General features: G+C 38.6%; 3 protein-coding genes across 6 annotated transcripts in view; 1 reads left to right on the plus strand and 2 right to left on the minus strand.

The window, feature by feature from the left end:
* The first annotated feature begins 39,751 nt into the window (after positions 1-39,751).
* Positions 39,752-42,638, plus strand: LOC133830039 (F-box/LRR-repeat protein At5g63520). Of its 4 annotated transcripts, none has more exons than XM_062259934.1 (10): positions 39,752-40,038; positions 40,127-40,234; positions 40,318-40,422; positions 40,528-40,671; positions 40,852-40,953; positions 41,035-41,083; positions 41,222-41,377; positions 41,491-41,672; positions 41,793-41,911; positions 42,107-42,638. In XM_062259934.1, exons 1-10 carry the CDS (start codon positions 39,787-39,789, stop codon positions 42,510-42,512), a joined length of 1,623 nt encoding a protein of 540 aa, XP_062115918.1. In that variant the 5' UTR covers positions 39,752-39,786; the 3' UTR covers positions 42,513-42,638. The 4 variants fall into 4 exon arrangements, with proteins under 4 accessions (XP_062115918.1, XP_062115919.1, XP_062115920.1 ...); XM_062259935.1 differs by having other exon boundaries at positions 41,044-41,083; XM_062259936.1 differs by having other exon boundaries at positions 40,318-40,410.
* A 3,467-nt stretch (positions 42,639-46,105) lies between these two features.
* On the minus strand, positions 46,106-49,771 carry LOC133830040 (gamma carbonic anhydrase-like 1, mitochondrial). Its single transcript, XM_062259939.1, has 2 exons — positions 49,327-49,771; positions 46,106-46,748 (listed from the first exon to the last, which is right to left on the minus strand). Exons 1-2 carry the CDS (start codon positions 49,685-49,687, stop codon positions 46,372-46,374), a joined length of 738 nt encoding a protein of 245 aa, XP_062115923.1. The 5' UTR covers positions 49,688-49,771; the 3' UTR covers positions 46,106-46,371.
* An 11,704-nt stretch (positions 49,772-61,475) lies between these two features.
* Positions 61,476-72,089, minus strand: part of LOC133831934 (uncharacterized) — a 12,726-nt gene continuing 2,112 nt past the window's right edge. The window contains exons 2-6 of the mRNA XM_062262336.1: positions 62,916-63,302; positions 62,221-62,660; positions 62,081-62,135; positions 61,726-61,966; positions 61,476-61,620 (exon numbers count right to left, since the gene is read on the minus strand). Coding sequence (XP_062118320.1) covers positions 61,476-61,620; positions 61,726-61,966; positions 62,081-62,135; positions 62,221-62,660; positions 62,916-63,302 — 1,268 coding nt within the window. The remainder of the gene's footprint in view (positions 61,621-61,725; positions 61,967-62,080; positions 62,136-62,220; positions 62,661-62,915; positions 63,303-72,089) is intronic.

Here is a 72,089-nt window from a genome sequence, read left to right on the forward strand (position 1 = left end):
CTTGAGGGTCGTTCTTATTTTACATTACACTTGGACCTGAGGTAAGAAAACTGCACCCAATACATGATGAACATGATTAGGGCTTGGCCTGAATGTTGAATATAGACTTGATTAGGGCTTTGACCCTTGTAAATGTGCGTGATTATGACTATGCCTATGATTTTTTATTAAGCATGTTGAATGCTCTGTACCTGGATATTTGGTATATGATATATGTTTTTCTGCATTATCTGATTGAGAAAAACATTGACTTATGAGTCAAGGACAGCAATAGCACTGAGCACTGGTCGAAAAACATTGACTTATGAGTCAAGGACGACAATAGTGCTGAGTGCTGGTCGAAAAGCATTGACTTATAAGTCAAGGGAAAAAATAGCGCACTGAGCGCTGGTCGATATGGTTAGACCTAATTAGGAACACATCATACACTTGTCTGACTCAATGGTCGTGGAAATTCAGCACCAGGTACGTTGGGGCCAGCTCCAAGGCTGGTTACACAGAGGATAGGGCAACATGCCTTGGGGTGACTTATTAGTCCCATATCCTAGGGCGCTGAGCCCCAGTATGATTTATTAATCATGTAGTTTGGGCAATGGGCCCCGATATGATTCATGAATCATTTAATTAGGGCAGCTGGCTCCCATATGACGTTGTAGTCATTTATATGAGTGGTATGCGTGCATGAGTAGGGTTATTACTGCTAGGCATGCCTATTATGGTTTGTTAATGTGTTATTCACTAGTTATGAGCATGTTTAAGTTTTCTTGCTGGGTCTTGGCTCACGGGTGCTATGTGGTGCAGGTAAGAGGAAAGGGAAGTTGGACCAGCCACGAGTTGGAGAGCTTCGGTGGCAACGTGTACATATGCGGCCGCTTGACCACCATGACCAAGGTTTCTCAGAAGAACTAGGGTTAAACCTTATTTTTGCCGCTTAGGTCGGCAGGTTGTAACTTTTGAGTTGTAATTACCCTTTTGGAACTGTAAGCAACTTTGTAAACGTTTATTATGGGATCCCATGTACATCTTAACGTTTTAATGAACTATCTATGCCTTTTGACTGAAATTTTTAACCCTAGACCGTTAATCACAATTAGTTGCACATTTATGGCCTAATGACTCATTTAGCGAGTTTTGCACTAGTTAAAATACAAAGTGTAACGGTCTTGGCTAACCAGGGCATTACAACTTGGTATCAGAGCGTGCCAAGGTTAAGGGTTCTTGAAGACAGGCTGGGCATGTACACTCGCCACTAAAGACAAGCTCAGCTCAAGGTTTGGTAACTATTTATGTGGTTATGTGTTTAACTTCTTAAATAGAATATAAATGCCCTATCTGCCTGCCTTATTAGGTAACATGAGATATTCTGATAGGGCCTAACCCTTGACTGTTGCATGATTGATAAGGACGTGTCGTAATGCCCTGGTTACTCCAAGACCGTTACTATGTACTTTAAACTGTGCTTAATTTGCTAAATGAGTCATTTGGTTATAAATGTGCATCTAGGTGTTATTAATAGGTTAAGGTGGAAAATCAATCAAAAAGGGAAGGATAAATTTTATTTAAAACATAAAACTGTTCATGGGCCCATAAAAATATTTACAAGTTATTTACAATCCAAAATGGTCATTACAGTGTGAAAATTACAACCCGCCGACCTAAGCAACAAAAATAAGGTTAACCCCCTAGTTCCTTCGAGAAACTCCTTGGCAGTGGTGGTCAAGCGGCCGCATATGTACACATCACCACCTAAGCTCTGCACTCAAGGCTGGGTAAGCTTTTCTTTCCCTTTACCTGCACCACATAACACCCATGAGCCAAATCCCAGCAAGAAAACTCATTACTGCATGTATATAATATCAAATGATGATCATGATAATCACACATGACTTATAGCCCTAAATAGATGAGTGACAGATGTGTAAGTCACTAATGTGGGTTCCGCACCCTTCACAAATGATTAAACCAGATGAGTGACTGATGAGCGAGTCACTAATGTAAACCAAATGAGTGACCATGGAGTCACTAGTGTGGGTTCCGTACCCTTAGCCATGTGACGATGCAGTCACATGGACCTTTTGGCCCTAGCTCTGAGTGACTAGTCATGGAACTAGACAAGCACTTTTAGTTTTCATCGAACTTGGGGTCGATCTGGCATTAATGCTCATAGTGAGTCATTCAATGCTGATGTCAATTAGATCTAATCTCTTTGGCTTGCGTTAAACACGCTAAAATTATCCTTGATTCATAAGTCAATGCCATACGACCAGTGCTTGGTACTACTGCCAAACTTGACTCGTAAGTCATAGCTTCACAGTTAATACCGACACCATTGCCGATTCTGACTAATAAGTCAATGCCATTCACAAGTGAGAAAGATTTGCTAACCATTTGACATGCAATCAATGTCCATATTTAAACACTCAACATGCCTCATGAATAACCATGCATGTCACATATGGGGTGCAGTTTTCTTACCTCTGGTTCGAGCGAGAAATAATAAAAGAACGACCCTTGAGAACGATCGACCTTTTGATTCCTTAGTGGTTACCTAGTCATAACTAATTATAATCTCCATTACTCAAAATCAACAATAAAAGGGTCTTGACCTAAACCTCACTCCCAAGACCCCGAATTGTACCCAAACGGTGAGTAGATTCGATCCCGAGCCTTAGGAATTGAAACCCCAAGCCAAAAACCCTTAAAAATGCCCAAAACAGGATTCTGGAAAAGCAGGGTAGCGTTGTAGCGCTACCCCCCTAGCGCCCCAGTGCTCTTGGCAGACAAGGAAAGCGCTTGGCTAGCTCTGTAGCGCCCAGTGATGGGTGCTGTAGCGCTACAACCAGGGTTTTCAACCCTGGTTTTTCCCTCCTTCAACACCACCATTTCCAACCTGAATAAAAAGCTTCCAAAACTCATTTTAAGTCCCAAATGAACCCAAAAACCATCTACACGTGACCTAGGCATCATAACCCAAGTAACCCTAGCCAAAAGCTCCCATCAATTCCCATTATCCAACCTAGAAAACCAAGCTGAAATCCAAAACAAAAATAGAGCAAAGCTAGAGTTTTAATGGCTAGAACCTTACCTCAAGCTCAGTTTAGAACCCTAGTCAATGGTGGAACACAATCCTAAGCCCCCAAGGCCCACTTGCCTATCTTGAATCCTCAAAAGGAGCTCAAAAATCCAAGAAGAAAATGAAGAGAAAATGAGGAGGAAAGATGTACGGGAGAGAAAGAACTTACTCTATTTTGGCTAAGCTTCTATAGCCTTCAATGGCTTAAGTATATCTTAGGGTGAAAAGACCTTTTTGCCCCTAGGTCATTTAAAGACTTCTAAAGGCTCCTAAGGGTAAAACCGTCATTTCCTGCCTATTTCATTAATCATAATTAACACCCTCCAATTCATGTTATTCCCAAAATTCTCAAATACCAATAATTCATATCCCGTTACCCTTTAATTCTCGGGAACGATCTAATCACCAAACTACCCTGAGACTCACCCCGAGCCCCGAACTTAATCCTGTTATGACCAAACCGCTAACTTGTACTCAAAGATCGTTTCATGCTGAATGGCTCGAACAAATCCACATTATAATGTGGCCTCAACAATAATTCACCAACATGCATATAAATATACAATAACGCCCTCAATGGGCCAAATTACCAAAATGCTCCTATCATGAAATGTGGACCCACATGCATGCATTTAACATCATATTATAATATAATTCACATAAACATGCACATAATCATTTAATGGCATAATAAATCAATTATGGCCCTCTCGGCCTCCAAATCCAACCATTAAACCGCATTAGGGATTTTAGGGCATTACACATGCTTATCAGCACTGATATTTCTTGTGAATGCAAAAGAAATGCTTATTAGCATTGTTATATGAACATTGTAGAGTCCAAGAACTTTACTTAGCTAGTTAGATAGTAGTATTATAGTAATAATAGTATTATCTTTATGACTGTGGATGTTTGGTTCAGACTGGGATTTATTTGGACACTCATAGTGGTACTTGTAGATTTTCTAAAGTTTAACCTATAGTTTAGGAATATTAATTTTAACCTAAGGTTTGATTAATATGACTGATATTGAGGATAATATTTATTATACTATAAGGTTTAGATAAGAACCAATAAGATAATAGCACATGTTATGTATAGGTTTATTAGTGATTAAGTATTTTGAGGATTAAATTTATTAAGGTTAAAATTTGAATACTCTAAGGTCAGTCAGCAGCTTTGAAAACGTTAGAAGGTTTAGTCAAGGATGTTTATTCAATTTAAATTAAGCTAAAAATGTGTAATTTCGTGTTTAAATATTCAGCGTATGTCGATATATCGCAGCTATAGGGGCGATATATTGTAGCACGAAGATACGAAAAACACGAAACGTTGCACGATTGCCTCGGGCATACTGGCCCAGGCGATATATCGCCTACAGGGGGCGATATATCGCCTCTCTCAGCATATTTTGAAAGTTTTCAAAAATGTTCTCCATTCAAACCTTCAACCTCTTGATAAGTCCAGCATCTTTCTGAACGAGTCTTCAGCTTCTGCTGAACGATAATTCAAATTATTTTCACTTAAAAAGCCATTATTTTTATTCAAGTTAAATAAAGATCTTTTCATTCCTAAACTCTATAAATAGGACCTAGTACCCAGCCATTTATTCATCTATTACTCTAAGTTCAGAGGCTGCAAATTGCTAGGTTATTGTGAGAGTGTAAACACTTGGGTTGGGGATCATAAGCTTGATCACTATAAGCTTACTAAACACTTGGGGAAGTAAGGTTTATCCACATTTCGGTTCAAGGTTTAGATTGATCGTATAAGTCTTCAAGGTATTTCCAAACTCTAGTCCATTTCTGTATTATGTTCTTTAAAATTCTCATAGTGTTCTACTCATTCTAACCTTATTCTTATTCTTGGTTAGCAAATCCAAGTTCTTAAGCACAAGGTTTTTGGTAAGTATATTTTGATAGCATAGTTCCTTCTTCACTTTGATCCATTTTCTTCAATATACTCACCATTTTATAAATGGTATTTAGGAGTGTTCCAAGGTCCCAAATCAGTTCTCATATCTCGGTTATTTTGGTAAGGAAAATAGGATAGGATTTATATGCTATATGATTTTATATGTTATCTTATGAATGTGTGTTATGAAAAATGCTATGTTAAGTATGTTTGTAAACTTGGGCATATGACCTATACAACTAACAAGCCCCAAATAGATTATGGGCATATGACTTGCTTAGCTAGCAAGACCCCACTAATCTAATGGGCATATGACTTGCTTAGTTTATGGGACCCCAAGTAATAATGGCCATTATAGTATGTATGTGACATAAGTGTTATGGTATGTTTTTATGTTGCATTATGAATTTTTATGTATATGGCTATATGTTAGATTTTCCTTGCTGGGCATTAAGCTCATTCCTTTTATGTTTATATGTGCAGGAAAATAGCTATAGTGGCGGAAAGGTTCGTGGATGCTTGGGGAATGTGTATTGAGGCGGAATGGATTCAAGGAGTCGAGAGTTTCGATTTCGAGGATGAAGTCTTTGTTTTATGGTTTATGTGTATTTTTCCGCACCTATTTATGTAATCTCCTTTTTATTACAATTAAGTTATGTTTTTACTTTTCAAAACAATGGGATCCCATATCCTGCTTTGAGTTTATGTAAGTTTAACATTTGTTTTTACAAGTTTTTAATAAAGTATGATTATTTCACTTGTAAGTATTATTAGGGATTAATGTCTATGCTTAAGTTTTCATTAATGGTTCATAGTCTAGAGTAGTTGGGTCATTACAAACATGCAAGTCAGGACACGCTCATTAGCGCTGTTATAAATACATGTATGCCAGAAAATGTTTATTAACATTGCTATTTGATTATAAATGCTAGTAAATGCTTATAAGCACTGTTAAATGTTAAAGAAATGCTTATTAGCATTGCTATTGGTTATAAATGTCATAATGTGCTTATTAGCACCATGCTTGGATATGAACATGAATCGACATGCTTATTAGCATGATTGTTAAATGTGAATGATTATTTGCTTAGTCTTGAACCGTGAGGCAGCAAGAGGTTTAGTTATCACTACCTAACTGGCTGAATTGATTATTGTAGCGAGGTATAAGCTTGGAAGTATGCTTCCAAGGCAGATTAAATCATCAGCTGGCTAGGAAGATCAGGACCAGAATGATAGACAGGGTCGGAATGAAAATCAGGGTCAGACCCCTCCGCCAACTCTTGAGAACTGGCAGCAAGTGCTTGCTGATTTGCAAGTCAGGCTATTGAGGCAGGAAGAAGAGATCCATCTCCTAAGACAACAACAGGTTCCTGCAGGGAACATTTTGCCAGAGGCACCACCTGTGATGGTGCCAACAGTTGAATAGCCGCCAAAGGCTGGGAACAGGTGGGAACCTCTTTATAAAAGGTTCAAGAAACAATACCCTCCAGTTTTTTAGGGTAGTGCAGATCCGGCTAAGGCCAAAATATGGATGAGCATGGTTACCACCATCTTGGATTTTATGAGGGTGGTTGGTAATGAGAGGGTGGCTTGTGCCACATACATGTTTCGGGAGGATGCCCGAATTTGGTGGGAGGTGATATCCCAGACCAGAAACATTAATACCCTGGATTGGGAAGAGTTTAGAACTCTGTTTAATGAAAAGTATTACAATGATGTCATTGGGGTTGTAAAAGCTGAAGAGTTCACCAAGTTACTTCAGGGCAACACATCAGTGACCAATTATGCCTTGAAGTTTGACAGATTGGCAAAGTTTACCGGGGAGCTGGTGTCCACTGATGAGACCAGAAGGGAGAGGTTTCTCCAGAGGCTACAACCTATGATAGCCCGAGATGTCTGTATCACTACTGTGTTAGGAATGACTACTTATGCACAAGTTGTTGAGAAGAAGCTCATAGCTAAGAGCGCAGAGAATAAAATTTTGCGTGAGAACGTGGCCAGAAGAGACACTAGAAGGGCGGGACCTCCATTTATGAGTTCAGGTGGGAGCTGAGGCTCCAATGATTAGAAAAGGAAGGCTCCTGATGCGTTTCCAGCTCTAGGCCCTGATAGGAGACCACGAAGTATTCAAATAGGCCACCAGGGCGGCAATGAGGGCTGGAGGACTTTTCCAGAGTGCGCCAGATGTAGGAGGCACCATATAGGGGAGTGTCGAGCAAAGGCATACTTTTTATGCGAGATAGTGAGACACTTAAAGAAATATTTCCTGAAGGCAAGAAAGGAAGAACCAAGAAAGGCGGACAACTCGACCCCAGCTCGAGTGTTCGCTTCAACACAGGCAGAAACTGAGGCTTGTCCCTTAGTAGTCACATGTCAACTTTTTAGTGCTGGAACCCCTTATACTGTTTTGATTGATTCTGGTGCTACACATTCTTTTTTTGCTAGTAGAATATTAATAGACTGTGTAGACCATGTGATTATTATGTTGTAGGGTTCGGGATCTTATTGCCCACTGGGGAGTTAGTAGTATCCAAGAGATGGGTCAGATCATTTCCCGTGATAGTGGAGGACAGAGAATTGTCAGTTGATTTGATAGAGTTGGTTATAAGTTTGGACCGTTAATCACATTTAGTTGCACATTTATGGCCAAATGACTCGTTTAGTGAGTTTAGCATTATTTAAAATACATAGTGTAAACGGTCTTGGCTAACAATGGCGTTACATTTAATTTGTTTATTTCATTCATATTTGATTTTTTTTAATATCTAGAGTGAATTTTAATTTGATATTTTATTTTTTATTTCATTCATATTTGTTAGATATTTGATTTTTTTTTAAAATCTATAGTGAATTTTAAAGATTTTATTAGATTTTAAATGACTTTTATTTAATTTTTTAAGATTTCAATTAATATTTGAATTATTTTTATAAGAATTAAAAAAAAATTAATTTTTTTTTAATAAAAGGGGGCACAATTTTGTATTAATCAAAGTTCGGGGGGCAAAAATACTAACTTTATACACACGGGATTGACGTGGCAATGCCACATCAGAGTTTAAACGGAAAAATAGAACGGAAGCTAATAGAATGACTATGTTTTTGTAAATTGAAAAGTTTAGGTGGAATTTTTAACAGGTCGTATATATTAGGGAACACAATCTGGTAGTGTCATAAGTTCGGAGGGAAAAAATGCTAATTATTCTTAATTAAAATAACAATTTAAATGAATCAATAAAACAAATGACACCAATTAATTCAATAGGTGTAGTCTAGGGTAATTAATTTCATCATCTATCTACTCTATTATGTCGTTAATTCAAATTTTTACTATTATTCTTCCAATTGTGATAGGAGGTTCACTACATCAATTCCTATTCTTTCTAAGACATATAAATCTCAATCTATATGTAAATTTTCTACATCTCTGTGATAAATTTTAACATATAGCAGGCATTAAGAACAAAAAACCCTAAAAGCTACACAAAAACCATACATGTATTCTCATCCAATATGCAATTTATGTCTATTCAACTATAGCATAATAAATTCTTCCTTCTTAAAATTCGAATTAAAATCATAAATCATGCATTAGACGATCAATCAATTACAAGCATTAGATATAAATTGAATAGATCACAATAAAAAAAGAAGATCTCATAAAAATGCATTATTTAATAATATAGTATCAAGAGACTACATTAAAACCCTAAAAACGATGTTTAGTTCATATTTAAAAATGGAACCATTAAGAACATATTAGATTCCATAAGAAAAGAGTTAAAGAAATGATATAAGATATAATATAAAGCTTAGATCTTCTTTTCTTGTTCTCCTTTGCCTCTAATGAGTCTCTAAGGCTCCAAAAACTGGCATAAAACGTTCTAATAAGATGTATTTATAGAGCCCCAACCTTTGAGTAATGAAATAGCAAAATTACCCTTATAAAACACGATTTTTTCCTCTGTTGGCATCGGGCGCGATTGCACTACTGTTTGTTAAGAAAAAATAATATTGCCTCAATAGAAATGGTAAGATAATGTTACAACTCTATGCAAAATATTACAATGGACAAGATTGATTAAATAAAGTGTTACAACTCTATAACTGAAAATACAAATAAAACAAAGGAAATGAAGAAGATGATGAAGAAGAAGAGAATAGTAAAATACAACTCAAAACAAAAGTTACAAATAAAATAAAGTGTTTGGACCAAATGAAGAGATTACAACTCTTAAACAAAATATACAAGTAAATAAAACAAGAGAATAAGAAGAAGAACAATAGAATAAAAGGAAGAACATAAACCACAAACAAACTCTCACTTACACAACCTAAGTGAAGAGGATTGGGGATCACCAACTTGAACAAGCTTTAAAACATTTGTCCAAAAGCTTATTTCCCCCTAACTCAAGAACTAAGGGATCTCTCTCAGATTTTTGGAAATGCTTTATGGAATTATCAAGCCTCAAGGTGTTTCTAGCCAAGTGCTTTAGTGGATAGAAATGGTGTGTCTTACAAGTGAGCATTAGGCTCCTATTTATAGAGTTTAGAGACACCATTTGAATTTCAAATTCCACCAACCCCATGGCTGTTACCAATGATTAATTTGGTGTTTTATGGAATTAAAATAGAGACTTGGGAGTTACTTGGCTGTTGGAATCGTTCAAAATTGGATAAAAATCGAAATTATATGAAGCTGTCAGCCATTAGGGTCGCGGCGCTTGTTCCAGGCGCCGCGGCCCTCAGTCAATTTCAGCAACACATTTTTTCAGTTTTTTCCAAAACATTCCAATTTATTCCCACTTGATTTTGTAACATCCATACACAATATGGGAGTTAAAATCACATCTCTATCAGCCATTTCTCATATGGCTTTAAGAAATTCATCTCAATATTGTGTAACAACAAATCTACACAATAATGAGTGATATTTAGGAGTTACAAATTTGTGATGAATTTGTAACACCAAATATGTTACATGTTTGGATATTTCACATATATCCAAATAATGTAACTCTCTATTATATGTTACAATATGTGACACTCTATGTCACATTTATTTAATCTAAAACATTATATTATAAAATAATATAATATTACATTATATTATAAAATAATATAACACTATTTGGGTGCGACCACAGTGGACGAAACCTTCACCCTGTAAGAAATTTACAGCGACTAGCGATGGTATTTTGAATATAACTCTCTCAATATAACTTAGAATTCGACAATTAAAAAAGATAAAGAAAGGTAAGAGAAAGATATACAACTTTTATTTCTATGCATTTCTCCAGAAAGTAAAAAAAATCATGGTCGAAATTTAGATTGAAGTGTCACACTTGTGTTACCGAGCATAATATCTTGAAACTTCACACTCAACACTTAATGCATCATATTCATCGTATTTAACATTTTCCTTATCATTTCACTCTATATTATCTACTTGACCATTATAACTTGAAACAAAAAGAAAACAAGCCTAAATCTCCACAAACTAAAATGAAAACACTCAAATAACATCTTAAATTACTCTATAAAATTAACCTAAAATCAACCTAACACCTAGTAAAAATCCATCCAAACTATAGAAACCATTGAAAACGTGCCCCTTTTGTGGCATTCCGTTCATTTTGCAAATAATTTGTTGATCTAGCACTGATGTGGAGCTAATGTAGTGTAATTCGAGAGTCCAGACGGGAAATACATGCATAGATAGTGGTCTAATGACAAATTCTAAGAATATGTATTTGCATTCTTAGAACTAATGTTTGTATGTTTAGCACCAATAAACTCGATTTCAGCTAACACCAATTAGTTAAATAGATCCTCGTACTGTAACTATGTCTGTGGTATGTGGCCACATCAACAAACCATTTTAAAAAATGAATCGAATGTTAGGATTAATGCCCTAAAAGCATGTAAAGACATTTTATTGGTTTTTTAAAAAAGTACAAGTTTATTATATTTGAATGTTATAATTATTGTTTGAATTAATTATATAATAATATCAAGAAACTTCTCTATTCATTCATGAGAATATGATCTTGTATTAGCACAAGAGAATTAAGATCATATATAATGAATAAAATAGTCAGTAACATATTTAAGTAAGGAATCTTTAATAAATGGTTACTAGTATGGTTTGCTAAGCATACGAGATGCAAGTAATCTATATTCAGATTAATGATGTGGATAAAAAACTTGGTAAATGTGTTGTATATAATAGAGATTATATATGACATGACCGATGAGAAGTAATTATCTCTATAAACTTGTCGTTTGACGTAAATATTTAATTCTTATCATAATAAATAATCATTTGTAGATCAGTCTAAATCCTGAGTACTCATGAACTTCTATTTTTGTGTATTTGATCTTTTGATTCACTCGTTAAGGTCTCTTAGAATAATGAGGCTGGTGACTTTTGTTTTGGAGATTCAATGTCATGGATGGCTGAGAACATGAATTACAATAATGGAATCCATACTTTCCTAATTGATCGAATATTGGTTCCCTTAAGGGTTAATTTTGGAACTGAATAGTTATTGACTTCAAATCTATAATTATATTATAGATTAATTATTTGCTAGTGAATTAATGGTACTTAAGGATCAAGAGGTAATTAAAAGGGTAAAATGGTAATTTTGACTAGCTCTAATTAACGAGCCAATAATGGAGGACAGAACTACATATATTGATTATATCGATGGACTACTAGAGAAAACTGTGTAAATATAATTCTATAAATACCTAGAGTGCAATTCCATATTTATAGTGGAGTAATCATGGAATTAATAAATAAGATTATTAAATTAAAGAGTTTAATTAATAATCTTTTTATTGGAGCTTCGCCTTTGTCCTACACTGTCAAGGGTAAGGATGTCAAAAGAAATATTTGTAAAGAGAAATTACTAAATTACAAAGGAATTGATTTTCCAGACTAATGAAAAAATTATGTGATAATTATGGGTAATCGGTTAATTGTGAATTAATTAATTATTTAACTATATAGTTTTTATTTTGAAAAACTATAGGTTAAAATTAATATTAATTTTGTTTGGATTAATATAAAGAAAGAGAATAGTAAATATCTAATTTATAATATGATATTTATTTATTTAATTTAAAACTGATATTTTAAGATAAAGTTAATTTTGAATTAACTGATATTTATGTTGGGATAAATATATTGTCTTAAAGATTGATTAAACAAACAAATGAGAATATCAGGCAAACATGATACAGGCTTGGGCGACACACACTGTATTGTACAGTGTGTGGAGCCTATACTAGGGATTTAATCCTTGGGATTTGAATTTTGAATTTTAAATATTTTTGTTTAATCAGTTATTTAATTATTCCTTTTAAATATGATTTAAATAAATAATTAAATGTAAATATCTAATCAGTTTTAAATTTGAATTATATTTTAATTAAATAAATATTATTTAATTAGATTAAATATCTTTATAAGTCTGATAGTATGTGACTTTCAGAATAGGGGTTTATTATTATTTTGAGATATAAAAATATACCATCTTTCTAAAGCAATAGTTTTCTCTAAACCTGAAAACTATTTTAATCCTTCTCTCAGTCAAAACTCTCAAAATCTCATGTGTTGAGTACATATAGGGAGTCACATAAATCAACATTTTGAATCCTACATGCCCTCCCACGTCCTTGTGTGTGTGAGGATTGGTCTGGAAGATCAGTGTGTGAGATCTCAAAACACTAGATAGGAAGATCGTTGATTTATACAAAAAGACTCAAGGACACTTGATAGGCTACAAGAGGTAATCCCTGATCTGTTTGTATGTGATTTAATATTTATATATGTGTATTGTAACGCCCTGGTTAACCAAGACCTTCGCACTGTGTACTTTAAATAGTGATTAACTCGCTAAACAAGTAATTAGGTCATAAAGGTGCATCCAAGTGTTATTAATGGTCCAGGGTGAAAATCTCGGTTAAAAGGAATAAATATATTTGATTTAAAACATTAAACTACACATGTGATCCCATAAAAAGTGTTTACAAGGTTATTACAATCCAAAATAGTCATTACAGTTCAAAAATTACAATCCGCCGACCTAAGCGGGAAAAATAGGGCTAAACCCTAGTTCCCCTGAGAAACACATTGGCCGTAGTGGTCAAGCGGCCGCATATGTACACATCGCCACCTAAGCTCTCCACTCAAGGCTGGGTGAAATTTTCTTTCACTTTACCTGCACCACATAGCACCCGTGAGCCAAGGCTTAACAAGAAAACTTATTACTGAAGGTATAAAAATATTAATAAATCGTTCTGGGGCTTGCAACCCTAATAAGATGGTGACTAATAAGTCTTTTTGGGGTCATGCAACCTGAATAGATGACTAATAAGTCTCTCTGGGGACTTGCGCCCTGAATAGATGACTAATAAGTCTCTCTGGGAACCTGCGCCCTAAATAGATGACTAATAAGTCTCTCTCGGGACCTGCGCCTTGACTAGATGACTAATAAGTCTCTCTGGGGCCCTGCGCCCTGAATAGATAACTAATAAGTCTCTCTGGGGACCTGTGCCCTAAACCATGTGATGTTCCAGTCACCTGGGCCTTTTGGCTCTGGCTTTGAGTAACTAGCCTTAGACTAGCCAAACGCTTTAGTTTTCTTCGACCAATAGGTCGATCAGGCATTTAATGCTCATGTTGATTAGATCTAATCATTTTGGCCTGCGGTCAAAATGCTAATGCCGCTCTTGACTCATAAGTTAATTCCATACGACCAGTGCTCAGTACCATTGTCGATCATGACTGATAAGTTAGAGCTTCATGACTAGTACTAAACACCATTGTCGTTTCCAACTAATAAGTAAGTTTCATTCAAAAGTAAGCAATGTTGTCAGGCATTTACAATGCAACCAATGTCCATATATAGAGCACTCAACATGCCTCATCAATAATCATGTATGTCACATACTGGGTGCAGTTTTCTTACCTCAAGTTTGAGCGTAAAATAAATAGAGAACGACCCTTGAGAACGATCTTACCTCAAGTTTAGCGGTCACCTAATCATAACAAAATATGAAATCCCATCAATAAAATGAGTACTAAAAGGTTCATGAACTAAAACCCAGCTCTTGGGACCTCGAATTCTACTAAAACGGTTAGTAGATTCAATCCCGAGCCTTGAGAATCAAAAATCCGCGCCTAAAACTCATTAAAACACAACCTGGCACAAGGAAGACAGGTGGGCTGCGACCCACCCCCAAGGGCCGCAGCGCGCCCCCAAGACAGGAAGCCCTCTTGTCTGGGTGCCAGGGGTGAGTCGCGACTTGACCCTGAGGGTCACAGCGTGCCTACCAGACAGAGCCCAGGGGAGGCTCTGGGATACATTCAAGTCGCGACTTGCATGAACTCGGTCACGACTTGACCCCGCGAACCCAACTCCCCTGCATTTCCTTCAATCTAAACCTCAACCAAAACTCAACCAAGCAATCCAAAAATCACAATCAAACATCACCACGACATTATCACCATTCAAACATACAAAACCCAAGCCTAGACACATTTAAAACATCAGCAAATATCCATTTATAAGATCAAATCTTAAGCTTTCAAATAACTTCAAAACAAAGTGAAAACTCAAAAATTTACAGCTGAAAACCTTACCTCAAACTTGAATTGAACCCCTTTATAGATGTTGATCACTAGCCTAAACCTTCAAGCCTTAAATCCTCAAGTTAATCCTCTAGCTTAGCTTCAAAACTCCAAACCGAGAGAGAGCGGGAGAGAGAGAGAGAGAAAGAGAAAGAGGGAGAGAGACATGATCGAGATAGAGAGAAGGGAGCTCTATTTTTTCTTGTTCCTTATACAACCTACCCTTGGTTAAACATATCCCATGGTCTAAAATGACGAAATTGCCCCTATGGCCATTTTAATTCCTCAAAGCCACCCAAGGGCATAATGGTCATTCCCCACCTATTCCGTTAATCATAATTAACGTCCTCGAATTCCCGTTACTCCAAGATCCTCAAATAATTATTAAAGCATATCCCATTACCCGCTCACTCCCGGTAATGTACTAAGCATCAAATTACCTCCACACTTACCCCGAGCCCGGTAATTAACCCCGTTATGACCAAACCACTAACTTGCATCCTAAGATCGTCTCATGCCGAATAGCTCAAACATATCCACATAATAATGTGGTCTCACCCATATATCATATACATGCACATAAATATACAATTATGCCCTTAACAGGTCAAAATTACGAAAATTCCCTTCTAATAAGAAGTGGGCCCACATGCATGCAATTATCATCATATAATAATATAACTCACATAATCATGCATATAATCACATAATCGCATATTAAATCAGTTATGGTCCTCCTGGCCCCCTAATCTAGGCACTAAGCCACATTAGGGAATTTGGGACATTACAATTATCCCCTCATTTACAGAAATTTCTTCTTCGAAATTTACCTGAACAACTCGGGATATTGACTTTGCATATCTGACTCTAGCTCTCAGGTCACTTCCTCGACCTTGTAATTCCTCCATAATACCTTAACCAAAGGTATAGTTTTATTCCTCGGGACCTTGTCCTTTCTGTCTAGTATCTGGATTGGCTGTTCTTCATAGGAGAGATCTGCCTCAAGCTCTAGATCCTCGTAACTCAACACATGAGTCACATCTGATGCATATCTCTAATGAGCTTAAACATGAAATACGTTATGCATGACCGACAATGCCGGTGGTAAAGCCAACCTGTAGGCCACTTGACCAATCCTCTCTAGGATCTCAAATGGACCTACAAATCTAGGGCACAGCTTTCCCTTCTTCCCAAATCTTCTCACCCATTTCCATGGCGAGACTCTAAGGAAGACATAGTCTCCCACCTGGAATTCCACATTCCTACGTTTGGGATCTGCATAACTTTTCTGTCTGCTTTGAGAAGCGAGCATCTGAGCTCTAATATTCTCAATGGCCTCATTGACCCTCTGAACTGCCTTAGAACCCAAGTATCTCCTTTCTCCTATCTCATCCCAATGAATGGGAGATCTGCATTTCCTACCATACAACATCTCGTAAGGAGTCACCCCAATGGTCGACTGACAGTTGTTATTGTAGGAAAACTCTATCAAAGGTATATACTTACTCCAAGACCCACCAAAGTCTAGCACACATGCCTAAGGCATGTCTTCTAATATCTGGATTGTCCTCTTAGATTGTCCATCTGTCTGAGGATGATAAGCAGTACTGAACTTCAATCTGACACGATCGACCTCGGTCCCCTATGAAGGCGCACTATCTCTCTCACATAGAGATCTGCGTACTGGTCAACTGTATAAGTAGTCCTCACTGGTAAGAAGTGAGTTGACTTGGTGTATCGATCCATGATAACCCATACTGAATCATGTTGACCCACAATCCTGGGTAACCCTACCACAAAATCCATCGTGATGTCTTCCCATTTCCACTCTGGATGTCCAGAGGCTGTAATATCCCTGTTGGTCTTTGATGCTCAGCCTTGACCTGTTGACATGTCAAGCACTTAGCTACGTACTCTACTACATCCTTCTTCATCCCAGGCCACCAATATAGTGATCTCACATCCTGATACATCTTCGTGGTGCCTGGATGCAAAGAGTAAGAAGTAGCATGAGATTCATCCAGGATCTTTCACCTCAAAACAGTGTCCATCGGAACACATATCCGACATTTGTATCTCAATAAGCCCATCTCTGACACTGTATAATCTCTGGACATTCCATCTAAAACATCATCTCTAATCTTGGTCAGCTGTGGATCACCCAACTGACCTTCCTTTATTCTCTCCAACAACGTAGACTGTAGCATAATGTTGGCCAACTGGCCCACCAGCAACTCTATGCCTGTAATGCCCCGAAATCTCTGATGCGGTTTAATGGCTGGATTAGTAGGGCGGGAGGGCCATAACTGTTTAATTATGCCATTAAATGATTATATTCATGTTTTTTAGAATCATATTATAATATGATGTTAAATGCATGCATGTGGGTCCACATTTGATTATTGGGGTGTTTTGATAATTTGGCCCGTTGAGGACATATTTGTGTATTTTGGTACATATTGTGAGTTATGGATGAGATACCATTATTATGGAGATATATTCGAGCTATTCGGCATGAGACGGTCTTATATTGTGAATTAGCGGTTTTGTCATAACAGGGTCATTTATTGAGATATTGAGTAATGGGAATGTTTATTTGATGATAAATTGGAGATCAGGAGGAAATTCTGGAAGTTTTGACTATAATGTTTCCGGGGGTGTTTTCGGGACCCCGAGCACTAGGTTTTATTTGAGGTACTTAAGCTTGAAGTAGCTTGTCAGATAGAACCGTATGTTAGAAAATACTTTCTCTTTTCCCGTCAGTTCCTTTTACCGTTCGAGGCAATTTCGAAGGAATCTCGAGTTCTATGAGTCGGAATCAAATGAGGATCGAGGCACAGCGATCCTAGGAAATATTAGAAGCTTCTTGACCGAAGGATTTAGCGAGAAACAACCCAATCAAAGGTAATCTAAGTCTTAAGTTTTGAGTTTTTAAAGTTTCTAAGCTTAGAATTGGGTTTAGTGAATCGTTGAGTTTTGGGTTCATTTGAGCCTCGGAATTTGATGATTTTGGATCATTGGGAAGTTTGGGAACTTTAATTTTTGGATTTGGAAGTGTTTAGGTATGTTTTTGGAAGGTTTGGGATGAAGAAAATCGAGTTCTTGGCTGGTTCTAGGTGGGGGGTCGCGGCCCTATTCTTGGGCGCCGCAGCCCAAGCTCGAAGAAGCAGCTGGAGGTGTTTTGGGCGTGCTGGGCGCCGCGGCCCTTGCTCCTGGTGTGGCTAAGGGTCGCGGCTCAAGGTGCTAGGGTCGCGGCTCAAGCAGGGTTTTGAGGCCGTTTGGGTGTTTTGACCTCGGGAACTTGGTTTTAGGCCTCAGGATTGTTCCTACTACCTGGATTAGTGGGGATTGATGTCCCGGAGGCTAGATCTTGGTTCGGGAACCTTTGTTATTCATTTTATTGATGGTGTCCCATATTTGGTTATGAACCGTTAAGGAACTTAAAGGTTGGTTGTTCTCAAGGGTCGTTCTTTTATTCATTCTCGCTCGAATCAGAGGTAAGAAAACTACACCCTGTGTATATATGACATGCATGGTTATTCTTGATGCATGTTGGATGCTTAAATGTGACATGCATGGTTATTGTTGAGGCATGTCAAGTGATTAAATGTGATGCATGTGTTGCACGAGAAACATGTGATTAGGGCATGCTATGAGTATTGAATATGAGATTGTTCAGAGCTTGAGCCTCTGTGATTATGCATGGTCCTAATTATGCTAGCAGTTGTTAAGTAAGCATGTTCAATGCCCTATATTTAGATATTTGACATATGATATATGTTTGGTAGCATTTCTTGCTTGTGTGTGGCACCAACTGTTCAGGATCGACACTTGTCACGTATTACTGACCTGAGAGTCAGAAATGACATAAGTTTCTAGAACGTAGAGCCAATAAAAGATTAGATCTAATCGATATCAGCATTGAATGACTCATATGGGTTATTAATGCGGGACCTACCCGAAGGTCGAAGAAAATTATAAGCGCTTGTCTAGTCTAAGACTAGTTACTCAGAGCCAGGGCCAAAGGCCTAGGTGACCGTTTTGTCACATGGCTAAGGGAGCGGAATCCCATGTTAGTGACCCTGTGGTCACTCGATAGGTTTATGTTGGTGACTATTTCATCAAATACCTATCCTGTTTAAGCTAGTGAAAGGATCACTTATCTACTCGGTAGGTTTATGCTGGTGACTATTTCACCAGATACCTATCTTGTTTAAGCTAGTGAAAGGATCACTTATTTATAAAGGGGACGGAACCCACCTTAGCGACTTTTACAACTATCACTCTTCTATTTAGGGCTATAAGCCCAGTATGGTTACCTGAACCACCAGTGTTAATTCACTTATCTGATTAGGATTGACTTGATAGTCATCCACTCAGGAGGTCAGGACTCTTTATCCTGGATACCCATCATTACGTGAACTTATTTGCCTGCTTGAATAGGGCTATATTTGCTAGGCATGCGCCTTATGATTTGATGACATGTTATTACTGTTCATGAGCATATTGAGTTTTCTTGCTGGGCTTCGGCTCACGGGTGCTATGTGATGCAGGTAAAGGCAAAAGAAAGCTGGACCATCCTTGAGTTGGAGAGCTTAGGTGGCAATGTGTACATATGCGGCTGCTCGTCCGCCATGGCCTAGGGTTGAAAGAGGAACTAGGGTTAAACCCTGTTTTGCCACTTAGATCGGCTGGTTGTAAATATTTTCTTGTAATAGACATTTAAATTATATTTTTGGGATCCCAATGTATATAATAAACGTTATAATGAAACGTTATATCTTAACCAAAAATTTTAATCCCTAACTGCTAATCATACTTAGTTACACGATTTTGGCCAAATGACTCGATTAGCGAGTTTAGCACTGTTTACAAGGCACACTGTAACAGTCCCTGGAGTTTAGGGCGTTACAATGCTAACTCTGGTCATATCCTCTGCTAACTCTCTGGATATCAGTCTCGCACTGAAAATTTGTCCCGGACCCTTCCGGCTTAAAGCATCTGCTACTACGTTGACCTTTTCTAGATGATACAAGATTTCACAGTCATAATCTTTCACTAACTCCAGCCAACACCTTTGTCTTATGTTCAGGTCTTTTTGTGTAAAGAATTACTTTAGGCTCTTATGGTCAGTATAAATCTCACACTTCTCCCCATAAAGGTAATGCCTCCATACCTTCAATGCAAAGACCACAGTCGCCAACTCTAAATCATGAGTGGGGTATCTCTATTCATATTCTTTCACTTGACGTGAGGCATAAGCAATCACCTTCCCTGACTGCATTATAACATAACCCAAACCCTGATGTGAGGCATCACAGTATATCACAAACTTCTCCTGATCTGTTGGAAGACTCAGAACTAAAGCTGTAATCAATCTCTGCTTCAATTCCTGGAAGTTGTTCTCACACTTGTCTGACCACACAAATATCTGATTCTTGCATGTCAGTTCAGTCAATGAAGTGGCAATCTTTGAGAATCCTTCCACAAAACATCTCTAATAACTTGCCAATCTCAGAAAACTTCTAGCCTCTGAAGCATTCTTTGGCCTTGTCCAATCCCTGACCGCCTCAATCTTGGCTGGGTCCACCTTAATCCCCTCCTTACTGACAATGTGCCCAAAGAAAGTTACATGAGATAACCAGAACTCACATTTCTTGAATTTTGCAAACAATCTGTGTTCCCTCGGTCTCTGTAGAACCAACCTCAGATGTTGCTCATGTTCTGACTCTGAATGAGAATAAACCAGAATATCATCAATGAAGACGATCACAAACTGGTCTAAATAATCCTTGAACATCTATTCATCAAATCCATAAAATCAGCTGGGGCATTAGTCAACCCAAAGGACATGACTAAGAACTCATAATGCCCATATCTGGTGTGAAAAGCAGTCTTCGGTATATCTCCCTCCTTGACCCTTAGCTGATGATAACCAGATCGAAGGTCTATTTTAGAGAATACCCTTTTACCTTGCAACTGATCAAACAAATCATCTATCCTTGGCAAAGGATACTTATTCTTGATTATTAGTTTATTCAGTTCTCTGTAATCAATACACATCCTTAGGGAACCATCCTTCTTCTTCACAAACAGAATTGGTGCAGCTCGCAGTGAGAAACTAGGTCTGATAAAACCTAAGTCTAACAGCTCCTGCAGCTGTACCTTTAGTTCTTTTAATTCTGATGGGGTCATTCTATAAGGTACTCTAGACACTGGCTCCATCCCTGGTGCCAGTTCAATCACAAATTCAATCTCTCTGTGTGGTGGCAACCCTGGTAAATCTTCTGGAAACACATCCAGAAACTCACAGACTAGTCTGGTCTCCTCTAGTCCCACTGGCATGACCTGAGTGGTATCAACCACACTGTCTAAGAATCCTATGCAACCTCCTTGCAATAGATCTCTAGCTCTCGAGACAAATGTCATAGGTATGCGGGTTCCATGCACAGTGCCAACAAACACAAAAGGATCCTCACCTTCAGGCTCAAAGGTTACCATCTTCCTTCTGCAATCTATGGTTGCCCTATACTTCACCAACCAATCCATACCCAAAATCATGTCAAAGTCGGGTCATAACCAATCTATCAAATCAACTGATAACTCTCTGCCCTCCACTGTCACTGGCAATGATCTGACCCATCTTCTGGATACTACAAACTTCTCAGTGGGTAATAAGGTTCCGAACCCCACAACATAATAATCACATGGTCTAGACAGTCTATCAATAATTCTACTAGCAACAAAAGAATGTGTAGCACCAGAATCAATCAAAACAGTATAAGGGGTTCCTGCACTAAAAAGCTGACATGTAACAACTGAGGGACAAACCTCAGCTTCTGCCTGAGTCAATGCGAACACTCGAGCTGGGGTTGAGCTGTCCACTTTTCTTAGCTCTTCCTTTCTTTCTCTCGGGCAATCTTTCTTCAAATGTCCCACTACTCTGCATAAAAAGCAAGCTCTTGCCCGACACTCCCCTATATGGCACCTCTTGCACCTAGGGCATTCAGGAAAAGTCCTCTAGGCCTCACTACCACCCTAGTAGCCCATTGTAATACCACGTGGTCGCCTGTCAGGGCCTGGAGCTAGGAAGGCATCAGGAGCCTTCCTCTTCTGATCACTGGGGCCTCTGCCCCTACCTTAACCTATAAATGGAGGTCCCACCCTCCTAGTGTCTCTCCTGGTTGCACTGTCACGCCATATCTTGTTCTCTGCGCTCTCAACTGTGAGTGCCTTCTCAAGCACCTGTGCATAAGTAGTAACTCTAGACACAGTGGTAATACGAACATCACGGGCTATTCTAGGCTGTACCCCCTGGTCCCATCAGTGGGCACCAGTTCCATTGCAAACTTTGCCAGTCTGTCATACTTTAAAGCATACTCAATCACTGACAGACTTCCTTGCAATAGCTTGCTGAACTCTTCAGCTTTTGCAGCCCTGATGGCATCATTATAGTACTTTTCATTGAACAAAGTCTGAAACTCTTCGCAACTTAGGGCATTAACATTTCTAGTCTGGGATATCACTTCCCATCAAATTCGGGCATCTTCCCGAAACATATATGTGGCATAAGCCACTGTCTCATTACCAGACACCCTCATAAAGTCAAGGATGGTGGTAACCATGCTAATCCATTGCTCAGCCTTAGCTGGATCTGCACTACCCTATAAAACTGGAGGGTGTTATTTCCTGAACCTTTCATAAAGAGGTTCCCACTTACTTCCAGCCTTTAACGGCTGCTCAAATGTTGGCACCACTACAGGTGGTGCCTCTGACAAAATGTTCCCTATAAGAACTTGTTGTTGTCTCAGGAGGCGAATTTCTTCTTCCTGCCTCATTACTCCAGCTTGCAAATCAACAAACAACTGCTGCCAGTTATCAGGAGCTGGCTGAGGGATCTGACTCAGGTCATTTTCCTGACCCTGTCTACCATTCTGGCCATGATCTTCCTGGCCAGCTGATTAGTCTACCTGCCTTGGAAGCACACTATCAACTTATACCTTGATGCAATAATCAATACGACCAGTTTAGTAGTGATAACTAAGCCTCTTGCCGCCTCACGGTCCAAGATTTAATAGAACTCATCCATGCTCCACAATCATGCTAACAAATATATTGATTTATAAACATAGCAGTTAACATTTAACATTTAGCATTTAACGATTAACAATGCTAATAAGCATATTCTAGTAATATCAGTGCTAATAAGCACGTTCTTGCTTATCATGCAACAGTCAAGGGCTAGCCCTATTAGTGTTTATCATGCAGACAGATAAAACATTTATATTCTATTTAAGCAGTTAAACACACAACCACATAAATAGTTACCAACCCATGAGTCGAACTTGTCTTCAGTGGCAAGTGTACTTGCCCAGCTAGTCGACAGGAACCCTAAACCTTGGCACGCTCTGATACCAAGTTGTAACGCCCTGGTTAGCCAAGTTTGTCACTCTATGTAGTTTAAATAGTGCTTAACTCGCTAAACGAGTCATTAGGTCATAAACGTGCATCTAAGTGTTATTAATGGGTCAGGGTGAAAATCTCGGTTAAAAGGAATTGATATATTTTATTTAAAACATTAAACTATAAATGGGATCCCATAAAAGTGTTTACAAGGTTATTTACAATCCAAAATAGTAATTACAATTCAAAAATTACAATCTGTCGACCTAAGCGGTAAAAATAGGATTAAACCTTAGTTCCTCTGAGAAACACCTTGGTTGTGGTGGTCAAGCGACCACATATCTACACATCACCACCTAAGCTCTCCACTCAAGGCTGGGTGAGCTTTTCTTTCACTTTACCTGCACCACATAGTATCCGTGAGCCAAGACTTGGCAAGAAAACTTATTATTGCATGTACAAATATTACTAAATCGTTATGGGGCTTGCATCCCTAATAAGATGGTGGCTAATAAGTCTTTCTGGGATGACTAATAAGTCTCTCTGGGGACCTGCGTCCTGAATAGATGACTAATAAGTCTCTCTGGGGACCTGCGCCCTGAATAGTTGACTAATAAGTCTCTCTCGGGACCTGCACCCTAACTAGATGACTAATAAGTCTCTCTAGGGACCTGCGCCCTGAATAAATGACTAATAAGTCTCTCTAGGGACCTGTGCCCTAAGCCATGTGACATTCCAGTCACCTGAGCCTTTTGGCTCTGGCTCTGAGTAACTAGCTAAGCGCTTTAGTTTTCTTTGACCAATAGGTCGGTCAAGCATTTAATGCTCATGTTGATTAGATCTAATCATTTCGCCTGCGGTCATAACGCTAATGCCGTTATTGACTCATAAGTCAATTCCACACGACCAGTACTCAGTACCATTGCCGATCATGACTGATAAGTCAGAGCTTCACGACCAATACTAAACACCATTGTCATTTTCGAGTAACAAGTCAGTGCCATTCGCAAGTAAGAAATGTTGCCAGGCATTTACAATGCAACCAATGTCCATATATAGAGCACTCAACATGCCTCATCAATAATCATGTATGTCATATACTGGGTGCAGTTTTCTTACCTCAAGTTCAAGCATAAAATAAATAGAGAACGACCCTTGAGAATGATTTGTCCTTAGGCCCCTTAACGGTCACCTAATCATAACCAAATATGAAATCCCATCAATAAAATGAGTAATAAAAGGTTCATGAACTAAAACCCAGCTCCCGAGACCTCGAATTCTACTAAAACGGTTAGTAGATTCAATCCCGAGCCTTGAGAATTGAAAAACCGTGCCTAAAACTCATTGAAACCCAACCTGGCACAAGGAAGACAGGCGGGCTGCGACCTGCCCTCAAGGGCCGTGGCGCGCCCCCAAGACAGGTAGCCCCCTTGTCTAGGTGCCAGTGGCGGGCCACGACTTGATCCTGAGGGTTGTGGCGCGCCTGCCAGATAGAGCCCAGGGGAGGCTCTAGGATACATTCAGTTGACTGTGTTTTTAGCCAACGATGTGAGAACGTCAAAAACGATGAACCTTCAAGAGAAGTTAAACGACACAGATAGTTTAATCAAGAAAAGTAAATAACACAAGAGATTTTGTAGTGGTTCAGCCCCGATCAGTCGGTAATAGCCTAATCCACTTAGAGATTTTATTATTTTATCCACACTCAAGATCAGATGAACCAGTGTCAACTGAGTTTCTTCAGTGTAAATAGAAATACCAAAAGGGTTTCTCTCTCAAGAAAAACGTACTTTCTCTCTCTAGAACTCAGACCAAATCTTAAATTGCCAAAAAGTCCCTTTCTGATCCCATTAACCCTCTATTTATAGGCTTGGGATCCTAAACTGATCTCCCCCTAGGATCGGGATATTCTATTATTTATATTATATTTAAATTACACAAAATATTCAAAATACAACAAATTCCTCAATTTTAGAGAGGAATGAGAGATTCCTGCGATGCCCAGACCGATTCTTGCTGAAGCCGTTTCTGGGAATTTGACGTAGTCTGGTCCATTTGTTTGATGAATATCGTCTTATGGTCGGACATACTGGACACCTGCATACGGACCATACCCATTACTCTCCTCGGACCAAAATCCTATCACATGTTCTGGCTCTCCTCGGACCATGGTCCGAACACATGCATTGGGGCTCCTCGGACTAGGGTCCGAGCCAATCCTTCCTTGGCCCTCCTCGGACTAAGGTCCGAGCCACACTTCTTGTGGCCTCTCCTCGGACTAGGGTCCGAGCCAACCATCTGGCTTCTCCTTGGACTAGGGTCTGAGCCAACCATTTGGCCTCTCCTCGGACTAGGGTCTGAGCCACATCTTAGGGGTACTCCTCGGACTAAGGTCCGAGCCACTCACTTGTGGCCTCTCCTCGGACTAGGGTCCGAGCCAAACACTTGGGCTCCTTGGACTGGGGTCCGAACCAAGCACTTGAGCTCCTCGGACTAGGATCCGAGCCAAGCACTTGGGCTCCTCGGACTAGGGTCCGAGCCAAAAACTTGAGCTCCTAGGTCTAGGGTCCGAGCCAAACACTTGGGCTCCTCGGACTAGGGTCCGAGCCAAGCACACCTTAGCCCAAGTATTCTTCTCGAGTGCATTTGGCTTGGGTATGACATCTCTCAAGTAGTCCAAACTCTTCACTGATGCATTGGGCTACTGCTAAGCCAGATCACCCAACTAATCCATGCCACATGTCAATTTTATTGCCACATCATCATTTTCAAATTTTTCGGATAACATTTGCCCCCCAAGTTTATTATATGATACATTCACATAATAAATTTTTCTCCAGTTGACGGCACTTATAAAAAATAACTGTTCATCTTCTCTCCATGCAGTAGACCACAACTTATAGGCCACGATCACTGCAAAAAACTGTCTATGATCGTGGGGAGAAAAAATAGCTCCGGAATGCCAAGGGTTCAAAAATAACCAATAAGCCCCACTTTTTTTTCTTTAAATATTCCCCACTCTTACACACTTTTCTTCACACAAGAAAATCACATAAAAAAAAAAACCTCCTTTCTTCTTTCTTCTCTCTTGGCCGAAACCCCAAAGCTCCTCTTCTCTTTGCCGAATCTTCAAGGAATTCAAGGGAAGCTCTCCATCTTCAAGCAATATCCAAGAAAGCCAAAGGTTCTCCAGCGTTGAGTAAGTCTTCTTCTCCATGCTTGTTATTTTTCAAAAATTTCCATGAAAACCCATGCCATGGCCGAAACCCAATGATAGCCTTTTTTGTTGAGTTTGTTCATGAATCTCATATAAATGCTTGTATAATGTGTTGGTTTGTTGGGTTTTGAGGATGTTTGTGCTATGGGTAACCCAACATTACATTTAATTTCATAGGAATTTAAAAAAAAAAAAAGGGTTAATTTGACATAAATCATGAGTATGGGTTTTGGGGTTTTTGATAGAATAGTGGGTTTTCAAGAACATGAAAAAACTTTCTCACTCCCATGTTTTGATCTTGTTTTTGTATGTTTGGATGAAACAATGTGTTTATGTTTGGGAATATAAAACTTTGCCTTTGGGTTTTACATTCGATTCAAAGGGAATAGGGGAATTTTTTGGTGAGGCTTTGAGTATGAAAAACGGATAAGTTAAGGAAAGTGGTCGATCGGCCACTGAATTTTCTGGGCAAGCATGTGGTCCGATCAGACCACATTTACCCTCCTCGGATGCCCATGTCCGATCAGACATTTTGGGCTGCTAGTTGATAGGCTCCTCGAAGATGCAAGACGTGCAAGCCGCTCGGACGCACGGATGCCACTCGCTCGGACCGTGGGGCGCGCTTCTCCTCGGGCGTCACTCATCATGGCAGCTGCCTGGAAAATCCGCTCGGACCTACACATTTTAGGCACTTAGGCGCACCACTCCCACCTTAAGCATCCCTTGGCCTTTCCTTGGGCCTTTGCTGTCCGATCGGCCTCTCCTTGGGCCTTTAGTGTCCAATCGGACACACACACCTGCTCTTAGCACTTAGGCTCAATTTTAAGCTCAATTATGGCATTCTTCAAGCTATATTTTTCAAATATTTCTTAGGCACCTCTAAGCATTAAAATCTTTTTTCCATGCATCTATACTTTTTCCACTTAGATAAATTTTTCTAAGTGTGAAAATAAATTTTATTCTTGTTGAATTTTCTCTGTATGGTTACTCACCTCCCCATTTTTTATTTATTTTTGTAGATGAATCGCTTTGATTATAGGGGAGGTGACAACCATACGGACTCCGACACATCCATCCCGCAGTCAATCGAGACTCCTCTAAACAGCGATTCCTCATCAAAATCGTCCACTAGTTGTACTCCAGAGGACCGCCTTCGCCGCTTCAAGCAGATCCTTCCCCGCTCAGCCTTGTACTTCCTCCACGAGGAACAGTTTCTTCAACAAGTTTCTCAGTCGACGATGAGGGTGAAGAAATCCAACAGACCTCCCCAGGAACAAGATCCACAAGTTGCCCGCAGAGCGGTGCAAAAGGTGGTGAAGCGCAGTGATGCCCGCATTGCAACTCCTTCAGGATCACCTTCTCAGGAGTTTGCCACCGTGATCCAGAACTTGGCCGTTCAAAAGCCACGGAAGGGGGGAGGAGAAGAACCTTCTTGGTTCATTGCCGAAGCTTCAAAGCTTAATCCCGCGTCGTTCCACAAACACATCGAGGCTTTGGGTTTGAGCGGGGCGAACATGATATGCCCGGGCTCTCACCAGAGAGCCAATAGGCCTGGTGGAGCTTACTGCGCCTGGTCCAGGCATCATGTCCACGCCGGAGCGACACTTCCATTACATCCCTACTTTCGATCTATAGCGAACTATTTCAATGTCTCCCCATTCCAGATTGCACCGAATGGGATCCAGGCATTGTCTGCATTATACATTCTCTACTTCCTGCATGGTTGGGACGAGCCTACCCCTCACGAGGTGCATTACTTATTTGACTTCAGGACCAATCCCATCCACAACTACACGGGCTTCTTCCACCTCTACCACAGGCAAAGGGGGACTACATACCTTAATGGTATCTCTCACAAATCGAACCCCGGGAAGTATTACAAAGAATATTTCCTTACATCGGACATTAAGGCCAACAACTTGGCCTTTACACATGCGGGTCCATTCCAGCGACCTTTGCCTACTGAAGGGATGTTTGATCGAGCAGAGAAGTTGGCTAGCATGAGTCCTGCGGAGAAAGATGTGAAAAAATTGGTCACTCTGGACTACCTTCAGATGGTGGGCCTGGTACCGTGTGACCAAGATATGGCGGTGGAAAGTACCACCAGGGAGAACAATACAACTGATCAGTCCAATGCGGGCACGGAGATAGTGACTGACCAGTTTTCTCCTGGACCCTCTCCGCTTTCTCATAGGCCCAGTGACCTTTTCATTAGGGAGCCTCAGCCTCAGCCTCAGCCTCAGCGCAGATCTTCTATTTCTACTCAGTCTGGAAAAGGAAAGGCCATCCAGATTGAGAGAGAACTCAGCTCGTCTTCAGACGATGAGGACGAGTTCATTAACCAGATGCTCAACTCAGGTCCAGTAACCATAGGAATACATTTAATAACTTGGTGATTTGAGACTAACAAAATTGTAGTAGTAATATACTCATCTACATTTTACTATGTTTATATCTCTAACAACTTTGTGTTTTCCTCTATTGCAGATCCAGATATGTTCAGGCAGTGCATTGCTTCTGCTCCAAAGAGGAAAGCTGGCGATGGAGGTGGCTCCACGCCCCTGAGGAAGTTTCCAAAGGCAGTGCCGCCCAGCCGAGGGAGAAAACCTGAGGGGTCGACCACACTCCCACCGTTAACTCCTTCGTCCCTTCCTCTATCAGCGAGCCTAACTCCTCCAGGCCCGCCTGGCCCGAGCGAGGCACTCCGGGCTGCTGATATCAAGCTCAGGGGGTCAGCTGATCAGACCCTCTGCGATGCATCAACGATTCAAAGCTTTGAATCTCTTCCTCGGCTTAGTGTCGATGCGGTCCTAGATAGAGGGATTGCTCAGCTGACACACATAAGTACCCCACCATAAGATAGATTATTACTTATGTTATTGCTTTGTAGTAACTTTTTGTTTTTCATGCAGATGCTTATGACCATCTGTCACGCCCAGCAGCGGTCAGTTGATTACAAGGAGTTGATCAAGATACTGAATGATCAACTGGTGGAGGCCCAAGCTAAAGTAAAGACTCTAACTGCCTCAGAAAAAGACTCCAAATCCAAGTTGGAGCAGGCGAAGAAGACTGTGGCTAAACGGGATGAGTCTCTTAGGAGACTATCTGATGAGAATCAGCAGCAAGCTCAAACCAACCAGTCCTTGACCGCTCAACTGGAGAAGCTGACCCTTGAGAATAAGGAGTTAGCTCGTGAGAATGAGGGACTAATCAGCGAGAATGAAGAGTTGAAACAAGAGAAGGAGTTTGATTTAACTCGCTACGAGGAGGCTAGCTTCGACTGCTTTTATCAGGTCTGGAAACTGAATAAACCTCTCAAGCTCGATTTTTTCACCAAGGAGGTTCAGGCAGAGGAGCTTGCTAGATGTGAAGCAAGGGCTGCTGAGGAAGCTGCCAATCCTCCTGGCCCTACACCAGCCTCCTCTACATTATCATTTCGAGCAAGAGGAGCAGCTGAGGCCGAGGAGGGGGTTGATCAACCCACCAGAGAAGCACGCCAGTGACTCCTCATCCTGCTATAGCACACCTGCATGACTAGTTGTAGTCTTACTAGTTTTTATCATAGTTTATTTTATTTTGTACATTTTTGCTCGTGAGAATGAGCAATTTGACACTTGCATTTTACTTTTCTTTTTTGACTAGCTATAAACTTTTAAGTCTTTATTGTGAATAGTAAAATTCCTACATGCCTTAAATTTCACATGAGTATTTAGTTTTCTAACTTAGAAATTCTAAACATTTCATAAGTCCATACTAAATATACTTCCTCATGCTCTTATTGCTCTAACTTTTTATGAGCATAACTTTTTATTATTACACGAATATCTGTTTCTAACTTAAAATTTTAAAAATTCTAAGTTACTTAAGCTTTGTTAAACAAGGTAGCTTAATGGTCTTTTTAGACTTCCAAATTTACAAGTCATCCCAAAAACAGATATATTTGCTCGTGCTCTTATTGCCTGTGTTGAAGTATATACCAATATACCCTATGTGCCCCCCAAGTGATTGAGGGTTGAAAAATCCTTGATCACTTGCTACTTGATCGAATTTGTCCGAGTAGTTACTACTCGTGAAACACATAAAATATACAAACATATTTCAGTAGTTGACCACTACAAAAACATGCAACTATTTAAATGTTGGTCATTCATCTCATGATACTGAGCAGTTGAACACTGTCCGGTATATATTTACACTTAGTTTTAGAAGACCTGTTTTGTTTAAATCATAATGACAGTTGAACACTGCCAAGCCAGAATAATCAACACATATGCAAAATTTGTAGCAAGATTCGACCACGCTGCACGTGATCTCGTTTATTACTCGTAATAATAAATGAAAAAACGTGTCTAACAACGAGTTCCAAACACAATAACATTGTTCAAAATAATGTGACTGGGTAGCAAATAACCAGTTCACAAACAAAAAACTTAAATAACAAGTTAAGCACTTGATACAAAGCTACTACTCTGCAAACAGTATTTATTGATAATATTTCCTCAAGTGCTCGCCATTCCAGTAGTTCCTGATCAGCTCTCCATTCAACCGAGCAAGCTTGTAGGTGCCGGGTGGCAAGACTTGCTCAATTTGATACGGTCCTTCCCAGTTTGGTCCTAGCACACCAGCTACTGGGTCTCTAACAAACACCTTTCTTAGGACCAAATCTCCAACCTGGAACTTTTGATCTCGCACTTTGGAATTGAAGTAGCGCGCCACTTTTTGCTGGTGAGCAGCAACTCTCAGGCTTGCCTCCTCTCTTCTCTCCTCGAGGAAGTCCAATGATTCTGCTAACAACTGATGATTCTCCTCTTGGTTGTACATGGTCCTTCTATGAGATGGTGGGTCTATCTCCACAGGTATCATGGCCTCATACCCATATGCCAAAGAAAATGGGGTATGTCCAGTTGTTGTTCGAGCAGTAGTCATATATGACCAAAGGACTTCTAGTAATTCTTCCGCCCAAACACCCTTAGCTCGCTCCAGGTGCTTTTTCAGAGTGTCCTTCAGTGTTTTGTTTACCGCTTCAACTTGTCCATTGGTTTGCGGATGGGCTACCGAGGAGAAACTTTTTGTGATGCCATGCCGAGTACAAAAATCAGTAAATATGTCGCTGTCAAATTGGGTGCCATTGTCAGACACTATCTTCTTAGACAGACCATAGCGACATATTATGTTCTTAACCACAAAGTCCAATACTTTCTTCGAAGTGATCGTGGCTAATGGTTCGGCCTCAGTCCACTTAGTGAAATAATCTACTACAACCACCGCAAATTGTACTCCTCCTTTTCCTTTGGGCAACTTCCCGATCAGATCAATACCCCACACTGCAAAAGGCCATGGACTTTGCATTTGATTCAAGACATTTGGGGGCGCTCTGGGCACTTTAGAAAATCTTTGGCATTTTTCATACCTCCTCACGTATTCCATAGAGTCCTCGTTCATGGCAGGCCAGAAAAATCCTTGCCTCAAGATCTTTTTAGATAGACTCTGCCCCCCAGCATGATCTCCACAAAACCCTTCATGCACCTCAGCTAATAAACTCTTTGACTGGTTGGGCGTTATGCACCTGAGTAGAGGTAAGGAATACCCTCTTCTATACAACACCCCATCCACTATGGTGTACCTAGCAGCTTTCCTCATAATCTTCCTTGCTTCATTACGCTCCACTGGGAGGGTCCCTTGCTCAAGGTAAGCAATGATGGGAGTCATCCAGGTGTCGGTTATCGTGATCGGCATGGCGTCTTCTTTATCAATGCTCGGCTCCGCCAAGTATTATACCGGTACTATATTCAGAGTTTCGGCGTCTTTTGCACTAGCAAGCTTTGCTAGAGCATCTGCATTAGAGTTCTGCTCCCGTGGTACTAGCTTGATGGTATACTCCTCGAACTGTGCTAGTAGATCTTTGGTCTTGTTTAAGTATGCCACCATGCGTAGGCCTCTTGCCTGGTATTCCTCCAATACTTGGTAGACCACCAATTGGGAATCGCTATTTATTTCCACCGACCAGGCACGTACATCTCTAGCCAGTCGCAAGCCTGCTAGGAGGGCCTCATATTCTGCCTCATTGTTAGAAGCATTAAATCTGAATTTCAGGGCACAATGAATTCGATGCTTCTCTGGTGTGACTAATATAATCCCAGCTCCTGAATGGTGCTCATTTGACGACCCATCAACAAACAGTTGCCACGTAGGAATTTCTTCTTTCTGCCCAGTTACACTCTCTTGCTGGTCGGGAACATCAGCGATCCCGGTACACTCAGCGATGAAATCTGCCAAAGCTTGGCCTTTAATAGCAGTCTTCGGCTGGTACTTGATTTCAAATTGGCCTAGCTCAACCGCCCATTTAAGTAGCCGACCAGACGACTTCGGCTTCTGTAAGACTTGGCGTAGAGGCTAGTCAGTAAGGACCTTAATGGAGTGTGCTTGGAAGTATGGCCGCAATTTTCATGATGCAAGTACCAAGCAGTAAGCCAACTTCTCAATTACGGGATATCGGGACTCCGCTCCTATCAATCGCTTGCTAACATAATACACCGGGTGCTGCACTCTATCTTCCTCTCGTACTAAGGCAGCACTAACAGCGTGCTCCGTGACTGCTAGGTATAGAAATAGGTCTTCTCCATCAACTGGCTTGGAAAGAACAGGAGGTTGGGCCAAATGCTCCTTTATGGCCTGGAAAGCTTGTTCACACTCTGCGGTCCACTCAAACTTCTTGCCTCCCCTAAGCAGGTTAAAAAACGGGACACACTTGTCTGTTGATTTCGAAACGAACCTGCTTAGAGCTGCAATCTGCCCAGTCAAGCTTTGCACATCCTTTATTTTAGCTGGAGACTTCATTTCAACGAGGGCCTTGATCTTTTCTGGGTTTGCCTCTATTCCTCGGGAGTTTACAATAAACCCAAGAAATTTTCTAGAACCCACTCCAAATGAACACTTGAGGGGGTTTAACTTCATGTTATACTTCTTTAGTATTGCAAAGCACTCCTCTAAGTCTCGCATGTGCCCTTCAGCTTCCTTCGACTTCACCAGCATATCGTCTACGTACACCTCCATGCTCTTGCCGATTAAGTCACGAAACATACCATTCACCAAGCGCTGATAGGTAGCTCCTGCATTCTTCAATTCGAAGGGCATGACCTTATAGCAGTATAGCCCTATATCTGTTTGGAAGCTGGTATGCTCTTCATCAGGAGGATGCATGCTGATCTGGTTGTACCCCGAATATGCATCCATGAAGGACAATGTTTCATGACCAGAGGTTGCATCTACCAACTGGTCTATTCTTGGTAAAGGAAAGCAATCCTTCGGGCACGCCTTGTTTAGATCAGTAAAATCTACACAAGTCCTCCACTTTCCATTGGGTTTGGGCACCAACACTGGGTTTGAAACCCAAGCTGGGTAGTATGCCTCTCTGATAAACCCATTCTCCTTCAATCGTTCTACCTTCTCCTTAAGATCTTTTGCTCGATCCTTGTCAAGCAATCTCCTCTTCTGCTACACTTCTGGATAGCTTTCATCCACGTTGAGCACGTGGCTGATCACAGTTGGTGAGATACCCACCATATCCTTGTGAGACCAGGCGAAGACATCTTGATTCCTTCGCAAGAATTCTATCAGCTGTGCTTTCACCTCAGCTTTCAACTTTTTTCCAATCTTGACCCCTCTCGTCGGGTCATTCTCATCTATAGGGACCTCCTCTAACTCCTCGAACGGTCCCACATCACTTTCATAATCCCCAAAGCGAGGATCAAAATCCCTTCCCTCGCTTTGGGCAACGCCCTATTTGGTGACTTCATCACCGGATGGGGTCTTCTGCTCTTTTAAACCAAGAGTGCTCTCCTGGCCACACTCCTCTAACATCTCTTCATCGGTTACAACTGCAAGATTCTGGTCGACATCCATCTTGTCCACCTCCTCTCTCTCAACACATACAATCATGTTGTTTTCCTTGGCCCCTTTCTTCGCCTTGGCTACCGAGGCATTATAGCACTCCCTAGCCTCCCTTTGGTCTCCTTGGACACAGCCTATGCCAACACTGGTCGGGAATTTCATGGAAAGGTGCCAGATTGAAACTACTGCATGCAGGTTGGTGAGTAGTGGTTGACCAATAATCACATTGTAGGCGGCCGGGCAGTCAACAATCAAAAACTCAGTCATTAAGGTTTCATGCTTGGGAGCCTCCCCCGTCGTCACTGGTAACTTGATTGTCCCAGCTGGTGACAATCCTTCTCCAGTAAAACCAAAAATGACTTGAGAGCACGGCTTCAAGTCATTGACAGATAGCTTCATTTTCTCGAAGGAGGACTTATAGATAATGTTTACAAAGCTTCCCGTATCGACCAGACACCTCTTCACCTTCATATTAGCAATTTGGACTGTCACAACAAGAGGGTCATTGTGAGGATACCTCACGTGTTAACATCTTCTTCAGTGAAGGTGAGGGACTCACTTTCATATCTTGGGTTCTTTGCTGGTCGTTCCTCCACCGTCATAACTTCGGAGGTGGATGCTGCACCCAACTCATGACGAAGGGTGCGAGCATACCTCTCCCTCGCCTTGTTGCTGTCTCCAGCAAGATGTGGTCCTCCACATATAGTATCTAGTGTGAAGTCCACAGGTTCAGGTTGCAAAGGTGGGGACCGTTGCCGCTTGAACCCAGGATTATTGTTGCTCCCCTCTCCTTGGGTCTTCTCCGCTCGGTACTTTTTTAGCTTCCCCAACTGGAGGAGGAATTCTATCTCATCTTTGAGATGATTACACTCATTCATGTCATGACCATAGTCTCCATGGAAGCGACAAAATTTGTTCATATCCCTCTTACTCATCTCCTTCTTGATTGGTGGGGGTTTCTGGTAAGGGACCTCCTGATGACTGGCTAAATAGATCTCCGCCCGGGTCGCCGAAAGAGTGGTGTGGTTGGTGAATCGAGGTTCATACTTCGTTGGCTTGTCGTTTGATCTCGACTTAGCCTTTTTCTCATTGCGGCAGTCAGACCCGTTATTCCCACGTTTCTTACCACCACCTTGATCATTTTCGCCATCCTTGGGGGTATCACCTGATCCACTTGGATTGTTCAATCCATTTTCTCCCTTCTCAATTGCATCGTCCAACTTCATATACTTATCTGCTCAGTCCAAAAACTGCTGTAAAGTTGAAATTGGATGGCGATGGATGCTGTCCCACAAAGGACTTCGATAGATAATACCGGAAGAGATCGCCACCATCTTCCCTTCATCTCCAACCGCGGTAGCTCGGTTAGCTTCTCTCATGAACCTTTGAATGTAGTTCTTGAGGGACTCATCTTTACCCTGCCTAATATCCACCAAGTGATTGGCGTAAACAGGAGGGGTTCGGGCAGTACTAAACTGCCTACAAAACTCCTTCCTAAAACTATCCCAAGATATGATGGAGTCTGGTTTGAACTTCCAGTACCACTCCTGGGCAGTGTCTGACAACGTGGTGGGGAAGACTCTGCAGCGGTAGTCATCACTCACCCCGAGCAGCTCCATCTGATCTTCAAACTTCCCAACGTGTCTTACCGGGTCTGCCTTTTCTGTATAAACTGGCAATACCAGTGCTTTATATTTCTTTGGTGGTTGAGCTGCTCTAATTCGACCACAAAAAGGGCTACCACTCCTGTGGTCTACCGGATCAATCGCAGCTGGTTTTTTTGACAAACTCTGGACTGCTGCTGTCAAAGCATCAAGCTGGGCTTGGATGCCTGGGGCCACTGTTGGGGACTCACTTTCGGGACCGCCTGGTCGGGCACTCCTATCCGACAAACCATCATCGAGTATTTCTACTCGACTGGTAGGACGGATTGGCTCTTGCCCTTCGATCGGGTCGGTCCTCCTTCTATCATCAATGACGTCCCTCAGGTCCTTCTGAGCAGTGTTCTTTCCCAACCGGTCGAACACCGTACTCCGAGTCTTCTCGGAAGGTCTGCTGGGTGGAGCGTGCTCCTTGCCATTGCGCTGGTTGGGATGCCGTGGTGGCTTTCCTGCCTGAGCTGGTCGGTCCTCTCCTCCTCATTGGTTATTATTCTTCTCCTTCGAACGGTTGGTGTGATGACTGTCAGCTTCATCACGCCCATGCCCATCTTTGAAGTGGGAAGTCTCATTGCCACGAGGAGCTCTATTGTGCTCCTGCTCAGAAGGTGTTTTCTTACTGCCTGACTTATGACTCACTGACCTGGAAGTCTTTGATCGGTGACTCTTTGAGGGGGTTTTGGAATTCCCCCTTTGAGTTGAGGCAGTGCGTGATCGGTCTCCATCCTCCTCATGACCAGGTGGGTTATTACCACCCCTGCCTGGTCTATCAGTTTTCTTACGACCAGCTTCTGTGGTCCTTGCCTCTGGGGTGGCTGCCACCCCAGGCGCAGTCTGAGCATTGGCTCGGGTCAGTTGCGTAGCTGCCTCCAGAGCGAGTGCAGCTTCGCGATGTCGCCTGTCGGCCTCCTCTTGCTGTCGACGGATCTCCTCACTCCTAACGTCCATCTCCCGTTTCTGCAGCTCGAATGCGGCATTCTGCCTAGCCATTTCCTCAGCAAATGCCTCCGGCCTGGCGTTGAACTGAGCCATCTCCTCCTAGAATGCACTCATGGCCTCCTGGAGCTCTTCAACTTCTGGAGCCACATCCTCGAGCACGACTCTAGGCTCAGTTTCACGATCTTGAACGCTGGGACCTTCTGATCTAGCATGCTCCTTAAAGGAACCCGTCTTCTTGGAGGTTGTAGTGGTGTTCTTAGGCGCCATATTGCTTCAGGGACTATCTGTTCTTCTCTTCAGGCTCTCAATGAAAGCACCAAAATGTTGACTGTGTTTTTAGCCAACGACGTGAGAACGTCAAAAACGATGAACCTTCAAGAGAAGTTAAACGACACAGACATTTTAATTAAGAAAAGTAAATAACACAAGAGATTTTATAGTGGTTCAGCCCCGATCAGTCGGTAATAGCCTAATCCACTTAGAGATTTTATTATTTTATCCACACTCAAGATCAGATGAACCAGTGTCAACTGAATTTCTTCAGTGTAAATAGAAATACCAAAAGGGTTTCTCTCTCAAGAAAAACGTATTTTCTCTCTCTAGAACTCAGACCAAATCTTAAATTGCCAAAAGTCCCTTTCTGATCTCATTAACCCTCTATTTATAGGCTTGGGATCCTAAACTCATCTCCCCCTAGGATCGGGATATTCTATTATTTATATTATATTTAAATTACACAAAATATTCAAAATACAACAGATTCTTCAATTTGAGTGAGGAATGAGAGATTCCCGCGATGCCCAGACCGATTCTTGCTGAAGCCGTTTTTGGGAATTTGACGTAGTCTGGTCCATTTGTTTGATGAATATCATCTTCTAGTCGGACATATGCATGCTGGACACCTGCATACGGACCATACCCATTACTCTCCTCGGACCAAAATCCGATCACATGTTCTGGCTCTCCTCGGACCATGGTCCGAACACATGCATTGGGGCTCCTCGGACTAGGGTCCAAGCCAATCCTTCCTTGGCCCTCCTCGGACTAAGGTCCGAGCCACACTTCTTGTGGCCTCTCCTCGGACTAGGGTCCGAGCCAACCACCTGGCTTCTCCTCAGACTAGGGTCCGAGCCAACCATTTGGCCTCTCCTCGGACTAGGGTCCGAGCCAAACACTTGGGCTCCTCGGACTGGGGTCCGAACCAAGCACTTGAGCTCCTTGGACTAGGATCCGAGCCAAGCACTTGGGCTCCTCGGACTAGGGTCCGAGCCAAGCACACCTTAGCCCAAGTATTCTCCTCGGGTGCATTTGGCTTGGTTATGACATCTCTCAAGCAGTCCAAGCTCTTCACTGATGCATTGGGCTACTGCTAAGCCAGATCACCCAACTAATCCATGCCACATGTCAATTTTATTGCCACATCATCATTTTCAAATTTTTGGGATAACACATTCAAGTCGCGACTTGCATGAAGTCGGTCTCGACTTAACCCCGTGAACCCAACTCCCCTGCATTTCCTTCAATCTAAACCCCAACCAAAACTCAACCAAACAATCCCAAAATCACAACCAAACATCACCACAACATTATCACCATTCAAACAACAAAACCCAAGCCTAGAAACATTTAAAACATCAACAAATGTCCATTTCTATGATCAAAATCTTAAGCTTTCAAATAACTTCAAACTTGAATTGAACCCCTTTTAGATGCTGACCACTAGCCTAAACCTTCAAGCCTTAAATCCTCAAGTTAATCCTCTAGCTTAGCTTCAAAACTCCAAACCGAGAGACAGACAGACAAAGAGAGAGAGAGAGAAGGGAACTTTGTTTTTGCTTGTTCCTTCTACAACCTACCCTTGGTTAAACATATCCCATGGTCTAAAATGACCAAATTGCCCCTAGGGCCATTTTAATTCCTCAAAGCCACCCAAGGGCATAATGGTCATTCCCCACCTATCCCATTAATCATAATTAACGTCCTTCAATTCTCGTTACTCCAATATCCTCAAATAATTATTAAATCATATCCCATTACCTGCTCACTCCTGGTAATGTAATAAGCATCAAATTACCTCCAGGCTTACCCCGAGCCCGGTAATTAACTCTGTTATTACCAAACCGCTAACTTGCATCTTAAGATCGTCTCATGCCAAATAGCTCAAACATATCCACATAATAATGTGGTCTTACCCATATATCATATACATGAACATAAATATCCAATTATGCCTTTAATGAGTCAAAATTACGAAAATGCTCTTCTAATAAGAAGTGAACCCACATGCATGCAATTATCATCATATAATAATATAACTCACATAATCATGCATATAATCACATAATCGCATATTAAATCAGTTATGACCCTCCTGGCCTCCTAATCCAGGCTCTAAGCCACATTAAGGAATTTGAGACATTACATGTATGATCCTGACTGATATTAATATTTATTAAAATGAGTCCATATATTCTGATGCGTACCTTTGATTTAATCATTTGATACCAATATCGAATGCAATAAAAGATTAATGTTTTTAATGATTGCTATAGTTCGAGAGAATTTTTCTTACATAAAAAAGTTTGAGGGACAAAACTCTACGAGGACTATGATTTATGAAACCTATTTGTCCTTAAAAAGAATGGACCAAAATCAAATAGGTAATTAATTTTGTTATATTTTATAAAACTAATAATTATTATTAGAATATTCTAGAATAAAAAGAATCAAAAGTATTTTTTTATTATATAATAAAAAACAAATCGTTAATTTTTTCTAAAATAGGGATGAAGCTTGATATTTATCCAAAAAAATAAAAACATATTTCACCTAAATTTAATAATTCAGAAGAAAAAATTGAATGTTTTGTGTTCTTTCTAATTTGTAAAGTAATATGACACGTTTTGCAAATATAAATGTATAATATTTGAACACGTGGATTATACTATAGATTGGTTGACACTTGGGCCACGAGACTGGCCTAAGGCCCAAGCTTAAAAGAGAAGAAATTTGGAGCTGAGAACGACAAACCATTTGGCTCGAACCAACAACAATGGAACCAAAACCACCACCATCGTCGTCTTCGCCATCCTCCTCCTCTTCCTCCAGAAACGACACCAAGTTGGCCAAAACGACGGACTTCTTTCCATTAACCGACGACCTTCTCCACAACATTCTGTCGAGACTACCGGCGGTGTCGTTTGCTTCGGCTGCCTGCGTCAGCAAGTCCTGGAATCAGCTCTGTAACCAGGTCCTCTCTCGCCCTAAGCTCACCTCCGCGCTCTCTCTCGATCCTTCTCCTAAGGTAACTGCTTTCTTCCCATTTGTTTCTTCTCCGATTGTTTTCTGGGAAAATTTCAAAGCTTTGAGATTATATTTTTCTTAATTGATAGATTGCTGTGAGAGAGGTTGTTGATAAAGTTCTTGCCGAGCCAATTCGACCCCATTTCGTTATTGCAAGTGTTGGAAGTGGGTTTCGCTTGTATGAAGTTTCCAGGCTTGTATGTGATCTTTCCCTTTTGTTTTGTTTGTTTGGTATTCATTTATGATTTTTGAAATTTTACTTTTGTTATTGATAATGCAGATTTCAAGGAGATTGGGTTCGAAAACCCCGTTAATTATATCAACATCTCTTGGAGTAATTGGAAGAGATGCTAATACTGATGAAGTTAAAGAGGTTCATTTCTTTGTATGTCTTATTTTTGCTTTGTTGTGAAAGGTTTTTTATTTTTATTTTTCTTTCAAGGAAGGCAAAAGTTAATAATTTACTTGTTTCATTTGGGGAAAACAACAGGTCAAGTGGATTAGTTTTGGTGGAGATTTAAGTGATGATGATGGTTCAATAACTGCAGAGGATGACAACTATGGTATAGTTTTGACTGTTGGGTTTGTACCAGGACTTGTAGTTGATGTTGTCCCATTGTTACGACCAACAAAGGTGACAAATTCTGTGCCATAAACCCACTGCTAATTTGGTTGATTTTATGTTTGAAGCTTGTGGTTGTAGCTTTGTTATATGAATTGTTCATTGACTAGCTAAAGAAGAAACTTGTAAGATCTTTGTGCAGCATGAACTGAAAATTTCAATGTTATTGGTGAAACTTTTGATTGACATCAGGAACCTCGAAATGCATTGCTTGAGAAATTTGTTACGGACATAAGGGATTTCAGCTCCTCTGTTTCGGGTGGTAAATCCCCAGTAGGGATTATACTCTTTGGAGTAAGTTTTTTAGTTGGTTCATCGTCTGTACTTGCTAAACATATTTAGAATTGACTGTGTTGCTAAGTTCTGACATCATAGATGGCACAGGAAGGGCTTGTTGACATGAAACCAATACTCAACATTTTGGGTGAGTTTCTTGCAATTTCAATTACCTTTTGTTTATTTCTCTAGAAGTTTAAATAAGAACTTTTGGAAGATGGTTATGGTTTACATATTGTATTTGTTAGGAAAGTTTTGTTGAATAATGGCATCTCAAACCTTTCAGATTATGCTATGCCTAAGGAGACTGTTATTGTGGGTGATGAGAGAGGTCGCTTTTTGTACAGGAGTAGAAATGAGTCTCAAAATTTCTGTGGAAGCGCTAAATACTTTACTGATGCAGTTGCTCTTGTATTTGCAAGGGATAGAAACAGGGATTACGGTATTATGTTCCTGTTTTCAAATTAACCATATGGATTGCTGTTAATACTGTTGTTTTTGTGCTTTAACAATTTTCTTGATCTTTATGCATTCTGGTTTGGTGGTAATGAACAGGCAATGGAAACATTCAATTCCATGTCGCATTATCCAATGGAGTGTCACCAGTTGGTCCAAGATACAAGGCAGTTTCTGTTAAAAGGAATTGTTCTGATCATTCAACTTGGCTTACGGCGAAATTAGAAGGGCAACAGGCTGTTCTTGATGGGCAAAGAATTTTGAATGATATCAATAATGCGGTATGCTAGCATGATTAGTTTTAGCTCTCAGCTAGTATTTTATGTTGAACTTTTTAAAATTTTATGCATTTGGAACTCTTCTGAGCTTTTGTCTTTGTTTTTTTGGTCCATTTATGATAGTTGGGGGATCATGTTGATTCTTCTGATCTGTACATTGGAGTTACAAAAAGGAGAAACTGTACTATCCGATCAGAAAAGCCAAGATTGATAACATCCTTAGCTTTCCATGGAGTTGTAGAGTAAACTTATTTTTCCATCTTTTCATGTCTTTTTCCCCCTTTTTTCTACTTGTGTCTTTATATGCATTCTATGTCTGATCCATTTTGCATACCAACTTACTTGCACAAAAGTGTATGCCACAATTTAAAATCTGTACCAGTTAATAACTTAATTTAATTCTCTTATTTGAATTTTGATATGGTCTTGTTTTATAGGGGAGATGAAGAGTATCTTTATGTAAGTGGTGAAGGCATCAGAACAGGAGATTACTTCCAATTCTACCGTTCGGATCCTGAAGCTGCATTTCACTCAATCAATAGTGTCTCTCAAAAAATAAAAAACTTAAAACTAGATCAAAATCAGAAGAACAGAAGTCCTGAAATTTTTGGAGGATTGATTTTCTCATGTTATGGCCGCAGTGAACCCTTCTTCACAAGCAACACTGACAGCGGCCCATTTGTGGAGAACTTGGCCGACGTTCCATTTGCCGGAATATTTTGTGGAGGGGAAATTGGGCGTGGTCCTACGAGCTTGATCGAGGAAGGTCAGCAAGAAAGTCCTCTCAGCTGCTGTCTACATGTCTATAGTGCTGTTTATCTTGTGATGACATGTACTCCTTAGAATTGCTAGTTACCTTTCTGAATAATGATGCTTGTGTGTGATATTGGGAATTAGTATATGTCCATGAAGTTGATATTTGTGCTGTAATGTTTCGAATAGGAAATGAAAATAAGTCGCTTTCTTTTCTGAGGCGGGACTAAGAAACTGAGTTTTGTGTTCATTGGTCATGGAAAATACTCAATCGTGCATCTGGTTTGTTACTTGTTAGTGGGTCGTTTTTCTTACTGTGCTTAGGTAATGCTCCTTAGTCTAAGCATGTTGTACTAAGGTTGATACTCTTCGTTTTAGTTTAAGCATGTTTTGATAAGTTTGATGCTCCGTCTTGCTTAGCATGTTTTGCGAAGGTTACTACCTTTTTGTCGTAGTCTAATAATGTTGTACTAAGGTTAATGTTCTTGTCTTAGTAACCATGTTGTAAAAGTTTAATACTTTTAAGTTGAAGTCTCAGAAATGAGGGAGTGTTGACTTTTCAGTTTCTATTTGGATAAAAAGGAGACTCTAATGTAGAGCATGAAATTCTTACGTGAACAATGTGCAAGCATGCAAGTCAACATAGCTCAACAGAGTCTATTTTTTCTGATTAAAGAGCACAAGTAGTAGATGCTTTAAGATAGCTAATTAGGTCAAATAGCTGTTAACATGTTATTCCATCAGATGTTTCTATTATACTTTACATGTGGTAAACTGTAGGTTAAGACCATAATATATTATATATTTAGTACAATTTTTAGTTTATGCTCAATATATCATTAATGTTAATTTGATATTTATTGAAAATATAAAAAAAAAAAAAATACTCATTTTTCTTTATATTTTATTCTTGATAGTATAAGATAATAATAAAATAATAAGATAAAAAGTATAATATTTAATGCAAATAGATTAAAATAATATTAAAATAATATAAATGATATAAAAGCAAATAAAAAAGTGTAGTATTTACGGCGGTGCAAAGTATGTACCATGCTATATTGTGTGTCAAATTTGACATAATTTTTGGCACATCATTGGATAAATTTTTTTTGTAAAGTAAATTATATTTTAGCAATGCATTATCAATTTGACACTCCATTGGAGATGTTTTAAGTATTATTTGTGCTCCAAAATTTATTTAATTATTAAATATTATATGGGGTTATTGTTAAATGTTAGAGATAATTTTGAAATGAGTAAAATATATTAAAAATATTATATTTAAATTATATTGAGAAAAAAATAGAGAAGTTTATAAATGGTGTAATGTAAAATAAAAATAAAAATAAAAGTGAGATTTTGGTTAGGTATTTTGAAAGATAGAATAGAAAAATTGGTGTGAGTGCTAGCAAAGTGTTATTCTATATTTTTACAAAAATAATGATATTCTATATTGGAATAATTTTTATTTTCAATTTAAGAATAAACACCTCACGATAATTTTCTTTAGCTCATGTGTTCAAGAATATATCATCAAACTTTTGAATTTGCGGGTACATAATAAGTCACTAACATAAATATCACAAATACTTTCTTGTTGAAATTAAAATTTTAACTTTATTTTAATTAAGTTATAATATCTTCAAAGTAATAAAATTAGTATCTTATCAATAAGAAGTTTTCAGTATTTATATATACATAATACATAGGCTAAGAAACCTATTGGTTTCATGATCATGGTCTTGTTTTACATAACTCTTCCCAAATTTAGTACCTAAAAAGTGCTCAAAAGGGTGACGAACAGCTAAAAACCAGGCCCAATAAATAATTTGTGTATATCTGAAGACTCCATCTTCGACTTGTTGACAATTTGCGAATGAGAAAGAAGCAAGACAATGATGATTAGGTCTGGTTATATTAATTTTAAGGTGCAAATTCAGTCATGAAAGAACATTTGTAAAGACAAAATAAGATAAGAAAATCATATACTAAAGAAAAATGTAATCGAAGCTCATTAAGGGAAGGGAAAGCAGTCGAGATATTGGCACGGCTCAATCAAATAAAGATGACCCCAAAACTCAGGGAGATTTGATTTGATTGAACCATTCCAATATCCCACCATTTTCAGCCAAACACATATGAAGTTAGTAACCAAAACTAGCAACCCAACCAATTTACCTCTTTGATGTTTCTGTCTTAACACTTTGTCTTTCCCCTTCTATCGTTTGATGTGCCTAAATAGTAGCAAGTTGAAGCATGTATGGTAAAGAAGAATAAAGGAATCATTGAAAATAAGGGTCTTATATATATATATATAGAGTTGGTGTGACATGGGGAGAGGGATGTTTGGCATATAAGAAAATGAAGAAAGAAAAGTTGGAATAATGGAGGGTCATTGAGAAAATGGTTGAGATGTCAATGTCTTGATTTCACTTATAAGACCCAAAATTATAATATAAAAAATAATGGTTCGACCTTTCCTCAATGCATAATGGTTCATGACATTGTCAGGAAGTGCATAAGAAGGTTCCTCATGGATTTGAAGTTGCCTTTTTCATTTCCAACTGTGGTTTTAATGGTCTAACAATTCATTGTTTTTATTATCCTTGATATCTTCTTTCATTACTTAAAATGAGGTATTGTTAAAACACAGTTTATCTCTCTTATGTGGGCAGTTTTTGGATCAATATAAGTTACACCAAACACATGATGAACTGGGTAGTTTGTTTTCATTATATTATTGGTGCTTTTGTCAAAAATGGGTTTTATAATTATGCTCAAAATAATGCATAGCAATACCCCTATGTTAGTAGCCTAAATATCTAAGGTCATCACATCACATTTGTAGGTGCTGCATATACCAAAAAGTTTGTTGAAAAGCCTTTGGAGTGAACTATAATATAACTATCTAGAATTGCGTTTTCCAAGAAATCCAACAACAAATTACACCAAAATAATAAATTATGCCTCAATTATGTGTAGATTTTCCAAGTGGTGCACCCTCCCTCCTTTGAGTGGCTCTTCAATATCTCCACTAAAAACACAAAGAAACCAAAGATTCGATAGCTAGAGAATAATATATACCTAATTTCTTGTCCTTTTTGCTTGACAATGTAGTGCATATTGTCTTACCAAATTAAATATTTTGAAAACATATTGGACTGAGTTTTGCCTCAATATGATATTAAGAAAAAGCTATAACATAGGTATTGCATAAATGGCTCTCCCATTAACAATACGACCAAATTTTACAGTGTTAATCTAAATTAAATGTAAAATCTCTCTTAATGTAAGGGTACAGATATTGTAGAACTACTACCAAGCAGTTTGTATTAAAACGCAATTATGAGGCTATTTGGGCAAAACAAGTCCTCCAATTGCACAAAAGGTAAGGATTTTCATAGAAGTAGATAAGGGCTAAGCAAAGACTTGAGAAAACAAAAATCTAGTGGGTGGAATTATTATTACAATTTTCACCAACTTTGAGAATCTATGATCTCAGTCCAACCATGTACGTGGTCAGAGTCCAACAACGATACAAGATACCATAGTTAGAGAATATGCTTTTATTATAGTAATGACCATTTACTTATGGATATATCAGCTGTTTGGGGTTGGCAATATAGAATCTTATCAGCCATCTCAGCCATTTATGGAAGAAAGAAAAGAACCCACACAAGTTCCTCAAATGATTTTTCATGTAAAAGCAATTTTTTATGCATGAACCCCAATTGTGAGCTTCTCAAGGAAATTCCACACAGTTGTCTGTCTCAGTTACAAGTGTATCATTCAAAATAAATCTTTAAATGGCCTGAAAAAAAATCAAAACACAAAGAGAGAACTCTCAAAAAGCTTTGCTCTATGTCTTGGAGCTGCTTATTTCCTTACAAGGAACACCTCCCAACTAAAAGATACATGTAACAATGAAAATTAATACAAAGACTTGTCAAACAGAGATGCCCAAGGACTTCTTAAACTTTTCAACCTCCAAATATACTGTGGAGTAAGGAAGGAACTCCATGAAATGTTCTTTGCTCAGATCATTTATTGCAACAGCAAGTTTTGGGATCTCTAAGGTCTCTTCATGGGAAAGAGTTCGGACAAACCTTGCAGGATTTCCAGCCCAAAGTTCACCAGTTGGAATTCGCCTCCCTGGGGGAACCACAGATCCAGCCTCCAAGATAGAGTGGGTCTCCACCAATGAACCTTCCATGAGAATAGAATGCTGTCCGATAATGCACTCTGGTTCAATTGTGCAAGAACGCAAGAGACTGTATGCACCGATTGTCACAAACCTCTCAATAGATGTCTCTGCTGGAAGGCCTGTAATTGGAAGTTGCAAAAACTGTAATTATTAGCCAAACAAATAAGACACCAAAACATGGCACCTAAACCCAGGAATGCATTATCCAACCTTCTACCGGTAAGAAGCATATACAAAAGCTAAAAATTGTTTGATAAAAAATTAAAACATACAAGTATAAGGTAAAAAAAAAGTTGTAGAGTAATCAAAGGCTGTTTCCAGAATCGATGGCAAAATAAATTACAATTTGAGTTCAATGTCTACAAAAGTTGGAAAATAAGACAGAAAATAATTTAGGTTCTGTTAAGAATAGATAATTCTTTAGAACAGGAGGTATCAAGAAATATAAACACGAGGTCATTATGCTTCTGATTCTTCTTAGGCTAAACAGTGAATCCCTAAGTATCCATCAAACATTATTAGTAAGCAGGATAAGGAAGTAGCAAAAGAACAAGTTAATACAGGGGGGTAAGGAGAGAAAAAACTCTCCACAACATAGAGAAATAAGGACATCCAAGAAAAAGATAGAATGGAAAAGAAGATATATGATCCATTGGAGATGCATGTAAAAGCATTTTGCAGAAAGAACAAAACACAATTGCCTTTTTTACCTAAAACGTAGGACAATATGACAGACCTGGCCAACCATGAAATTTATCAACGATAAAGGAGTGAAGTTTTCATTTAGCTGATTGTCAATGCTAATTCACGCACAAAAATATCAATAATAAAAATGAGATTTGAATCTTAAGCTATTAATACTACCATAGAAATTTGTCTATATGTTCATAACAATTCATAACAATACAAGTATACAAGTTTACAGTTCCTTTGCCCGTCAAAGAAAGTAACAATCACAATGCAATCAACTAATTCATTCTTGTGCATCTCTATGCATAGAAGAAAATTGGCAGACAAATTATTGGGTCCCTAATTCACAATATGCACAACCTAAGAGGGTAGCTCAAATGATCAGGCTCATGGTTTGCTCCCACATAGTTAGAGGTTCAAATGCCTCCTGAATAACTACATAGCAATTGTCATAATTTCTTGTTCCTTGAATATTGTAGGGTTTGGCGAGGAATCAGGTTTTAAAAAAAAAAGATAATTATAATAGGCACATAACTATAAACCAAATATGCCATAATCATTAAAAAAGATGAGGTATATTCTAAGCTTCAGCATCTCAAATATAAAGCGTAGACTGGAGCCTTACTACCATAAAGATGATAGGAATTGCAAATTAAAAGATTGGAAGCCATAAAGTTTATTCAACAAGATTGTTTGCCCGGTAACTCCTAAATGCAATCTGAGATTGTTGGTCCCATCATTAGACAGTAACTCATTGTAACTCCCACTCGAAACTAACAGTCTCAACTCAGAGATAAACGAAAACTTCCACCATTACTAACTATTTCACTTCCCATTCAAAGCTGATTAAACCATAAGTCACTCACAACAAAACTCCCACTCATACTGCTACATATCCCGTCTCAATACACAAAATCCAAAATCAGTTACTTATTCATATTTTGTCGAGGGAACATGTTATGAAGGAAAAGACTGAAAATGAAAGAGAGGAATTTTATTTTTTCATTGAAACTTTTTTCTTTTTAATCTATTAGCAAAAAAATTAGTAATATAAATTACATAAGATATAAGTTTCACTTTCCCTTAAAAAATTACTCTTGTTTGTTATTTCATTCCTAACAAATGAACACCCTTAGAAATTGTTTTATTTCCCCCCTAAACTTCAAGCTCCAAACGGCGGTTAAAAAACTACCATGCATAAACACACAAGTACACAAGCTTTGTTTCTTATTAAAAGGAGGGGAAAAAAAGTTTATGGTTGCTGCTTGCGTGCATGCACAAGGAAGCAGCAAGCTGAATGCAATAAAGTGGATAAACTAATTCATTTATTCTTTTGCATCTCCATTTATAGAAGGAATATGCCAAACAAATGTAATGTTAGACATAAGGAAACTCCCAGCCCTAAAATACAAGAGAAACTTCCTCCAACAAACAAGGAACTACACCTCACACTATTTGAGATGCACTGAAAAATTCGAACTTAGCTATTTCTAGCTCAGTTGCTCTTTACTATTAGCTGATTAGCCCCATCAGCCACTCAAAGGAAACCTCCCACTATCACACAGTAAGTCCCAACTCCAAAAGACATACCAAAAAAAAAAAAAAATCCTCCCTTTCTTGTTTTCCTCGCTACTCTTTCATGGTTAGCTTGATCACCCACATCAGTTACTTATACTATCACACAGTCCCAGTTCCTAATTACACAAAATTCCACCTTTTCTTGTTTTTCCCTCTACTTTTTTCAAGGTTTCTAGACTATCCACATAAGTTACTTGCAGTGAGACACATTGGAAAATACAGATTCCAAGCTATCGATTTCAGCTTCCTAGATAGACAATTGAAATAAAACGAAAATGTCCTAAACCAAGCAACTCACTTTATAATTCAAAACCTAAAATTTAATAAACAAGTAGAAACCAAAACCAAATACACCACAAAATTAAGAGTATACAAACACAAAATCCAAAGCCTAGAGATCAAAAAACACGAAAATGGAAAATTAAGAACCTGTGGGCGAAGACCAAGCGGCATGAATGACGCATCGTTCCTGAACATTGGAGCAGAATCCAACGGTGATCTTGTTGAGATCGCCTCGTAGGACCGAGCCAGCCCAGACTGATGCACCATCGCAGACGGTGACCTGGCCCGCTAATACTACATTTGGCGCGACATAGGCGTCTACGGCCACCTTCGGGAGCCACTGCCCCAGCGGGATGATCTTCCTCTGACCTCGGTAGTCCCACTGGACTCGATCGGCCGATGGATTTACGGCCTTCGCAGCCTCAGTGGCGAGCCCACGGTGAAGGATATTCTGCTGAGACGAGAGCGAGGTTAGAGCCTTCCTCGAGAATCGAGCTAGAGCCGCCATGACTGAGAGAGAGAGAGCTCCGGCTTCAATGGAGAGTTGGAAAATTGAAACTCAAAGGAGACTGCGAAATTTGGGAACGTGAATTAATCAATGGGCCAGAACAACCAAGCCCGTAAAATTGACTTTAATTTTGGGGAAAAAATTTAAGAGATTTTTTCTTAATTACACATATATTTTTTGTTTTTTACTTTTTTCCAGTTTTTTTTAAATATGCACTCAAGTTTTCAAAAATAGTTTTCAAAAATACAATTTTCAAAGTTTCATAATTACAAAAATTCAATTTTAAGAAAAAATAACTTGAAAATAGCTCACTGGACTAACTAAACATCAACTAAAAAAAACCTAAAAACAACTTTTAAAAAAAAAAAAAAAAACATAAAAACAACACAAAAAAAGAAAAAAGATAAAACCGTAAAAATTTAAAAATTTTCATTAAAACCGTAAAATTGAAAAAAAGAAATTACACCATATATGAGATTTATTCTTAAACTTTGAAAAATATGGTAGTTTTTTTTCTTAAGTTTTTTATGGCATATTTTTTTTGTTTACATTTTTATGGGAGTTTTTTTCCCATATATTTATAAAATTTTATTTGTATACCATATTTTATCTTTTATACATTTTTATTAGTTAGTTTTGATATGTTTTGAGATTATTTTTATAATTTTAATCTATTTGTATTATTTTTTATCATTCATATTTTATAAAATATCATTTTCACATAATTCTTTGAAGAAAAAAATCTGAGACATTCATCACCATACATTTTATTCTTATTTCTTCTTCTTTTCTTCCATTTTTTTATCTTTCTCAATCAACATTTTATTTGCAGTAACTAATTACCACTATCAAAACAATTTTGATTTTTTTTTTTGCGATAGTAATCCTGTGCCACTGTCAATTTTTTTTAGTAATGTGTGGTAGCTGTTTATAACAATAAAAATCTGTTTTATTTTTAAGTGGTGTTGTAGTAACTAGTTACAACTGTAAAAAAATTTTGATTTTTTTTTAGTAATATACCATTATCAAAATATCAATTGAATTGTAACTGGTTACTTAGTGAGATTTGGAAGAAAAAAAACTGATATGTAAAAAATAAACTAAATTGATCGTGAAGGTAACTGGTTGCAGTTAGGTCTGAAAAACAAAATAGATATGAAAAAAAACTAGTTTCGATGGTAACCTAACCGGTTACTTAGCCAGACCAGGAAACAAATAGGATCACAAACAAAAAAGCTAAACTTGTCATAATCGTAACTGGTTACAGATTCAAATCTAAAAAAAAGAACCAATCGTCATGGTACCTGGTTACTTAGTCAGGTGTGAAAACAAAATCAGATCTAAACAAACAAATCTAAATTAATTGTTATTGTAACTGGTTACAACTAAATCTAAAAAAAATTAGATATGAATAAAAATAATCAAACGTCATTGTACTCGGTTACTTAAACAGATCTGGAAAAAGAAAACCAGAAATCAAAACAAATCGTGACTGTAACCAGTTACAGTTAGGTTTAGAAGTAAAAAAATTAAATATGAAATGCAAAATCATATTTGAAATGACAAAACCAGATGTGAAAAAGAAGAACAAAAGCAAAGAGAAGAAGAAGAAGAAGAACTAGAAGGGCGGAGGTATGTCGCAATCAGGGGTGGGGGCGGAGGTAGCATCGCTGGGGGAGGGCTAAGATGAGAGAACCAAATGGGAGAGGAGAGAGGAAGAAAGGAGAAAAGAGAGAGAGAGTGAGAGAGAGAGATGTCGTGAGGGAGAGGAATGAGAGAGTGTGAGAGAGTTTTGTGTATTTATGATTATGGTAATCTATTTTTTATATTTGATGGAATTACCATATTTTAAACTATTTTTTTTCAAAACTTATCATATTTTGTATAATTATTTGTTCCCCATAAATATAGAAACTATGTTTATTTTCCCCATATTTATGTAAATTTCTCAATTGAAAAAAAATGTTTGACCGTAAAAACGTAAATTTTTAGCAAAAATTAGTATTTTACGTAAAAATCTCAAAATTTAATTGGGTCTTATGGTAATGGTCATTGGGAAGGAGTTAACTTCATAACTACCACTAATTTTTTTGAGAAGTTTACAAAACTACCTAAGATTTAAAAAAAATATACTAAAAATATGAGATATGGAAAAAATTACAAAAATACAGAGGGACGTAATCATAACTACGGAGTTATCTTTTTTATAAACAAAGTTTACAAATTTATAACAATACAATTTTTTTGTAACCAAAGTTTACAAATTTGTAACTAAAGTTTACAAGTTTGTAACCATATATTACAATTTTGTAAAAAATATTTACAGACTAAATAGAAAATTGTAATAAGCAGTAACATAATTGTTGCAAATTGTTATCCGTATTTTCGTAATTTATGTAAAATTTCATATTTTTTAATTTTTTTAAAAATTTATAGTGCTATATGTAATTTTTTCTAATTTTTTTTAAGAACTTTACAAAAATACATAAGATTTTTTTTTTAAAAAAAAATACCAGAATCTTAAAAAAATTACAAAAATATATAGTGGCATAGTCATAAACAGAGTATTTTTTTAATAGTAAATAAAGTTTACAAATTTGTAACAATACAATTTTTGAACTTGTTGATGTAAATCGCAAGATTTAGAGCAACAAAAATATGTTCTCTAATTATCTTTTTCATCTTGTTTTACTTTTAAAACAAGAATAACATTTGGTAGTATTTTGTTGATAAACCAAATATGTATTAAACAAAACTAATGACATTTAACTTTTTTTTCTTTTTCTCAATGTTTCTCTTCCTCCCTCCTTGACTAAATACATTTGAATTTGGAAAAAAGAATATTATTTGAATTTAAACCATGGATGACCAACTCTTTCATCAAATAACTGAACATTTAGGTGATGTTTTGTTGGGAGTAATGAAGTGGAATGAAAATGAATCAATTTTCATTATATTCATTTATTTGGTTGCATTTTAGAGTATTAAAATGTCATTCCAATGGAATGGTTTTCCACCATTTTGGTGAAATGACTATTCTATTTGAAATAGGGAGGAAAGACCATTCCAATACAAGATTGAAAAAAATTTAATAATTTTTTTATTCATATTAATTTCTATTCCATTTCATTCTTATTCATTTTCTCATTCTCATTCTTATTCATCAATTTTCAAACAACACCTTAGTTTTAAATATCTTTGAAAGTGATTCATGCTCAAAGACCTGGTTCTTACACGTCTACATGAGCACAACCATATCATAATGTGAGCACATCAAATGTGAGCTTGTCCCATACACGAGCTCAACTAGCTATGAGATCCAACATTCACTTGAATGAAGTGATGTGAGCCTCTAATTTTATTCTAACAAAAGCACTTATACGCTCCTATAGTCATTTTAGTGCAAACACGACACAACATGTACCAATTTATAATGGGTACTAGGGGTGACAATTTGGATCACGACACGATGACACGATACTACATGAAAATAAATGGGTTTGGGTGACACGTTTAATAATCATGTCGGGTTTGTGTCTACCTTAATCGTATCATGTTTCGTGTCGTGTCATGTCATAATCGTGTCAACACGATAACACGAATAATTATCATATGTTTCATAATTTTTTATATAGGTATAATTAATTATGTCAATGTCGTGTTCTATCATAATACATTAATTGTGTCATAATTGTGTTATCGTGTCATAATCGTATTCGTGTCGTGCAACCTGCTAAAATAATCATGTTGTGTTCATATTCATATTTTTGACACGTTTAATAATCATGTTGTGTTCGTGTTTACCTTTATCATGTCATATCATAATCGTTTTGACACGAACACGACACATTTACACGAATTCCTAGCCCTAATTGGTACCAACATATACTATTTCTTAAATATTTGGAAAAAATGATATTATTTTATGAGGATTTGTAAAGAAAAATTAATGTAAATGACACCTAAAAGAAATAAATATTTCATATAACAAATCACTTGTAATAACCAAGGTTATTATTTTCTTATAAGCTCATTAATTATGATCATAGGCTAGTTTTATTAATTTATAGTTATAACTTGAGTGGTAGAATTTAAAAGATTTGCTTTAAGTTTAATTATTTTAAGGTATGATTCCTATGACTTATAATTTTTTTTAGATAATCACAGTTATTTATGATTAGTATCAGATTTTAGCATATGATCAAATTAGTGTACAGTTTTAAGTTTTTTATAAAAATTACGTGCACATGTTATTTGGTGGTTTAAGAATGTTGACGTTGTTTTTCGTCAACTTAAATATGAAGAGCACTAAACAAAAATATCGAAAAAATAGAAGGATTCAGAGGTTTTTTTACATGGTTCAACAGTTAAAATCTGCCTAGTCCATGAGTCACTATTATTCTCACTACTCTCTCAAAGCTCTTTCGGAAGACGATTTAGCAGAGTATTCTCTAATACAATTTGTGCATGAATACAAATGAATTACTCTAGGCTATTTATAGACCTGGTCATGAGAATATCTTCCTCTAATTTAGGGAAGCTACAATCAATCATATAAATATGAAATAAATACAATAAATGTGTTAATTACATAATATCACATGACCACAGGGATTTAATATATGATAATAACCAATCTCTATGAAATAGGGATTTCCTAACAGTCTTTCCACGTACCAGACACGTCACTGAGCTCGATCGTTATGCTGACTCGCTTTCGAGATTGGCCAGGCTTCGAGCTCATCACACCAGTTATAACCTCCTCCTCATCCAGATTTGGTCGGGTACATTCCTTGGAGAAGGTTGGTGTCTTCGAGCTCGCATCTCAGACTCGAACAATGCAACCCATGCTCAAATGTTAATAACAGAATTGGAACCACTTAACAATTCGTATAAGCATGCTGCCAACATTTGTAGATACGAGCTTAACCATTTCGAGGCTATTTATTTTATTCTCAAAATTTGGGTGTAACAAAGAAGTATATATGTGACATTAAAATAAGTCACAAAATTTGAATTTTATTAGTCATAGCCAAAATTCCCTATAGTTTTATTAGGTGGAAATTTTCATGAATTAATTAAATAGGTAACAAAGTTAAATTGAAGAACCAAGTTGAAGACTAGCATAGAAATATGCTAGATTTTTACTCATTTTGAATTTGCAAAGATAATTGTCACACTAAGCTTGAAATAGGTAATTAAGTTCGTGATAGTTGAAACCATTTGAAGAATTTGAATTTGAAATAGTACATGTGTAGGTGTGGGAGAGTTTTTGGAGCAATAAGAAGAGACTTTGACTACTTGTAGTTGTAGATGAGTATGTGTGGCATTAAGTGAGTGTTTGTAGCACTTTGAATGAGTAAAAAGGGGGCTTTCCGAAACTATATAGTGGAGGGAAGGTTTGAAATTTAAAAACTAGTTGAATGGTGGAGGAGAAAATCAAGGAAAAGAGTTGGGTTTGAAGCCTATAAATAGAGCATTTCCCATCATCATTTTTCACACTCAAAAAACTTTCAAGCCTCTCAAATTTTTTGAGAAGCACATCTCCCACAATTTCCATCTTTTTGCTCCATAAACACACCATATAGCCAAACCACTATAGTCTTTATAGTGCTCGTAAATTCTTTTTCTTCTATTTTCTCTATAAAGCCTCAAACACTATAAGCCATTATAAACCCTATATAGCCAAAACACTAAAACTTATTAAACCTTTATATAGCCTAAATTACCAAGTATCAAGCTCTTAGTATTGTTGTTGGAGTAGGCACTATTGTGAAGGATCGAAATTTTGAAGTATTAATCTTTTGGTTCTAAGATAAAGGTACGACCTTTATGAGGTTTAAAGTTTTTGGAAGTTTAGTTTTTATTATAAGTCTCTAATCTTAGATCTTTTATGTTTTTTTTATCAAGAAGGAAAAAGAGCTTCATTAATCAACCCAACAAAATATCCAGACCGAAACTATACAAACAGAAAAACAATGGCAACCCACCCAACCTAATTACATTATGTTCCTGTAAGGTCATCTTCCTATTCTTTACAATGAATAATCTGTACTGAATTATACTCATTATATCAGTTGCTATACAATCAGCAGTCCGAGAATAACCATCAAATATGCATCTGTTTCGGTTCCTCCAAAGGTTATACACAACATCAGCAAGGATCATAATGGTGAGAGATTGAATGATCCTTGTTCTTCTATTAGCAAGCCAATTAGTCCATCCAGTAAAATCAAATGCCCAAGCTCTAAACCCCATCCAATTGAAAATTAAATCAGTCACCTTCCGTGAAAGATAACACTCAAAGAAAAGATGAGTGTGGCTCTCATTACAAAGACCACAAACTGGACATAAAAGGGAATCAAGTGGAATACAGAACCTGATCATGTTGTCTTTAGTAAGAAGTTGAGAGTTCACAACTTGCCAAAGTAAAAATCTATGCTTAGGGAGAGATAACTTGCACCAAACTGCTTGATGATAGCTAACCTGCTGTTGGCAAAGAGAACTGTTATAGAGTTTAGATGCTCTGAATGTCCTTGTTAAACCAGCAGCTCTCACTTCAAATTGACTATATTTTCCCCTCAAGTGACAAAGTTTTCTCCAATACCAGCTCGAATTAGATTTCAGCTTGTAATTCCATAAATCAGAGTCTTTCAAATAGATAGAGTTAATCCACTTGACCCAAAGCAGATCATGCTTCCCTGAAATGGCCCAAATATATTTAGCTAAAATAGCTCGGTTCCAATTTGAACCATCCCTAAAACCAAGACCACCATAAGCCTTTGGGAGACACACTTTCTTCCAAGAGGCAATGTGAATCTTACTTCTATTACCAGTAATACCCCAAAGAAAGCCACGACAAAGCTTCTCAACTTCCTTAACAACACTTTGGGGAAGCACAAATATGCTCATCCAGTAATTTCGAAGCCCAAACAATACTGAGTGTATAAGTTGAATTCGGCCAGCAAAAGACAGATGCCTACTTGCCCATGTATGTAACCTCAATTTGATCTTTTGGATAATAATGCCATAATCCTCAGGTTTCCACTTAGTAGGCCGCATAGGAACTCCCAAATACTTGAGAGGAAAGGACCCTTCAGTAAGCTAAATCTCTTGAGCTATGGTCATTCTATCTGCTGCATTCACTCCCCCAAAAAAGATGTGAGACTTGCCTCTAGAGCTACTTTAAGCACCCTAACAGCAGATTGAGACCCCATGCAAAATAAAACCAAGTCATTAGCAAAGCACAGACTAAGAAGTTTGAGGCTTTTACACATAGGATGATATCTGAATGTGGAACTTTGAGTTGCCAGTTAAAGACTTTGAGTAAGATATTCCATGATTAGGACAAACAGAAGCGAAGATATAGGATCTCCTTGACGCAGCCCTTTCTCACCTTTGAAACTACCTTGAACTCTTCCATTCATAAGCAAGGAGTAAGTTGTCTTTTTTAGACAGATCATAATCCAACCTATAAACCTCATAGGGAAACATAAGGACTTCAATAGGTCTTCAAGGAATCACCAATCAACAGTGTCATAAGCTTTGCTTAAGTCAATCTTGATGGCACATCTAGGTGAGGTAGTTTTCCTCCCATAATTATTGATTAAATCTTAGAATATCAAGATATTATGAGCAATCGATCTACCTTGAACAAAAGCACATTGGTTCGGTTGAATTAAACCAGGAAGGACCTTGGCCAAACGGGAACACAACAACTTAGATATACACTTGTATATTGTGGAACAACAAGCAATAGGCCTATAGTCTACTACCTGAGAAGAGTTATCTATTTTAGGGACCAACGAAAGAGTTGTATTATGAAGCTCGGCTGGAAAAATTCCCGTCTCAAAGAAATGACCAACAACTCTACAAATATCTCCTCCAATGTCCATCCATAAAAACTTGAGGAAAGCAGAACCAAACCCATCAGGTCCCGGGGACTTAATGATGGGAATACTAAAAAACACAGATTTGATTTCATTATGAGAGAATGGTTTCAAGAGAGAGAGAGCTGCTGTTCAATCGAGAGTTTGGTACCCAACTCAATACATTGTAAGTTTATCTTCGTAGTGGTGGAGCTGGGACTGCCCATAAAACTTCTAAAGTGATCCAAGAAATGGGATACCACATCAGGAAAATTATCAATAAATCTACCTTGCTCAGTTAGATAGGTGGCAATTCTATTCTCTTCTTTACGCTTTTTCAAGCAAGCATGAAAATGAGAGGTGTTCATATCTCCCTTTCGTAACCAAGTAATTTTGCTTCTTTGAGCCAAAAATCTGTGATACATTTGCTCCTGAATATGGAAAGCTTTAGTAGCAGCCGCTTCAATCTCTTGGAAAATAGGGTCCCTGGGATGTTTTTGAGCTTAGAGTTGAGCTTCCTGGTAATGATCCTTTGCCTCCTGATAGTTCATACCTATGTCCCCAATATTATCCCTATTAAATCTCTTCAATCTGTGTTTAAGCCTCATGGTCTTCAAGTAAATAGCCTTCAAACTAGTCCCATTAATCGGTTTCCTCCAGCTATCCAGCACCACCTTTTTGAAATCCTTATGTGTTGTCAAAAAATTATAGAGCCGAAACAGTTTAACACCCATATTTTCCAAGGACGTGGTAGAAATAATACAAGATCAGTGGTCAGAAACTGTTTCCCAACGAAAAATAGCTGTAGAATTTGGAAAAAAAAATTAAGCCATTCCTCATTAGTAAAGACATGATCGATCTTAGAGTATATGTGGGCTTGACCATCTTGGTTATTTGTCCAAGTAAAAAAAGAGCCTCTACTTTTAAGCGGATCCACTTGATTCCAAGAAAGCCATTGAGAAGAGTCCATCACTTCCGAATTGGAAACAGATTTACCACCACTTTTATCCTTCACATTAAATATGGCATTAAAATCACCCAGGAGAACCAAAGACTTTGCAGGAAAAGTAAGCCTAGATAAGCCTTGCCATAACCTCTTCCGCTCCTCCACGGTATTGAGCCCATACACAAAAGTAGCACAGAAAGCATGTCTCTGACCAGCCATTTTAACAAAATAGTGAACATACTGATTGGCCGCTTCTATAATAATAACCATCACAAAAATCTTTCTCCAAATGATCAATATTCTGCCTTCAATAACAGGACTGGAATAAAAATCCCAGTTAGTAAATTTATGAGCCATCAACTCCGTGACTTTATTCCCCCTCATTTTAGTTTCCAACAGAGCACCAACCCCCACTTTATTTCTACTACAAATATCTAAAACATCAGTCTGTTTATTAGTACCATTCAACCCCCTCATATTCCAACTCAAAATATTGCAATTATCCATAAGAAAAGTTGGGAGTAATATTACCTCCTTTCTCACCCTCCACCTGCCCTTGAAGCACTTCAAAGGAATTCTTTCTGTTCTGTCTGTGCCCGGTCAGAACTTTAGCAGCCAAAAAACTATCAGTTTCAGATTGTCCTTATTTAGAATGAAGAACCACTTTCTTTGGAGCTTGCCAAGTATCTCCACTGATTTTTTGTCCCTCAGTAGCATTAGGGGCTTTAACTGATCCCTTAAACATATCAGGGGCATCAACCGTGAGTTGGTTTCCCTTGTCCCTCCCCTCCTCTGAATCAATTTTATGCTGAGTTTCCTTCTTGACCCACTGAGTTTTCATCTCCTTCCTACAGTCTGCCATGGAATGACCATATCTAGAGCAAACCTTACATTTAATAGGAAGCCATTCATAATCCACTCCCTGTTCAACAAGCTGACCAAACTCATTAAGGTATTGTATAATCCGAGGAGGATTATCTGTTATATCCATCTCCACAAGAACCCTAGCAAATTGAACTCTAGATCGCTCTCAAGTAAATTTTTCCACCATAACCAGTTTACCTATCGTACTCACAAGAGTACTAAGGCATTCACTACCCCAATACTGAAGGCCTAAGTCATGTAGCCGAATCCACAGAGGTACTGAGCAGATTATGTGAACCGCACTGAAATCTGTAGTCCATGGACGGATGATAACTGGTTTCCTGTCAAACTGAAGTATTCCATTTTCAAGCACATGGTCTCGAGTAGCATCATGATTAAACTTGACCATATTCATCCCCTAGTCATTCTAGCTATTTGAGCAATCCCTAGATGACCCCAAACTCTTTTGATGAACCCTTTGAACACAGCCATTGGGGGATTAGCACCAAGAACCATACAGATAATTGCAGAGCTCCAATTAGCAGTTTGACATTTGACCTCTTCAATATCCACCTGAGCAAGTTTCTTACCATCTTTGATCAAGGGTTTAGCAAACTCTAGCTTTTGTTCACAAAACGAGAGTTTCCCGCCGTGAACTGTTGCCATTGATTATGAGCCAAGGCCTGATAATCACCTTCCTCCACCTTATCTGCCCAGCTAGGAGGGTTCAAAGAAGAAGTAGCCATCCCAGAGACCCGATGCTCATCTACCTGCTTTTCCTTTTTGACATTTTCCGTCGAAAGAATCACTTCAACATTTAGGGTCAAACTCTTAATTGGAACCTCATCTTCAAGGATCGCATCTCCAGCAGTAGAGCCTTCCTGGTCATTCACATCATAAATTAACGGAGAGCCCCGAGCAACCGATTGAGTCATCGACTTCCTAATCGATTTCTTCTTCTTCGCCATGGAAGAGAGAGATATGAGATCGTGAGCCTAAAAATTTAAATCTTTTATGTTATATATAGGGTTTTGGGAGAGATCTATTAGCACAAGCAATCTCTTTTTCTTTTCTTATTCCACACTTAAGGTAAGAAAAATTAGATAGTCTTAGATATGAAATTGATGGAATCTTTGGATTTGGTCGATGAAAGGCACGAGCAAGCCTTACCAGCAAAAGGTCGTCCGGTATTTTAACTCTAAAGTACACGAAAGAAAGTTTAATGTAGGAGATCTAGTACTTAGAAGAGTTTTCCTTAACACCTGTGATCAAACTGCTGGAGTACTTGGACCTAACTAGGAAGGACCGTACCAAATTGAAGAAGTCCTCCATCCAAGCACTTATAAACTTGCTCGTTCAAATGGAGATCTCATTCCTCACTATTGGAATGGAGAACACCTACGTAAGTACTATCAATAAATAATTCTTCTTAAAGAATTGGCTTGTATTAATTTCACTTGTTACAAGTTTATGAACAAGGGTTAGTCAATCTTGTGACTGATTGCTTATAAGTGTAAGATCATATTTTTGATCACTCGTACAAACACGATTGTCCATTTATTACGAGAAATAAAAGGGATTGTGCACAGCCAGTCAATCTTGCCAACTATTGTATTTATTACAAGTATTTGCTCATTACGTGTGTTGTTTTGCTATATTATCATTTTTTATAAATGTCTATTACGAGCAGTTATGTTCGAACAGGTCTTGGTCAAGGCAAGTGACCGAGGACCTAAAGCTCCTCAATCACTTGGGGGGCATATAAAGCAAATCATATCAACAAGTATATGTAAACACACGAGCAAAATAAGTGAAAGCATGCTACAGTACTTAGAGTATTTTTTTAAAAAAATTTGTTTAAATTTTGTTAAATCAAGCCAAAGTACTATGCTAAGTTCGGTCATGCAAACAGGATATTGTAATATATTGCAAGTATTATAATATCTAAATATTAAACGTAAATTGTTTTACACCGAGAGCAGTTACTGCTCGAATGTAATTCTCTGTTTAAAAGAAAAAGCTGCCTGTGCAGGAAAGGTTATATTGTCTTGACACTACGAACCGAGGTCCGTGTGTCCCAAATTACAAAGTTAAATAAAAATAGGAAAAATTATGAAACAGGAGGATCTTGAGGAGTTTGCTGGTCGACGGAGGCCCCGATTTCCTTATCTATGCCATCGATTCCCATAGACAAAGAGATTTCGGGGGATGCTGGAACTCTCGCTCGCTCTTCCTCTTCAAGGTGAGCCAGGCACCTGTTTATTTCAGTCTACCTCATACGCTCTGAGAGATAGCTGAAGTCCGCCTAACAATTATGCTTCCAGAACGTATAAAAGCATCTGAAAGTGCCTCCCTTGTACCTCTCTAGGTTACTGGCATTGGTCTCCTCGCGCTCTTTGATGCGTTCCTCCAACCTCTCAGTCTCTTTTCTGCTGATGACCAGATCATCTTGAAGCTTTGAGGCTTCCTTAAAATTAAGCAAAGAAGCCTCCTTGTACTTCTCTTTAGTTTCGATGGCTTTGATCAAAGTAGCCTGGTGCTGTTTCAGCTCTTCGGACAGCTTAGCCTTCTGTTCGAGCAACTCAGCGTTTTTCTTCTCGGCTGCCTCGAGTTGCTCGATATATTTCTACTCTGCGTGTCTAGCCTCGGATGCTTTAAGTTCCTCAGCGTGTCTGTCCTCGGACGCCTTAAGCTGCTCGCCAAGTCTCTTCTCACATTGAGCAGTCAGGGCTCCCGAGCGACGCCAGCTAGCGCTCATGGTTAGAACTCCCTACGATCAGTAAGAAGGTAAAATTGTTAGTAGAAATAAAAGGACAAGATAAAAAAATAAAGCTCAGCAGTAAATGGCAACTTACGCTGAGCACTTTGCTCAGAGCGCGGTTAATGATCTGGTCGACCTCCATGGTGTCGGTACCGATGATGGCCTCTTGGCTGCGTCGGTGCCTCAATAACTTAGTCATCCTATCTTTGGATGAACTAAGCACAATGTTTTTTAAAGCTTCTCCTGTCTGATCAGGAGGTGTCTGATCAGTAGGAGTTGGAGGAGGTTGGTTAACAGGCGCTGGAGGATGTGTCTGGTCAACAGGGGCTGGCGGAGATGTCTGGTCGATGGGAGCTGGAGGAGGTGTTGTTTCCTTGGAAGAAGCTGGTGTTGGAGGATCCGCAATCTGAATCTTTTTTGTTAGAGGGATGCTGCTGCTCTCTCCGAGGTGTTGCCTGCTCCACTTTTTCTTGCTCGGAGGAGCAGCAGGTTCAGGTTCGCTGTACAGGTCGAACAGATCTTCAGCTGACATGACTGCAAAATAGAAGCGAACGGTCAGTAAATATAGATGAAGATACTTACTAAATCAAGGAAATAAGTTCAAAGAAATTACAAGTAAAATACCCGAGCTACAACTACTGGTCACTACATTATTTATTGTACTACTGCTACACTCACTCACTGCCTTGAAGAAGTCTGAATTTAAATTAGGTGTGTATTTAAAGTTTTCATCCCCATCAAATAAATGACAGGAAATGGGTAAACTTTCTAAGAGTGAGAAGTCAGTACTGTTCTCATATGAGGATTCAAGAATAGGCTCAGGGTGTTCTGAAACCTTCTGCTTGCCTTTCCCTGGTGGAACAGGGGCAGCAGCTGCTCCTAGGGTGCTGGAGGGTTCCCTGATGGCCACTCCCATTGTCCTCCTCCTTGGAGGTTGTGACACATCTTGGTGCTGCATGGGAACTCCTCCACCGGTAGCACTCCTCGCAGTTGACTCCCTCACATCCTGGTGAGGCGTCAGAAGGCCAACTAGCCTTAGATTGTTCTCCGTGACCATCTCATTGACGCTTTTTTCTATGTCGGTCATGCTGCCCAAGGATGTTGCTCGTATCTCCATCTCTGGAGTAGGAGTTGGCCGACGCCACAAACCTAAATGACATTGAAGTTCTAAGGAATCTGCAGAAAAGCTAAAGGAAATTAAGCGACAAATTGAATAAATAATTTACCTCCTTCAGTGAAGGCCAGATTGTTGGCGACCAAATTTGGTGTTAAAAAGTACTCCTGGAAGTACTTTCCCACATTGGACTTGTGGGTGATCTCACTCAGGAAAGTGCGAGTAGATTCCTAGTGGTAAAAGTGGAAGAGCCCTGTGTTATTGTGATTGGGGTTGGACTTGAGATCAAACAAATAATTGATCTCATGTAGCGTAGGAACGGGCCACTACTTATGGCTATACAGGATATAGAGAGCAGAAAGCACTCTATATCCATTTGGGGGTAATTTGGAAGGGAGCGACCTTGAAATAGTTGGCCACCCCCTGAAAAAACGGATGAAGAGGCAAGGTTGCCTCTGCCTCAATGTGGTATCTCGACCAGGCGCTGAAGGCGCCCCCAGGCAGGTTTGTCCATTGGTCGATTGTAGGCTTAATTAAGGTTATATCAGGAAGTCTGTACTTCTTGAGATAATTCCCCACCATCCTAGCTGTAATGTTGATAGGAGGTACCACGTACCATTCGAGCTCTGGTCGAAGGACGTCCCGAGGTTGGGCTTTTGTTTGGATTCCTGGCTGGGAAGTATTTTTTAGGTTAAGGGTTGGTCGAAGGATTTTCAGCCTGAGGAGCAGGCTGTTTGGCAGGAGGAGAGGTTGTTTTCTTTTTCTTTTGAGCAGTGGATTTTACTCTACCCATGTTTGTTGGACTGGTCGAAGGTCTATTTGAATGGTTATGAGAAAAGGGAATTTCTGGGATTAGCAGCGAAGGCTGCTTCTGATCTTCAAGCAACTGTTTGAGCAAGTCTTCATCGACCAGCCTCTAACCTCCCCACGGGTCGCACATGAAAATCTGCGAATAGAGAAGGGGAGATGAGAATCTACGGCCAATAGACCAAGAAAGTGGAAAAGTTGGAATAACGTTGCTCGTGTATAAAAGTTAATCTTTTATACGACCAGCAACATTCTAACAAAAACATTAAATTCTATGCGAATAGTTTGGAAAACGAATTAAAAAGCAGAAGTGAAAAGTTTTTCAGGAAAAACTTCTATACTCTGAAAGGGCGGGAAAAACCCAGTTTTTTCTGCATGCTTGAAAGTCGAATTTTTACTTCAATTTTATCCCCTAAATTAATAATCCTAACTCTCAAACTGATTCTTAAGCCTCATATAGTGTTATTTTCTTATCTTATCATCCTCAGACCTACGTACCCATTTACCCCAAATTGGTTTTCAAGAACATTCAGAAACTCAAAGTCCGAAACAAACCAGAAATTAAATATCGCATGGCAGTCTAACGACAGAGACGTTCAAGAAACTTACTTGGATAAAGATTAGTGCAAACTTCCGAGATGATGAATGGATGGGAAAAAACTCCGTGGATCATTGGGATCATTTGGGTCTTCTGGGTTTGAAGCGTTTTGTTCTTCAGTGTTCTTGAGAAAAAGATAGAAAGTAAGAGGTAAAAGGTAAATATGAAAGGCTATATATATTGGTCGAAGCACGTTTACAGAGGTAATCATGAGAGGTGATTTTTCGAGGCATGGGTAAGTGTAATAGCCGTCAAACCACTTTTGGGAAACTACAATGATATGATTGGTTTCCTTTTTCCAGAAGGCATGGACGACTCTGACATATTTGACAAGGCATATGAAAGGTCTGTTGTCTAAGTTTATTTTATGCTGGTCGCATTAAAATAAACTTGGGGGGCAAATGTTTACCCAAAAATGGACCATGATGACGTGGCAGGATTGACCTGTGCATGACAGACACATGGCGGCTTTAAATGAATATATCCTGCTCAGTCATCGGCCAAAAAGTTATTGGTTTAACAAGCATCGTACTTATGTGCGACCAGCCTGGTCACATACTTTCCCTTATTTATGTAATTCTATAATTATGCGTTAATTGTAATTTCTTTTATTGCCTAGATACGCAAGTCTTAATTGTAATTAAGGTTCACTAGCCCATGTAAGCTTCTTGAGCCTATAAATAAGAATCAAAGGGCTCAAGGAAAATGACTTTTTTTTTTTACGGTACGATCTTTGAATACCGAGAGAAAATTAGAGTGTGATTATTCACCAAAGTTGTAATTCTCCCAAGGCTTGTGAAACTCGTGAAGCCTAGTTCACTGATCACAGTATTGGGACTCTACATCAATAAGAACACTAAGTGAACATAGGTCATTACCATCCAATTGAGGCCAAACCACTATAAATTGTTTGTGTCATTTGCTTTTCCATTTGAATTTCTTCGTGTTTTCATCTCCTTTTATATTGTTTATCTGACTCCGTGTCGTTGACCAATTTGGGGATCAACAAGGTGGCTCAGATCACATCATGTATACAGATACTAGGTCTTTGCACCAACAGGTGGGTGAACACCTGACCTACCTATGATGACACGAAGACTAGGCCATGAAACAACAATATGCACAAATCATGATCAATATGACTCTCAACAGTATAACCAAATGCAGACAAATATAACAACAAAAGAACATATTCCCTTTATTTTAATAAATTGGGCAGCATAACGACTTCATATGAATAAAACTCAAATATCATAACCTGCATAGATAAGCATATAAAAAATGTATTTGGCACTCAGTGCCCTCAGAACAGTCCATAAAAGCATGTAGGTTAAGTTTTCAATTATTCAAACATTTTATAAATAAAAAAATTGGAATATGTCTAATGCTATTTGATACATATAAAATAAGTCCAATAATCAAGTTGAGTCTCTACCTCGTTAGAATTGTCAATCCGAGTCCAAAGCGGCACTCCTAAGCTTAACGATGACCCTAGAGTGATTTAGTCCAATTTTAATATCGCATTTTTCCTACATGCATCAAATGAGCAAACGATTATCATCGTTGCATTCCTTATTCAAAATCGTGTCCAATGATATATAATATGACCATATTTAAAATTTCAAGTTCTAGAACCTCACCCAAGTGATGCACAATAGCGGTTGGTGGCGCTAGTGAGCGGTGCATCGGCAATGTCAACGAAGGTAGGCATGGCATATATCAAAATGACCCCATCGATGAGTATATCACAAATATACAACTCATTAGCCTAAAAAATCGCTGATATCACCGAAAACGCTCCCAAAGGGGCGGAGATACCCAAAATCTTGCTTGAGAAAAATGGCAAGTTGACCAGAATGACTTAGTGGCTGATGTTCCTCTCTTCATGCTGGTTCCAACGGTACCACCCATTCATCGAGTAGTGACCGAAGCTAGCCGGAAAACGTGTTCAAAGTTTCACAGTGAAACTTCAAAGTTTTCGTCTAGGTGTGTCTCCACTCCGATGGCCACCAAACTTTGGGGATGAGTTCGTTGTCAACCACTAATGGTGCAGACCTGACGCGTGGCTAGAATGGCAATTTGATGGGTGGCTGAACTGGTCCTTGTCATGGGTTGTTACAGAGAGAAAAGAAAAGAAGAAGGGTCGGGGATGGAGAAGAAAAAGAAAAAAAAATCTGAATATAAAAGGAAGTGGGTCCCACCACTTATATATTGTTATATTATTTTATAATATAATGTTTAGATTAAATAAACATGACAAAGAGTGTCATATGTTATAACATACAAATGAGAGTTACAACATTGTACATTGTGTAATACAAATGTGTAACATATTTGAGAGTTACAGTTTCAGTAACAAATTTGCAACTCTTAAATATTGCCCATTATTGTGTAGATTTGTTATTACACAATTTTGATTTGAATTTCTCAAAGCCATAAGTGCAATGGTTGTTGGAGATTTGGTTTTAACCCCAATAATGTGTTTGGAGGTTACAAAATCAATTGTGAATTGTTTGAAACCATTTGGAAAAAATAGCACAAAGTTGTGTGCTGGAAAAGGTCAGCGGCCGCGATTAGGGGCATTGGTGGCCGCGACCAGGGTGATAGATGTAATGACCCAACTTATTCTAGACTTTGGACCATTAATATCTACTATACATAGATACTAATCTTAAGGAAACATACATGTAAAACATTCATAACTTTATAAAAAAATTGTAAGGCAAAGGTTGAAATACATAAAGATTCGGTTAGGATATGGGATCCCATTGTTTGAAAATGAAATAAAACATGACTTAAATCTTAAATAAATTGGTTACAAAATCAAGTGCAGAAATATAGAAATCATAATTTAAAATACTTAAACAACTTCGTCCTCGAATCGTTTACGCAGTCCACCGAATCCATTCTCCCTTAATACACATTCCCAAGCTGCCAAGAATCTTCCCACTGCCATAATTATTTTCCTGCACATATAACATAAAGGAATGAGTCTAATGCCCAGCAAGGAAAATCTACTAGAAGCATGCAACATAAACATAAACATAAACATAAACTATAAACATATAACATATACTATAAACATATATCACAATTCTAACCCATGTACATGGTAATTATTAGGGTTTGCTAACTAAGCAACTATAAGCCTCATACTACAATGAGGTTTGCTAGCTAAGCAACTATAAGCCCCAATAACATAAAAGTGTTAGGGTTTGCTATTTAAGCAACTATAAGCCCCAAACCATACATATATCATAACATATATAAAACATACTATAGCATAATCATATAAGCATATGATAACTATCCTATTTTCCTTACAAAATACCAGGATGTGAGAACAAGGACGAGATTTTGGAACACTCCTAAAAACCATTAATAGAAAGGTGAGTATTCTAAAAGAAAGAGATGAAAATGAATGAACTAAACCACCGAGAAGGTACTTATCGACAAGAACCTCAAGTTCAAAGAACTTAGATGCCTAACCACGAATGAAAACAGCGAGTTAGGAATTAAGTAGAGAAAAACTATAAAAACATACATAAATGAACTAGGAATATGAATACCTTTGAATGCTCTATAACCGAACTACACCTCGATATCGAAATACACACTATTAACCTTACTTCCCAAGTGTTTAATAAGCTTAAGATGATAAAGCTTATAACCTCAACCCAAGTGTTTAACACTCTAAAGTAAACCTAGCAGCTTGAAGGCTCTGAACTCAGCTTGAAGAATGAAAGAAATGGCTAGGTACTAGGTCCTATTTATAGAGTTCAAGAATGAAAAGATCTTCTTTTAGCTTGAATAAAAATAATGAATTTTTAATTGAAAAACATTTGAATATTCGTTCAGTAGAGGCTTAAGACTCGGTCAAAAAGATTATGGGCTTATCAAGAGGTTATGGAATAAAATGAGCTCGGTTTCAAAATTGTTTGAAAAACCTGCCCTAGAGCCGATATATCGCCCATGGTAGGCGATATATCGCCTGGGCTTATGTTCCCAAGGCTCGTCGAAGTGTTCGTGCGAAGTTACGTGTTTTTCGTATTCCCCGAGTGGCGATATATCGCCCCCTAGAGCTGCGATATATCGGCATACACTGAAATATTATACACGTAATTGCACTTTTTCAGCCTAATTTGAATTGAGTAAACATCTTTGACTGAGTCCTATAACGATTTCAAAGCTGCTGGCAGACTCTGAGATTTTCAAATATTACTCTTAATAAACTATTCCTCAAAAATACTTAATTTCTTAATAAACATGCACATGACAAGTGTCATTCTCTTATTGGGTCTATCTAAACCTTATAGTATAAGAAATATCATATTCATAATCAGTTATATTAATCATACCTTATGTTATAATTAATATTCTTAAACTATAGGTTAAACTTATAAAATCTATAAGTGTTGCTACGAGTGTCCAACTAAGTCCCGGCTTGAACCAAAATCCATAGTAATAAACATACTATAACTACTACTAGCTACTAGCTACTACTACTAGCTACTAGCTACTACTACTACCTAGCTAAGTAAAGTTCTTGGACTCTACAATAGAGAGCCACGACTGCGGCCAGAAAGGCTGGCTACCATTTTTTAGTTTTTTCTAATTTTCTTGAATGGCTTTAACAACTCAAATAACTCCCAAATCTCTTTTTTAATTCTATAAACATCCAATTAATCATTGGTAACAACCATGGGAGTTGGTGGAATTTAAAATTCAAAGGGTGTCTCAAAACTCTATAAATAGTAGCCTATTGCTCACTTGTAAGAGACAACTTTTCTATCCACTAGAGCACTTGGCTAGAAAACACCTAGATGCTTGATTATTCCACAGATCTATTTCCAAATTGTGAGAGTTCCCTTAGTGCTTGAGTTAGGGGGAAATAAGCTTTTGGACAAAGGTTGCAAACCTTGTTCAAGTTGGTGATCCCCAATTCTCTTGACTTTGGTGGTGTGAGTCAGAGTGTTCTTTCTTTTTGTTCTTATTGTTTCTTTTCTACAATTGCTTTTCATCTTATTCTTCTTTTCTTATTTACTTGTATTTCTTGTTTATAGTTGTAATCTTTTTATTTCTTTTTGTTACAAACACTATTACTTTATTTGTATCTTTTGTTTAGAGTTGTATTTCTCTATTCTCTTCTTCTACTTCTTCTCTTATTTTATTTGTAATTTCAGTCATAGAGTTGTAATCTTATTTAATCAATCCTTGTTTATTTGTACTATTTTGCTTAGAGTAGTAAGAGTTTTTTTACCATTTACATTGAGGCCATTTACTTTTTCCTAACATATATTAGATTATATATTTTTTTCTGTTTGAATTTTCAACCTGAAATGTCCTCAGGTTTTACAGGTGCAATGTTATATTTAGCACATCTTACAAAAAATATGACTCCAATGGTGTTCCAAAAAGTGTGTCAAATTTGGCACATGCTAAAAGTTGTGACAAATTTTACACAAAATATAGCATAGGTCAAATTTGGCACATCAATAAATACCACTTTTTTTATTTACCATTGTTGACTGTGTTTTTAGTCAACGACGTGAGAACGTCAATAACGACAAACCTTCCAGAGAATGTAAACGACAACAGACAGTTTAATCAATGAAAGTAGATAACACCAGAGATTTTATAGTGGTTCAGCCCCGATCAGTCGGTAATACCCTAATCCACTTAGTAAAATAATCTACCGTGACCACTGCAAACTGCACTCCTCCTTTTCCTTTGGGAAACTTCCCAATCAGATCAATACCCCACACTGCAAAAGGCCACAGACTTTGCATTTGCTTCAAGACATTTGGGGGCACTCTGGGCACTTTAGAAAATCTTTGGCATTTGTCACACCTCCGCACGTATTCCATAGAGTCCTCGTTCATGGTAGGCCAGAAAAATCCTTGCCTCAAGATCTTTTTAGATAGACTCTGCCCCCCAGTATGATCTCCACAAAACCCCTCATGCACCTCAGCTAGTAAGTTCTTTGACTGGTCGGGTGTTATGCACCTGAGTAAAGGTAGGGAATACCCTCTCCTATACAACACTCCATCTACCATGGTGTATCTAGCAGCTTGCCTCATAACCTTCCTTGCTTCATTACGACCATCTGGGAGGGTCCCTTGCTCAAGGTAAGCAATGATGGGAGTCATCCAGGTGTCGGCTATCATGATCAGCATGGCCTCTTGTTTATCAATGCTCGGCTCCGCCAAGTATTCTACCGGTACTATATTCAGAGTTTCGGCGTCTTTTGCACTAGCAAGCTTTGCTAGAGCATCTGCATTGGAATTATGCTCCCGTGGGACTAGCATGATGGTATACTCCTCGAACTGGGCTAGCAAATCTTTGGTTTTGTTTAAGTATGCCACCATGCGTAGGCCCCTAGCCTGATATTCCCCCAATACTTGATAGACCACCAATTGGGAATCACTATTTATCTCCACCGACCGGGCACGTACATCTCTAACCAGTCGCAAGCCTGCTAAGAGGGCCTCATACTCCGCCTCATTGTTAGAAGCATTAAATCTGAATCTTAGTGCACAATGAATTTAGTGCTTCTCTGGTGTGACTAGTATAATCCCGGCTCCTGAATGGTGCTCATTTGACGACCCATCAACAAAAAGTTGCCAAGTAGGGATTTCTTCTTTTTGTCCAGTAACACTCTCTTGCTGGTCGGGAACATCAGCGATTCCGGTACATTCAGCGATGAAATCTGCCAAAGCTTGACCTTTAATAGCAATCCTCGGTTGGTACTTGATTGCAAATTGGCCTAGCTCAACTGCCCATTTAAGTAGACGACCAGACGACTTCGGCTTCTGTAAAACTTGGCGTAGAGGCTGGTCAGTAAGGACCTTAATGGGGTGTGCTTGGAAGTATGGCCGCAATTTTCGTGATGCAAGTACCAAGCAGTAAGCCAACTTCTCGATCATGGGATACCGGGACTCCGCTCCTATCAATCGCTTGCAAACATAATATACCGGGTGCTGCACCTTATCCTCCTCACGTACTAAGGCAACACTAACAGCATGCTCCGTGACTGCTAGGTACATAAATAGGTCTTCTCCATCAACTGGCTTGGAAAGAACAAGAGGTTGGGCCAAATTCTCCTTTATCGCCTGGAAAGCTTGTTCACACTCTGCGGTCCACTCAAACTTCTTGCCTCCTTTAAGCAGGTTAAAAAACGGCACGCACTTGTCCATTGATTTCGAAACGAACCTGCTTAGAGCCGCAATCCGCCCAGTCAAGCTTTGCACATCCTTTATTCTTGTTGGAGACTTCATCTCTATGAGAGCCTTGATCTTCTCTGGGTTTGCCTCTACTCCTCGGGAGTTAACAATAAACCCAAGGAATTTTCCAGAACCCACTCCAAATGAACACTTGAGGGGGTTTAACTTCATGTTATACTTCCTCAATATTGCAAAGCACTCCTCTAAGTCTCGCACGTGCC

The sequence above is a fragment of the Humulus lupulus genome, chromosome 4, assembly GCF_963169125.1.
Source record: "Humulus lupulus chromosome 4, drHumLupu1.1, whole genome shotgun sequence".
NCBI lineage: Eukaryota > Viridiplantae > Streptophyta > Magnoliopsida > Rosales > Cannabaceae > Humulus > Humulus lupulus.

Excerpts from the sequence above, each read along its gene's own strand:
- LOC133830040 (XM_062259939.1), bottom strand. The coding sequence starts at position 49,687 with ATGGCGGCTCTAGCTCGATTCTCGAGGAAGGCTCTAACCTCGCTCTCG. Across the intron at positions 46,749-49,326 it reads CGCTTGGTCTTCGCCCACAG|GCCTTCCAGCAGAGACATCT; the intron begins GTTCTTAATTTT and ends TTCCAATTACAG.
- LOC133830039 (XM_062259934.1), top strand. The coding sequence starts at position 39,787 with ATGGAACCAAAACCACCACCATCGTCGTCTTCGCCATCCTCCTCCTCT. Across the intron at positions 40,423-40,527 it reads TTAAAGAGGTTCATTTCTTT|GTCAAGTGGATTAGTTTTGG; the intron begins GTATGTCTTATT and ends GGAAAACAACAG. Across the intron at positions 41,912-42,106 it reads GCTTTCCATGGAGTTGTAGA|GGGAGATGAAGAGTATCTTT; the intron begins GTAAACTTATTT and ends CTTGTTTTATAG.